General features: G+C 36.2%; 1 protein-coding gene across 1 annotated transcript; it reads right to left on the minus strand.

Annotated features, from left to right (window-relative positions):
- Positions 1-47,672: 47,672 nt before the first annotated feature.
- On the minus strand, positions 47,673-55,017 carry KCNA4 (potassium voltage-gated channel subfamily A member 4). The gene is made up of 2 exons (XM_003773658.2): positions 54,527-55,017; positions 47,673-51,234 (listed from the first exon to the last, which is right to left on the minus strand). Exon 2 carries the CDS (start codon positions 50,474-50,476, stop codon positions 48,500-48,502), a length of 1,977 nt encoding a protein of 658 aa, XP_003773706.1. The 5' UTR covers positions 50,477-51,234; positions 54,527-55,017; the 3' UTR covers positions 47,673-48,499.
- Between the last annotated feature and the right edge of the window lie 17,072 nt (positions 55,018-72,089).

The following is a 72,089-nucleotide window of genomic DNA, read 5'->3' on the forward strand; positions in this document are numbered from 1 at the left end:
CCCCCCCCCCCTCCAACTCACCTCCTGGGTGAAGCTCCAGACATAAAGGTCACCCATGACCTCAAAGCAACATCAGTACAGGGTCATGTAAAGAGCTAGGACCTGTAGTCCCTGGCACAAGAAGCCTGAGACAGTGACCTTTTCATACTGGAAGCAGAACTCAGACTTTAAAAAAAGGAGGCCAAAAAAAGATAAGGGGGGAAAGAACAACAACAAAAAGAATCTGACCACAAAATGGTCTTATACTGATAGGAAAAGATCAAGACATAAACTCAGAAGAGGGCAACAATATTAAAACACCTCTGCACAAAACCACAGAGAAAAATGGGAAATGCTCTCAAATCCAGGAATAACTCATAGAAGAGCTCAAAAAGGAGCTTTAAAAATCCTGAAAGATAAAAGAAAAATTGGAAAAGAAAAGAGATAGAAGAAAATTTGGAAAAGAGATGAGAATGATGCTAGAGAATTATGGGAAAAAAAAGTCAACAGTTTTTTTGGGGGGGGAGGAGGGGTGAACAACTACCTGAAAAGTAGAATTGGCCAAATAGAAAAGGTGATACAAAAATTCACTGAATAAGACTCCTTAAAAAGTACCTTTGGCCCAAGGGGGAAAATTATACATGTTAACTCGGGAAAACAAATCCTTAAAAGTTAGAATTGAGCAAGTAAAAGCTAATGACTCTATAAGATATCTCTTCTTAGGTCATATCACCTTGGAAGAATTAATGACTTACAGGTATCTGAAAACAGTTGTACAAAAACCCTAAAGTGTAGGATGGTGTACCCTCTACCTTGGAAGCAGAATCCCACTTTAACAAAGGGTTAAAAATCAAGAAATGGGCTGGAAAAATAAGCAAACAATAGGGCAAAAATTATGACCATAGAAAATATAAAAGGCCAAATAAAAAAGCAAGTAAAATTCATTAAGAAATCAAGAAACAATTACTTAAAAAAATATCCCTCCTGTATCTACTTTCCAGGTCAGTTGCTTTTTGAATGAAATATTTCACACTGTTTTCTATTTTTCATTGTTTTGTTTTTGCTTTTATTGTTTCTTGATTTCTCATAAAGACACTAACTTCTATTTGCTCAAATCTTAAGAAAGCTTTTTACTGGCTTTTCTATTAGACCAGTTCTATTTTTTAAGAAATTGTTTTCTTTTTTTTTTTCATTCCCTGCTTTCTAGCTGCCCTAATAATGAAACAGTTCTCAGGAGTTGAAAATATTATCTTTCTGTGTAGGAATGCAAACAGTTTTACCTTATTAATTATCTTATTCCCTCATGATTTTGTTGTTTGCAGTAATTTTTTAGAAGGAATATATAGACAAAATGCAAGTGTAAGTTGAATAAAAAGGAATGATGTTTAAAATAAATAAAATTAAGTGGTAAAAGAGGAATGTACTGGGAGAAAGAGGAAAGTATAATGGGGTAAATTATCTCACATAAAAAAGGCAAGAAAAAATTTTACAATGGAAGAAAAGAGGAGAAAATAAAGGGGAGTAAGTGCACCTTAGTCTTATCAGAATTGGCTCAAGGAGGGAATAGCATATACACTTATTTGGGTATAGAAATCTATCTTAACATAACAGGAAAGTAAAAGTGGATGGGATGATAGAAGGAAAAGCAGATTGAGGAAGGGGGTTGTAATAAGCAAAACACTTTTGAGGAGAGACTGGATGAAAAGAAAAAGAGAGTAGACTAAGCTGGAAAAGAGGCAAATGGAGAGAAATGAAGTCAGCATTAGTAACTGTAAAAAAATGAAGCAAGTTTCTTTGATAAAGGTCTCATTTTATCATATAAATGAATCAAAGTTATAAAAATAAGGGGTATTCCTCAAATGATAAATGATAAGACACACAGTTTTCAGATGAAATAATCAAAACTATCTGTAGCCATATGAAAAAATGCTCTTACTATTGCTTGGAAAAATTCAAACATTTTTGAGGTACTATCTCATACCTATTAGACTGATAAAAGGACAGAAAAGGAAATTGACAAATGTTAGAAGGGATGTAAGGAAGATGAGACATTAGTGCATTATTGGTGGACTTGTGAACTGATATAACCATTTTGTAGAGCAATTTAGAAATATGTCCAAAGGACTAAAAAATATGCATATTTTTTTTAATTTTTGGTAAGTCAATAAAATTTTTTTTAATTTAATAGCCTTTTATTTACAGGTTATATGTATGGGTAACTTTACAGCATTAACAATAATATGCATATTATTTGACCTAGCAATATCACAATATCACTACTAGATCTCTATCCCAAAAGAGATTTAAAAAGGGGGGGGGGACACAAGAACATATGTATACACAAATATTTATAGTGACTCTTTTCTGATATCAGAGAATTAGAAATTGCTGGAATGTCCATCAAATCAGAAGGGCTGAACAAATTGTGGTATTTGATTATTATGTTCTGTAAGAAATGATGATCAGAATGCTCTCAGGAAAACCTGAAAAGATTTGCAAGATCTGGTGCAAAGTAAAATGTTTACAAAGAAACAGCAACACTGTGATATGATCTGTTGTTGGCTATTCTTAACTTGACTTGGCTATTCTTAACAATGCAATGATCCAAGACATCTCTGAAGAACTTATGATGAAAAATGCTCTCCAAACCCAAAGAAAGAACTGATGGTCTTTGAATGTAGATTGAAACATACTTTTTAACTTTATTTTTAATTTTTTTTGCTATTTCACAACATGACCAATATGGAAATGTTTTGCATGACTACACATATACAACCTATATACAATTTCTTGCCTTCTCAATGAGGGGCTGAGGGATAAGGAGGGAAAAATAGAGAGAATTTGGAAATTTTAAAAGTTTATTTTAAAGTTCAAAATTTTAAAAAACAAATGTCAAAGTTATTTTACTTGTAATTGGGGGGAAATAAAATACTAAATATTTTTTAAAGAATTAAATAAATTCAAAAGAATGAAAAAACGGGGGCGGGGGGAATGTAAAATACCTCATTGGAAAAACAACTGACCTGGAAAATAGATCCAAGAGAAACAATGTCAAAACCATTGAACTACCTAAAAGTTTTAATCAAAAGAAAGACCTGGATAGCATCTTTTGAGAAATCTTCAAAGAAAACTTCACTAATATCCTGGAGCCAAACAGAAGGCAAAATAGGCAGTAAAAGAGTCCACCAAATTACTTCTGGAAAGAGATCTTAAAATAAAACTCCAAGAAACATTATGGTCAAATTACAGAACTATTAGGTCAAAGAAAAATGTTTCAAGTGGACAAAAAGAAATAGTTCCAAATATTGAGGATCCACAATCAAGATTACACAGGATTTAGCACTTGCAACATTAAAGATCAGTTTAATGTTGATTAAATGATGATCAGTTCTAGTGTCTTAGAACATGGGTCAGTGGTCTTAGAAGATGTTATTCCAGAAGACAACGGAATTACCTATCTGGTGAAATTAAGAATAATACTTCAAGGTAAAAATGATCATTCAATGAGATAGAAGGATTTCAAGCTTTCATAAGAAGACCAAAACTGAATGAAAAAATTGATGTCCAATATCAAGATCCAAGAGAAGCCTAAAAATGGAGGGAGAAATAAAAACAAAACATAAGAGTCGGTGGTTCTAAAGTGTTTATATCCCTACATGGAAACATAACCTTTGAAACACTTAAAAATTGTACCCCTAATAAGTATAGATAGAAAAAATATACATAGAGGATATGGGTATAAGGTAAATTTGAAGAAATGACACAAAAATAATTAAGGAATAAGAAAGAGGAATACACTGGGTGCAGAAGAAAAGGGGAATGGAATAAATTGTGTCATATGAACGAGCATGGAAAACCTATTACAGAGGAGGGAAATATGGGAGGGTGAGTGGTAGGCATTGCTTCAACCTTACTCTCATCAATATTGGCTCAAAGAAGGAATAATATATAGAATCAGATGAATATTGAATTCTAGCTTATCTGACAGGAAAGTAGGAAGGGGAAGAAATTAAGTAAAGGGAGGAGGGGAATGACAGAAGAGAGGGGGAAGTGATAAACAGAAGTAAAACACTAGTGAGGAGTGAAAGGGTCAAAGGAGAGAGAGGACAAATAGGAGAGAAAAGAGGATGGAGGGAAATACACAGTTAGTAATCATAGTTGTGATTGTGAATGAGGAAATGAATGGCAGAGTGAATCAAAAACCAGAATCCTACATTATGTCATTTATATGAAATATACTTGAAACAGGAAAACAAAAAGAGTAAAGGTAAGGGGGCTACGGTAGAATCTATTATGCTTCAGCTAATGTAAATCCTGATCTCAGACAAAGCCAAAGCAAAAACAGACCTAATTAATAGAGATGAGGAAGGAAACTACATCTTCTTAAAGATATCATAAGCAATAAAGTAATCAACACTACACATATATGCATCAAGTACTATATATCCAAATCCTTAAAGAAGTTAAGCAAGTTAAAGATTCATGACTAAATAAGAGATAAAGAGCATTACAAAATGTAAAATAGGTCATTTTGATTATATTAAATTAAAAAGCTTTTCCACAAACAAAACCAATGCAACCAATATCAAAAGAAAAGAAAAATCTGGGAAAAATCATAAAAGTGTCTCTGATAAAGGGCTCATTTCTCAAATGTGTAGGAAACTCAGTCAAATTTATAAGACTAAAAGCTGAAGAGTTTTTGATATAATTTGAATAGGTAATTTTCAGATGAAGAATCAAAGCTACCTATAGGCATATGAAGAAATGTTCTAAATAATTTTTGATTAGACAAATACAGATTTAAGCAACTCTGAGGTGCCACTTCACATTTATTAGATAGGCTAATAAGACAAAAAAATGAAAATGATAAATGTTGGCGAATACATGGGGAAATTGGGACGCTCATGCCCTGTTGGCAGAGTTGTAAACTGATCCATCCATTCTGGAGAGATTTCCAAAGGCAATCTAATCATGTATGCCTTTTGATCAAGCAATACCACCACTATCTTTCTATCCTAAAGAGATCAGTAAAAATGGAAAAGGACCTAGATATGCAAAAATATTTATAGCAATCTTTTTTGTGGTGTCAAAATATTAGATATCGAGGGGATGCCCATCAATTAATGAATGGCTGAACAAGTTGTGATATATGAATATATTATATGAATATAATTATGTGAATATTTGTGCAATAGAGATGATGAAAAGTTAGATTTTTAAAAAATTGAACAGACTTGTATGAACTGAGGTAATGTGAAATGAGGAGAACCAGGAAAACATTGCACTCGCATCAACAACATCGTGTGATGACACTTATTACTCTTCTTGGCAACACAAAGATCCAAAATAAGTAGGACTCACAAAGGACAGTGCTATTCACATCCAGATAAAGAGCTGATGCACTGAATTTTTTTTCACTTTATTGGTTTTGTTCTTTTTTCCTTTTAAATCTGTTTCTCCTTTCACAACTGTGACTAATATGGGAATATATTTTACATGATAATACATGTAACTTCTATCAAGTTACCTTCCATTTTAGGAAGAGGGGAAGGGAATAAGGATGGGAGAAAAAAAATGGAGCTCAAAATCTTGTAAAAATGAATGTTAAAAAATATATTGACATGCAACTGGGGAAAATATTACTAAAAATAAACACAAAAATATTTACTGTTCTTTAAGCTTGAATATTTTAATTTTAGAAAAGTAACTCTATTTCTGTTGTGTTCTCAGTTTGATTGGCATTTAACTGCATAATGCATTTTTATAAATCTTTTATTTCCTACTTGAGTTTTATAGTGTTAAAAGTTTTTTTTTTCATTTTTAAAATTTTGTTGATTATATTTCTGTTTTATTTTTAATCATGTTGGTTAAAGATTTCTCTAATTAGTTGAACTTTTCAAAGAAGCAAATTTTAGTTGTTAGTTTACATATTCATTTTTACTGAGTTATAGTCTTTTATGTTGTTTTACTAATTCTTGTACCTCCCTGCAGACATTAGGATTGCAATCTGCACACAATAGATACTTGATAAGCTACCTTTATTTTTTTTTAGGTAGGCAGTAAATTTAATGGAAAGATTATAGGACTCAGAATCCAGAAATACTTGAACATGAATCTTAGTTCTCATGTTTGAATCTCATCTATGTGACATTAAGCAAATTATTGAAATTCTCCCAGGCTAAGTTTCTTCCTTGATAAAATGGGAATAAAAATTTATACATCTTACTCACAGGATAGATGTGATGTTCATAGAGGATCTTCACATGTACATGTATATAAACTGATTTGAAAACCTTAAAGCATTATATAATAGCTTTAAAAACAGGCAGCATGTCAAGTGTCTAGAATATGGGACACCTAACTCATTGGCTCACCTTAGAGGCCACCCTGTGCTTCAACTTCATAGGATTGTGGGGGGGATAGGGAAATAAAGGGGGGATTGTAGGTACTCAAGTAGGAAATAGCAGAGAAAGTATTCAAATTCAGGTCTTCTGATACTAAAAACAAAATGCTCTCCACTGCCCCCTACTTTCCTCCCTAATTGTCTCTACATTGACATTTCACAAGCATAACTAGATATTCTTTCTTACCACTGGTTAAACTTCCCAACTAAAAATCATAGGTCTCATTCAGAAGAGGTTGAGGTGAGAAAAACCCAGAAGCAGGTGAGGGTGAATAGCCAAACACACATCTATACTAATTGATTTTTTTTCTTATGAAATTTAAACCAAATTCCATTATTTTGAAATAACCATTTGCTTACCAGCTGTTTGGATCAATTATAATCAAATTGGATTTGATTTTTTTTCAAAACTGATTATTTGGTTAAATTTTTATTTTCCAATTGCTACATTGCTTCATAGTCTACAGTATGATCATGTGCTTGTGTTTGTGACTGACTATAAATTTCAAAGCTCGATATACATTATTTTTGATTTACCAATCAATGACAATATAAGAAGCATCTGCTAGGCAAAAGACTCTGTGCTATGGGAAATAAAAAGAAATAAAGGTCATAGCCCTCAAGGAAGATTATAATCTAAGACTTTGTGCAATTCATTCTTTTCCATTCAGTAAAAAAGATATCAGATAATTAACCTCATAGATTTTTTTAAACATGTATTAACATAGATACATTACTGGTGCTATTAACATAGAGATCTGTCACATGTTCCTTGTATTTTTTTCCCTCTGATTGATATCCACTGCTCTTGGAATTCATGAAAGAAGAGTCAAAATTATTTTTCAATTATTGTTTTTATTTTTGTCAAATATTATATCTTCATTAGATGGTGGTACAATAATGTTTGCCTTAGCATTCTGACATAACAAAATTGTGATAGATACCTTTGTTTATTCTATCAAAAAATCATTGACTTTAATGTTCCACAGATGACAAATAAGCAGACCACATCCCACCCACCAAAAGTTAGTTCTACCACTCAGAACAATACTTGGAGGATATGTAAAGGGCCGAGACAGATTATCTGGATTGGTTTCCTCATTTAACAATGGAAGAAATAAGGGGACCATTGAAATGAACTGCCCAGGATGACAGAGCTGAGTCAGTACTTGAACTCTGGTCTTCTCAAACTGTTTATTACATCACTCTCCCTCTAGACAAATAATTGGGACATCAAGAATGAAATATATGGGATTTGGGGGAAGAGAGGGAGTTTTTCATTTTCTCTTTGTATTCTCAGGAGTAGCTACAATGCTTTGTATATAGCAGGCAATTGATAAATAACTGTTTGGAGATTTAATTTGCAACTACAGACATTTTTTTAAAAATTTCTTCCTCTCTGAAAACTTTAATTTATATTTCATTCAATTGTTAGATTTTTCCTTTGATTTTTTTTAACTGGGCTTCAACATCCTATTTTTTTTTTCTCTTTCAAATAAGTGCTTAATACATTAATTTAGGAATATTCATTATCAATGTGTTATTAAGTGCTACTCAGAATACAGCAAAGTATCATTAATTTTGAATTTGTGGTCATTCAGCCAAGGTTAAAGTTTACCTATTTTACAAAAAGGTCCTCACAACAAATCAGTACTCTCAAAGAGGGTAGAAGACACATTTAAAGGACTTTAAAACAAAAACCTGAAGACTTTAACACACCAATCATCTTCTGAAAGATGTTTTTAATTATGAATGCATCACTTTATTCATTAAATTACGTTTCTGTTAAACTAATGTACAATTCAAACTTTCAGTGAACCTTTTCCTTTCCAAATTAGTCTGAGTTAGTAAGATTTGGTTATAATGTATAAAGATCTGTAGCAGTAGAGAAAATAAGTAGCATTTGGTGAAGTAGATGAGTTTTTGCATAGCTGTGACCATGATTCAGCACTGAAGTTGACACTAAAAGATAAGGAACATAGACTGCATCAATTGATGCAATATTTTTCATTTAACATTTTTTAAAAATAATTTAGTACCATCTCTCTTATCTGTGCAAATGCATTAAAATACAAATTTTTATAAATAGATATCATGCTTTTAGGAGCAAACATTTATTAAATGTCTATCTCATTTAGTCCTCACGATCCTGGGAAGTAGGTCCTATTGTGATCTCTATTTTATAGTTGAAGAAACTGAAGCAATCAGAGGTTAAGTGTCTCACATAAGTCACACAGCTGGTTAGGGTCTGAAGCTGGATTTGAACTCAGAGCTTACTGAGTCCATACTCAGCATTCACTGCACTAAGGTGCCACCAAGCTGCACAACTATCTCTACTAAGTGCACATGCACTGATTCGCATGTATATGGCATTCTTAAATTTTAGTCTTTCTTAATCATATTGGGATTACAGTTGATTATAAATACTCTATTCTTGGTATCAAAGGATCATTTTGGTGAGAATGACGTCCTAAATAACCACCTTAATTTTTTAATAATACTTTAAACCATGCCTTGTTAACCATTTGGGGAGAAGAGTTATCAATGAATCTATTCCCAGTAAAAAAAAATCTCAAAAGATCCAGAATATTTAAGACATTTTAGAAGTCCATCACCATCCACCACTCTCACCTCAAAAATATTCATCACAGACATAGCCTCCTTTGCCCTAAAAACAAGTGGGTACACTTATGAAAGTGTCATCTCCTTGAAAGACAATGTGTTATTAAGTGCTACTCAGAATACAGCAAAGTATCATTAATTTTGATACTTTGGATGGACAATGAAAGGCTCAAATAATAACAAATTATCCTTAGCAGAATGTAAATTCTATGAGATCAAAAATTATTCCATTTTAGTTTTCACATCTCCAGAAGCTAGCCTAGTGTCAGACACATAGCGGACAGTTAACTTACTGAATAAGTTATTTGACTTAAAATTTGGGACATTATAGAGAGATATTCACTGAAATTTGCATAAAGATGCACATTTAAATCTTGCATTTGAAGTTTATAATACAATGTGAAACATAACATAAGAATGAGCCAGTTATTCCCTTAACACCCCAAAAATGTTAAAAGAACTAGAGGACAATCTCAAAAATGTTGGGTAGAATGTTTATGGAGGATTTACATTGAAATTTAGATAAAGGAGTGAGGGGAAGTGGATTAAGAAAGAAAAATGTGAATGGTTCCCAAGTGAGTATCCTTACTAATTAGATCACTGAACTATAAAATTGACACATGTTATATCTTCATTCAAACTTCCTTCACTGATAGTAAAGGTCCATAAGGACTTCTTGAAAAGATCACAGCAAACAATTTTGTTCTTCTTTAGTGATCATCTTTGATAATGCAAAAATTGGCTTCAGGAACTCAAAAAAAGTTAAATAATCAATCTGATTAATAAACTACAAATGGGAAATTATTACATACTCTGTTTATGAAGTTCTTCTCAGGATAATATTAACAATAGAAATAATAGTAACAACTAGTATAGAAATAAAGTGATAAAGAAATTTATATAGAGCATTTAAGTTTGCAAAGTGCTTTATAGATGTTATCTCATTTTATGTCACCAGGTAAGTGATATTGTTATCCTCGTTTTACAAATGGGGGTAAATGATTTACCCAGAGTCATACAGCTAATAAATGTCTAAAAAAAATAAAAAGGGAGAAGATAAAGGAAGAAAAACAAAAGAGGAGGAGAAAAGAGATAGAAAAGGAAGGGGAGAAGAAGTGTTACTCTTAAGGATTATAAAACACTTTGATTCCATTATAATACTGATCCTCATAACAACCCTGCAACAAATGTTCTAGAGGTATTATTACCCTTGATTTACAAAAAAGGAAACCAAGATTTTAAAATATTGAGTCAGCCATGGTCCAAAAGCTGGTAAGTACTAAGAGTGGAATGTCTTGCCTAAGTCCATGTTCAATGACCTTTCTACTATATCACATTTGCCTAAGAAGGCAGAAAAGATTCATGTTTCTGTGGCAGAGCATCCTCTCCTATGGGTCAATCCCCTGGATGGGCACAGGATAGAGCAGTAGCAAAAAAATAAAATAAAATAATGGTATTGAAGCTCCTTCCTGCACTCTAAGGCAAAGCAATGGATCATAGAATGCTGAAGCTGGGAGGAAGTTGGTCACCTAACTCTACCCCCTTATTTTACAAATAAAAAAGCCTTGAAGCAGAGGAACTCAATGACTACTCAGTGACTGAACTTCTTACCTCGGTGCTGCCTTCCTGAGTGCTAAGGAAGGTCAATTATTCTAAAGCTATTGACTTAGCTTTGAGGAAATTTCCAAGGGAAGAAAGGGTTATTTTTCAAAAAAAAGTGGAAAGATGAGGTGAGACAAGAGGGCTGGGACATATGGATAATAACCATAATGAATAGTGACCCCTGCCTGAACACATTTGCCTAAAACAAGCATACAAAGAGAGATGTACTTGTCATATGAGGTGGCAGCTTTCCACATTCTCCATCCTTCTTAATCATTTGGGCAAGAACTGATAAAAATTGTCAGAACCAAAACTTTCATACTGGTACTGAAGAAAAAGCATAAGAAAGGGAAGAAGTGGGAGAGAGGGGAGGAAGGAGAAATAGGATGTCATGAAGAAAGGAAGGAAGGAAGGGAGAGAGAAAGGAAGGGAGGGAGGGAGGAAGGAAGGAAAGAAGGGAGGGAGGGAGCGAGGGAAGAAGAAAGGAAGGGAGGGAAGGAGGGAAGGAAGAAGGAAAAATGTGATGAATTAGTAACAATATAGGACTGATCCTGAAAGGGAATGGAGAGAAGAAAAGGATGAGAGTTTTTAAAAAGCTTCCATTCTGTTTCTGCAGAATAAGAGGAAATACAACATTTCTGTTCTCAATCTAGTCCATGCTAAAAGTCACTTGAAGGCATTACCTCCTAATGGCTGCTCAGTAGCCTGTGCAAAATGAGTTAGTTATCTAAATCAGGGTCTGGGTGAGCTGCTTGCTTCAACAGGAGAACAACTCATAAGTGGTTGCTGACTGCTAATGGTCATTCCAATGCTAGAATGAAAAAGTCACATTGATCATTGCTAACCATTTCATTCAATAAGTCCCACCCCACCATAAGGGTGGATTCAGATGTGTGGGGCTTCAAAGGGTGTATTCAGCATAGCCTATAAGCATAATGAGATCTAATGAAAAAACACAAGGCAGCCATTTGAATTTTTCTCCAAAGGCATCTCTCAGTTCTGGGTACTTTCTACCAACAACTTCCCACTGGAGACTTGGCAAGCAAACTATACAGAATTACTCCAATTGTCCCCATTCACTATCAGGAAAAAAATCATTCCAGAAATCAGATGTGAATCTGCTTATTTTTATAGGCTGAAGCTATTTATAACCCCACAGCACACACAGAACAACGGAAAACACAACTAGTACCATGTTCCTCCTTTACTCATTATATATTTATTTGTCTATTTTTATTCCCTCAAGAAAATGTATGCTGCTTGAGAGTAAAAATTGTTTCATTTTTTTATGATATGTCTAATGACTAATACAGTACCTATCCCATGGTTGGTACTTAATAAATGTTTATTGGATTTTATTTAACCAACCAATGGAAAAGAACAAATGCTTATGATGTCCAAGGTATTGGATTTACCAAGATAAAAATGGAAATCTCTATCCTCAAGGATTCTATATTCTAAAGAAGAAAACAGCATATGTATATATAAAGATGTGTAAATATAAATAAATGTATTATACATATATATGTATATAAAGATATACATATGTACAAAAGTACAAACTAAATGCAAGGTAAATTTGGAGGGATGAAGCAAAAATGGTGTAAAAGTCTAAAAAAGAAATTAAACCTGCAATGCATCAAGATGGTTTAGAAGCAAAAAGGTCCAATAAAAAGTAAGACTAGAGGGGTAAAAGTATGTTGCATTTTTAGCACCAAGTCAGGCATGATGGGAAACTGTGCTACCTGGCAAAAACTCATCTGAACCTTCAGGATTAAAAATAAAAAGAGGAAATGATAAGGCCAATTGATTACATCACATCATGCTTGTTTACCTAGTTGGCTCAGAAATGCTTCCATCCCTTTCACCCCCCCCCAAAAAAAAAGAAAGAAACCAACAACAACCTGATTGACCCTCTAAGTTTCAGATTATTTTCAAATTAGAAAAAAGCAAAAAAAAAAATTATCTCCCCTTCAACCAGAAGAACTGTAAGCATCAGCAATAAACAGTGTAGAAGAAGGAAGGAGGCAGTGAACCAGGTTCTAATTTGTCCTAGAGGGAACTCCATCAAAACCATATATAACATAGATAAGAACAGAATATTCTAATTTATTGTGGTATTCTAGCCTCATATAGATGTGAAACTGACAAAAATCAAAAAGTCCTATTACCCATAGTCCCATCACTCCTTCAAAGAGAATGTTAATACAGTGGCAGCATAACTAGCTATGATACACATACCTACTTTCAAAAATGGGACTTCCTTAATCATCTCCTGCCTGTGTAAATGCAGGCCTGATGAGAGGGCCTAATTTTTCCTTAAATTACTTGCTGATACAATTCCAAATGATTTAGGCTTGTTGAAAGAACTTTAGTCCTTTTTATTGAAGGTTTCTTGTTTATTTAGATAGACATCATTGCAAAGCTTCTGACACCTTCAGGAACACTGTTGACATGTTTAAAGAGAGAGGAAGATGGGAGATAGACTTTATGACTAGTAGAACAGGCACACTGACTCAGTATAAAATCGTTATTGTATATTTTACCCAAGAAAATTCTCTTTGTGTTTCTATTATTTAGCATATTCCCCAAGGAGGTCCAAGATATGAAGAAAGGCCATATATACAACAAAATATTTATAGAAGCACTTTTTTTCATAGTAGCAAAGAATTGGAAATGAAATAAATGTCCATCAATTAAGGAACATAGAAAGAGATTTGTCAGGGTAGGTAAGATGGCACCCCATTGGATAGAGTGCCTGGCCTAAAGTCAGGAAAACTCATTTTCATGAGCTCATATATGACCTCAGTCATTTAATTAGCTGTGAGAACCTTGTCATTTTACCTTCTTTGCCTAATTTCCTCATTTGTAAAGTGAGCTGGAAAAGAAAATGGTAAACTACTCCAATATCTTTGCCAATATAATCCCAAATAGGGTCACAAAGAGTTGGATGCAACTGAAAATGACTGAATAACAAAAGAGACTACAATATATGAATGTTCTCCTTCCTCAACTCCTAGATTCCCTGGCTTCCTTCAAAGACCAAGATCAAATTCTACCTTTTACCCCATTGGTTGTTTCTCTCTCTCCCCAAACTCACAACCTCCCCCTACAAATATACCCCATGTAGTGTCTTCCTTTGAGATTCCCTTCTACTTATACTGTATATGTCTTTTTATGTTCCGTTTCATCACAATAATCTAGGAATGGAGTTCCTTGAATGTTGGAACTGTCTTTGTATCTACAGCGCTTGATATGGCATCTGGCACATGGCACTCAATAAATACTTATCAATTGACTGACATTTAAGTAATAGAATGCTCTTGCTCTTTAAGTAATAATGGTTATAATATAAAAAAAGAATAGAAAGCTTTCCATGAACTAACACGGAGTGAAGTAAGCAGAATGAAGAGAGGAAATAAATGACTTTGTTAATTGTTAATGACTTAACAATATAAAAGAAGATAAAAATAAAGCAGCTGAAACAAAATATTTTGAAATGCTAATGAAGCTAGGTGGTACAGTGGGTAGAGCACTGATTGGCATCAGGAAGACTTGATTTCAAATTCTACATCAGATCCTTACTAGCTATGCAACCTTGGCAAGCCATTTTATCATTCTTGTGCCTTAGTTTCCTCATGTTCAAAATGAGGGTAATAATAGGAACTACTTCTCAGGATTGTTATAAGAATCAAATGAAGTCACACTTGTAAAACTCTCTGCAAACCTTAAAACCTTAAGCTGTATTAATATATTAATAAACAGGAAGTAATAAGGAGCTTATGGAGAAATTTATAGTTTTTGGTTTTCCTTTTAAGTCTGATTCTTTTTGTATGCATTGACTGGCCAGCTTAAGAATGATAACAGTTATGAAAACTACAGGAAGTAGTAGAAATACCTGAATCATTAAACAGAACCTAATCTTGGACACTTCAGATAAATACAGAGAAAAATTTCAAAATTCTGAGAGCTCTAATTTCACCACCTCTTTGTTCATCTTCCATTACCTTTTCAAATGTTTAGCAGGGCAGGAAAGACAATGAAAACAGATTTCTATACCTGATTACCTGATATTGGACCACTGTATTCTTATGTCAATGTTTATGAAAAGGAAAGGCAAGATGGCATCCTTGAGCCTTCAACCCCAAGAAAATTGAAGACTAAGTGGAGATCAAATTCTGATTCTTCTCCCATTCCAAGACAAACTGGGATATAATCATTATTCTGAGTGGAAAATCCTATTCCTAGAGATACCCATTATGGTTTTAAAAAATGAAATTTTTTCCCTCTCATTTTCCTGGCTTCTTCTTACAGTACTCAGCTGAAATTGTCTTTGCTCATAAAAAGACTTTTCAATTCAAAAACCTCCAGGTCTGCCAATTGTGGTATGTGTTTTATTATATATGTGTGTGTATATACACATATATACATATACATATACATATATGTCTGTACATATATATCCACATCTGATTTAGTGTTCAAGTATTTTGTCAAAAACATTTCCAAGGGTTGCTTTAGGAAAAGCAACCCAAATAGTACAGCCAGAGATCTTAGGGCAGCATTTAAAACAGAAATCCCATTGGGTCCAATTCCAGGAGATCTGCCAGAATGTAAGACACAGAACTAGTTCCAGGAACATCATTGAGATTTCTGTGTGGGCAAAGTGAAGCAGGATTTCAGAAGCAAGATTAGCCAAGCAGATCTAAGAGGAGAATTGTTCTCTTGGCGTTTAAACTCCTTCCCTAGAGGATCTTTAGGAAAGAAGAGAGGAAAACTGAAGGAGGAAGAGGAAAATACGGGAGTAGAAAGATGCAGAGAAAATGACTGTCTGGCTAAAGATGTGCCCAGGAGTCAAGATGAAACCTGTCAAACTCAGTACTATAATTTTAAAGGAAACAGATTAAGCTATCCCCAGACACACACTTCCAAATTCATCACTTCTTTCTTTGGCTTTAATGAGTAGAATTTGGTTAGATAACAGGAACTTCCAATTCATATATTTGCTATTCAAAAAGGTTAATGGAAACCGAAAAAGGAGGGATAAAATTTGAATTTAGAAGACTTTGTAAGCTTAAACATAAATTCCCCACTTTCAAAATTATGATCCCTTTAAATTTAACATGCTGGATGAAAAATAGATATATGTATAAACTTTGTCACTGGAGCACTGTTCTACTGTAAATTAAGATAAATGTCTACAGAAATCACTACTGTCCAGTGAGGGAGACATTCCTCCAACTTGAAAGTATATTCTCCATGCAGATATTCCTTGTTATAATGGATTTTTAGGACCGAGGGATCTTAGAGGCCCTCTAGTCCCATTCTTTTATTTTAGAGATGAAGAAATTGAAGCCTAGAGAGGTTGAAACTTGATCATGTACACATAGGTTATGAATCAGAGTTGTAAGAGGTGGGGTGGATTCTCTGACTCAAAATCTGTCATCTCCAAAAGGATCGTCGTCGCTTCTGCTTGTGGCTTCACAGTGTTGTGTGGAGAGGAAGGAAGAGAAAACTGAATTCACCAATCTAAATCTAAAAACAGAAGGATTTACCCAACATCACATAAGTAAGAATGTAGAATGATTTGGCTAAGTTTTTGGAGTAGTTCAAAAGCTGAAATACCAAGTGCTCTTATCAGAATGAGACAGAGATTTTACCATGGTTTTTGTCTTCCAGTGGTAATTACCCCCTTGTCACAAACAAGACAAGAGTTGTGATTTCCTGTCATCCTATCTTATATATGGAGCAACTGTAGAAGTGAACAGTTCACTTAAGAGAATGGATGGAGAGTGGATCAGTCACTTGATAAATATTTACAACAATAAATATTTATGATCTCACTATGTGCCAGGAGTTGTGCTAAGTACTGGGAAAACAAAGAAAAGCAAAATATGTTCCTTGCCCTCAAGGATTTTACAAGCTAATGGGGAAAGACAATATACAAAAGAAAACAGAAAAGAGAGGGAAGGGCAAAGGTCCTCAGCCTGATAAATAAGTCCACCAGTGCAATATCTAGAAAATAAAAAAACTGATTGACCTCAGGACTTTCCTTAAAATGGAGATTTTTGTGAGAAGAGGGACCCAGGATGAGAGAGTACTGATAAGGAGTGAGTTCCAGGATTGAAGTCATGTTGCAGAAGAAATCTATTGGGCTGTCCAATTAAATCATTCTTATCTATGTTCCTTATCATTCTTATCTATATTCCTGCTTTACAGATAATGAGCATTACTGATTTAGAGATGAAAGAAACCTCAAAGTCATCTAGTCCAAACTTCATATATTTTACATAGAAAATTAAGCCACAAATAGATCTTAAATGATTTATCCAAAACCACATGAATAACAAATTGTAGGTACAGGGTCCAAATACAAGGCATCTGATTTACAAATAATTCACATTTCACAAAGATGATAAATAACTTGTTTAAATGGCAAGAAAATGGAATAGAGGAATTAAGAGAAAATTACAGCCTAGAGCATTTTATAAGAGCATTGAAAATTTCATCTGGCAAAAATTTCTTGGTCTCACCCAAATATATCATATTGAAGATGCCTTTGCCCCTCCCTTGATTTATGCTATCCTTTGTACCCTAATTCATCAAATGTTTAGTAGATACCTACTAGATAGTTTCTCAGATTCAGGAGAAAGAAATGACAAGGAAAATAGCCCTTTTTCTGAGGGTACTTACAATCTAGTAGAGAAACATGAAAATTAACTAAAATTTTAGCCTATAGACAATGCATATCAAAATCATCCATAGAAATCAAGAAAATTATGGGAGAAAATAAAAGGAGTCAAAGTCATGAGAAGTCCATTATCTATTCCTTACATAATCCAACTTGATTCTCATCAGGTTCAAAAATTTTTCCCTGGTAAAGTCTTAAAATCTATAAATATTTTTAATTCCCTACCTGCTATTTGGAAAATAGATTTTAGAGATTTTACAAAGAAGGGGCTTATTCCAGTTCTAGCCTTAATCTGCATTCAGTCATTGAACCCTAAGAGAGACATGGGGACTTCATATAGTTTTAGAAGGAGTTTTGTAACAAGTTTAATTGATGAAGATCTACATAGAAAAGGGATTTTTTTCTTGTACTTATTAAAGAACTCTGACCTGACACAAAACCTGACACTGACTTTACAAACTAATGATTCTTTGAAAATAAGAAGTCAATTCTTAGGCAGAAAAATTAAAATGTTCAGAATTTTTTATACACATACATATATGGAGGGAAAACATAGACTTCTGAACAAAAATACTAAAACACAAAAAAGATGTAATCTACCTAGCTAAAGCAAAGGGGAGGATTAAATTGCTGTTAGGTATGGATAAGCAATAATCACATATAATGTGGGGGGGGGGGAACTTTATTCAAGAGGAAAAATAAAGGTTTATTCAAAGGTTTATTCTCATTCTTCCAAAGATCTATTTAATAATAGATATGAACACTCAATGCATTTGATAATAACCCCAATTGCAATGTGAATAATAAAAACTATCAGAATTCTCAAGCATTAACATTAAATTTAATTATAATTCAATCTATTAGAAGAATTAAAGTTGAGGGTCACACAAAGGCCAATGGCAAGGCGCATGGTAAATGTGAGTAGTTTGTAATATATAGACAGTGAAGATGTGTACAGAGGAAGCAATACCAAGGAAAATATACAAAAATGCCAGAAAACTACACATTGATTAGTTTCAAGAACTAGACTGTTTTTACTGAACATAGGTAATACAAATATAATAACAATTATCCACACAGCTTCTCTGAGAGACCAGGTTTGTCCTCTAACATGTTTGTCAGCATCAGCAGGCCCATGTTAGGATCAGCAGGCCCTAATATTCCATTGGCATAGTCACTGAATTGAGTGTAGACTGGCTTTTCTTGTCTAATGAAATGCTTGTTGTGCCTGGGAAGGGCTCAGTTGTGCACTTCCTGATCATATCTCTCAGGAGTATATTCTATGCTTCCTATTGAAAACAATGTGCTTTATTCATACTCCCAGGAACAAACGATCAATGTGCACTCCCCCAATTGCCGTGCTCCCTCATCTTTCAGATTTCAAAGAGCAAAACACTAGGGGACTCAATAGCACAAAAAGCACACACACACAAACACACATGCACAATAATAAAACAAAACTGGCATTTCCTAGAATGAAGATTCTGACTTATCACTAAACAGCTAGTTTATGTATAGACAAATTAGTCAACACCAAACAAGAGACCACTAGACAAAGTAGTGGAGTAATACAGGAGAATTCACAATGTCCCTTAATATGGGGCACAACAAGGCAAATGAGGCAGATGAAACATACCTGAAACAACTTTAAAACACTTTAAAAATATCTTGTCAGGAAAATTATATATATATATATGTAGATTATTTAGAGATATGCATCTACATATATCTATATTTGACCAAGTATGCAAATAGACTGAGCTTGACATATTTGTTTTTTTTTTAATATGTCATTTGAAAAATAAAATAATTTCTCCTACTGTGCATTGCACTAAACCATCTAGGTTTTTTCTCTATGGATATGGATATGGAAACCCATGTTTCCATAAAACATCTATTTTAATACTATCTTTGAAGTGGAAGAGAGTAAATAGGGGAGAAAACAGAGGTTGTCTGAACCCTAGGACATTGGATAATATTCTAAAGAAAAGAAGCAACTTATACATGATACACTTTAAAGTACTTTACATCTCCTGATGGACAAGGATCTCCAACATTCAAGCGAGGTAGGTTTAATTAGACCCAAGCAGCAGATGGGTACACTGAGTGAGGCACAGGGAATTTAAAGAGTTCTATGAGATCTTGACTTTAAATCTTTGCCAGACCTTAAAACAGCATCATAGAGGACAAATTCTTAATAATTTTGTTCAGATCCCTTGACACAACTGCACCTAAATCAGACCTCTAAATAACTAACAAGCATGCAAAAAAAAAAATTAGAAGCATATAAAGCAATGATTAAGTACTTTATAGATGTTAAGAATGTAATTCTTAGAAATAGTGAATGAGCTCCTGGCTCTTTTGGACCTCTACATGCAAGAAGAATTCTTGAACTTCACAGACTCTAAACTAGATTCCTTATCAAAGCAAGAAACCAAGGCAGAAGACAAGGCCTCCAAGTGGTCATGGGATGAGCATCAGATCTTCATCTTGAAAAATTCTCTAAAATATTCTTCACCAACTGGTGAAGTTTCAACTGGAACCTGAGTGGATGCCCATCAGTTGGAGAATGGCTGAATAAATTGTGATATGTGAATATTATAGAATATTATTGTTGTGTAAGAAATGACCAGCAGGATGATTTTAGAAAGGCCTGGAGGGACTTACATGAACTGATGCTGAGTGAAATGGGCAGGACCAGGAGATCATTATATACTTCAACAACAATACTATATGATGATCAATTCTGATGGATGTGGGTCTCTTCAACAATGAGATGAATCAAATCAGTTCTAACAGAGCAGTAATGAATTGAACCAGCTACATAGAATTCCCAATTCCTCTATTTTTGTCCGCCTGCATTTTTTATTTCCTTCACAAACTAATTGTACACTATTTCAAAGTCCATTCTTTCTGTGCAGCAAAATGACTGTATGGACATGTATACATATATTGTATTTAACTTATACTTTAACATATTTAACATGTATTGGTCAACCTGCCATCTGGGGGAGGGGGAAGGGGGAAGGAGGGGAAAAGTTGGAACAAAAGGTTTTGCAACTGTCAATGCTGAAAAATTACACATGCATATATCTTGTAAATAAAAAGCGATTAATTAAAAAAAAAACATTCTTCACCCTGACTAATTGAATAGCTCTGATTCAAGTCAATGCAAGAGCAGATTCCAAAAACCAGCCTCCTAAACAAAGATTAGCAAATATTAGAGAACATCTTAAGATGTCATTGGCTCAAAGATTCCCAAAAGTAGATCTGGAGAAGAAAGACCTTATATCCAGAATTCATTTTCAGGGTATTTGGAGAAAGAGACTAGAAATATGCCTTCATTTATTGGATAGGAAGGGATAAGGAAGAAAAGAGGATTTTGAAAATTGTTATTATTTTTCCTCCTTTTTATTAAAATGTGAAATCTATGAGAGGCTCATCCTAGATGTTAAGTGCATACAAATTGTTCCTCAAAAAACAAGAGCAGGCATTCAAAGGAATAATTTGTATTTTTCCAATAAATAACTATTATCAAAATCTAATACTATAAACTCACTAGTCAACTTGGCTTGATTCTCTACCCAGAGACCAGACTATCTAACTATCTAAACACACACACACACACACACACACACCACAGAATCTAAATGGGCTTGATGAAATTCATATCACTTCCCTTGAAAGCATTGCTGAAAGGTAGATTTGTCTCATCTCACCTGACTCCCTTATACTCATGAGTTCTACAGAGCTATGAAATAAGAAATGCAGACATTGTTTCAATTTTTATGACTATTTTGGTGCCAGTGTTTTGGTGCTGATAACATCAAAATAACCAAGTAAATGTTGGGGGGGGAAATCATCTGATCAGCTAATTGGTGTCATGGACCCTCTTCACCTATAGATGTTCTTATCATCCCTGTTCTTTTTTAAAGAAATGGAGAGAAAGAAATTATTATATTGAATTCTATTTTTCTTTATATTCTGTCCCCCAAAATACAGCAAAATGAATATTTGTATATCTATATTATGACATTTAGATTATGAAATGCTGACTAGGTTATCTTAATGATAAGAAAAGGACAAAAAGGGGAATAGAAAATATCAAGAATTACTAACACTTGTACATAGTATCCCAAAAATTTAAAGTAGTAAGCCTTAATAATTTAAAACAGCACTAAGACCCCCGAGACACCCTATATAACGCTTTATAAGACTACAAAGCCCTTTCCATTCCATATCTACTTTGAACCTCACTATGACCCATAAAATAGATACTTTAGAAATTATAATCCCATCTTTATAAAAGAGAAAATGTTAAAAAAAAAAAAAACCAACAACAACAACAGTTTGACTTTGTCCTAATCTTTCAACGTGACCTTCTTATAAATTACTTTGATGACATAGAACTGGAGTAGAATCACAGAATATCAGAACAGACCCTCTGGGGTCACTAGGGTCCCCGTTCCCTTCTGAAATTGCTTGTGCTCCAAATTATTGATGCAGCTAAAGATGATTAATGATTACTAGTCAGTACAAAACAGCAAAAAATTGCATAAATGTTTTTCTTCTCACTATATTCATTATGAAAATGAGATATTCTGAAAGTAAAGGTGACGCTACTATATTTTAAATCCCTTGATTTAAAAAAAAAAAAAACTTTTAAAAAACTTTTGGCCAGTGTCACAATAACCAACACATCACTCCTCTTTTGTTTATTGCTTAGTCATTCAGTCGTGTCCAACTCTTTGTGACCCTATAAATCATAGCAGTCCAATACTAATTTGGATTTTTTTTAGCAAAGATACTGGGGTAGTTTGTCATTTCCTTCTCCAGTGGATTAAGGCAATAGAAATTAAGTGGCTTGCCTAGGGTCACACAGTAGTAAATGTCTAGAGTCAGATTTGAACTCTGGTTTTCTTGACATCAGCCTCAGACCTCTATTCACCAAACCACTTAGCTGACTCTAAGACATCATTCCACTATCCAGCTACAATTAACATTTATCCTTATTTTTTTTTTCTATTTAGATCATCATTAGGAAGATACATTTCAAAATGCTAATGAAATAGCCACTTTAAAATGGTGCCCACATATAAACATTAAAGCAGTGAGCGGACATTTTGGTCTAATTTGGAACTACCAAGGCACAGTAAACTTACAAAGATTTTACAAACTCCTAATGAGAGCTGACATATATAAGAACTTTAAGGTTTATACAGTCCTTTATATTATACATTATCTCACTGGATTCCTATAACATCCTTGTGAGATAGGAAGTTGTCATTACCCCTCTTTTACAGATGAAGAGTCAGTGAGAAAAAAATCTTACTCTCTCAGTGGACAGAAAGTTGATAAGATATTGTTAGAAATCAAACTCAGATCCAATAACTACAAATCCATACCACTATAACACATGCAAATATGAACGAAGCACCCCTTTCCCTGGGGAGTTTTTATTTACAACAACAAGAACATCAAAATCATATATAATGTGTCTGATTTACAAAGCACATTCCTTACAATAATCTTGTGTGGTAGATATCACAAATATTATTATCCCCATTTTACAAATGAGGAAATCAAGACTCAGAAAACCTATGGCTATACACTAAGGAAGTAGCAGAGGAAGGGACTAAATTTGGGATTCCTGATTCAAAATCTAGTTCTACTCTATACTAACCAAAGTGCCTCTAGATGTCTCAGATAGATTTTATTAATATTAAATTAATTTTTGATCTTTAAATACTGTAAAACATATAGAGAAGTTTTTTTTCAGTTTTGTCAGACTCTTCTTAATCTCATGTGGGGTTTTCTTGGCAAAGATGGCCAAAGGAGACTCTCCCAAATGACTGAAATAAATATCTTATATAATAATTGGAACTTTTATGTGTTTCTGCTCACATTATGAGAGACAGGCACTGAATATGTAAATCAATACACAGCTAAATCAATTTTCTGGTGGCAACTTACCTACGATACATCATAGGAACATGCTTGGTTGACTGCTGTCCTGTGTTCTCAAAAAGGACCAAAATGACATCACTATATTGGGGTCAAGGATGTCTGAGCATGGCGGATCAGACCAGGCTATGACTGGATATATAGAGCTGAGAGGGACCCCACATCAAGTTCAGTTTTCTTAATTTATTGGCAAGGAAAATGAGGCTTAATTAGATTGAGGGACTTCCTAAGCATCGCAGAGAGAATAAATGACAGAACTGGCATCTTGACTCAGGTCCATCTTGTTTACCTTGTCTATTACCACAACTTATCTGCCTACTGGGCTCATTTAAGACTTATTCTACCACTGCATGGGGAGGCATGGGAAAGAATCTTTATCCCATGGTCCCAATTTTGTCAATTACACATCTAGCAATTAAAATATTTCAGAAGAATTACTGAGAGCAAAGATGCAATTGTTGAGATCTTGAAGAAGTATCTAAACAGAATTGAATCACTTAAATTATGTTTGTACCCTAAAGTAAAATACAGCCCTGAAGTCTGGGCCAGTGGTCCCCTCCCCCCAAAGGCAAAAGTGTTATAGCAATGATTTTTAATTATCATGGTAATTAATCATCTACCCACTTTGGATGAGGGTCTACTACACTAATTTCATTCTACCAAGTAGGGTTACAATAATCTTCTGAATATAGATTACACTATCAGGCTATAATAAATTTGGAAAAAATATGAAACAATATGAGTTTGTGTGAATAAATACATGTATATGAAATACATAATATATGTGTATATTAAATACATGTGTATAGTCAGCCCTAAAAGGCTTAGTGTACAGTTTTACTTGTTAAATTTTAATGGCATTGAAAATTTATCTATCTTGTGCTAGGCATTGCTCTAGTTGGTTTTTGAAATTGTAAAAAGATTTATTGCTTGCTCCTAAGTCAAAGGATCAAATGTCTAATCATATCATTAAGAACATCTAAAAAATGAGATTTTGATTCCTCCACTACAATTTGGGCATGACCCCACAAGAAAAAGGTTAATGAAGGTAAATTGGGTGACCAAAGCTGCTAAGCCAGAAGATATCTATATTGCTCCATTGTTCTGGAAAAATGTCATGCAGAAAATTAAATTTAAATTGTATTATTCAAAGTCACAAAAACTATAAAAATATAAAGGAAATGTAAGTAATTAACTTTCAAATTTTTTCAGATGTCATTAATTAACTTTTCTTTTGTAAGTTCTTAGCATTTCAACTTCTGAAGTTGTGAAAATTGTGCTAAGCCTTTTGGGACATCGTGTGTGTGTGTGTAAGGGTGTGTCTTCTGTTGACATAGATTTATAACTGTTCTGCAAGGTATAGAGTAAAGAATCTTCTGTAATACTGAGAGTTTAAATGTCTTGTGCACGGTCACACAGCAAATGTGCTTGAACTCAAGTCTTCTTGATTTGGAAGGCAGTTCTCTCTACATTATGCACTCCATGTCTCTGCCTTGTTCTAAATTTAAAATGAAAAAGGATCTTAAGAAGACATGCAGTACACTTCCTTGATTTTACAGATAAGAAATTTGGTTCCAAAAGATTAAATTGACCTGTCCAAGATCAGACCAGTAGTAGGTACAAAGGCCAGAATTTGGATACTGAAACTCTTATTTAGTTCTCTCCACTGTACATTGTCACCTTCTCACTATAATGGTAAGTAACAGATGAACTATCAATCTACATTGCATGGAGGGAATTTATAAATGTGAAAGTTCACTGCACCAATGCTACAGAACCCTTTATCAAAAAAAAAAAAAAATTCCCACTTTCAATGTAAGAAATTAATCAACTACACTTAATGTCATTAATTGAAGCAATTAATTATTGTTCATTGCCAGAAAAGCCATCAATTTGGCTAAATATCAAAGCCAAATTATATTGAGGTCAAATGAAATCTATTCAAGTGAAAAGGAACTATTACTGTGTTACCATTTACACCCAATTCTATGTCATTTAGGTAAACTGAAAATGTTAAGACTCTATTCTGGGGAAATAGACCCATGGCATACGCAGTTCTATCATATGATATAGTAACCAAGACAGAGAAAATCATTTATACAATTTGAAATTGTTAACAATCAAAGAAACTAGACCTGTGCAATGCAATTTTTTACTTTTGACATTATACTTCTTTTGTTATCTATAGAGTAAATTTTATTAGAGTAAAAAATGTACTTGGTTTCCATTAACTGAGAATCCTAAATGGTACTGCTGAATGTTACTGACACAGAATCCCTTCAATATCTTTTCAAAACTGATGATGGTAAATAACTACTTGTCCTTTCTTTCATCACTAATTTGCACTCACCATAAAAAGCTGGAGCATTCATTCTAAGTCCTTCCCTCTTCCATACTGTGATAATGAATGATTCAGTGTTTTACCTAAAGTCAATTTTTAACTAGGTAGTAGCAATGTAATTCCAGTTAAATTTAGGCTAAATTATACATCTTGAAAGTTTGCAAATAACTTTCCTGAAAAATTATATAGAGAAAAAAGATGTCTTGAGTTTACAAATCAGATAAATAATGGTTTCCTCTGCATGGAATGGACAAGATGTCATATTTCATAGACATAATGAATAGTTCCAGGTGGCTAAAGATGAAAATTGAAAATCTGATGAAATAATGATCTAACAATTAAGGGCATTTTCCTAAAAACCTACAAAGCAATCAGAAACCCAAAACATTAAGGATCCGACTCAGGAAGGATTTCATCGTAGAGTACTCATAGAGGCAAAATTTGAGTAAGGGCTTTAGGGTGCCCAGCAGTCAATCTGACAAGTTTTGTTGTGCTTTTCTCCTCCACAGAACCAACTAGTGATCTTGTCTCTTTGTAGACATAGCCTCATAGAGATATTAGGAGGATGGCTTCCAAGAGAGCTGAAAGGTTGAGGTTGAACTATACAAGATGGAACATGAAAGGTAAAAAGGCAAACATTTAACTTTCTTTAAAAGATGTCCTAGTTCCTCTCTGTTCTAGCTGTTCCTCCACCTGCAACAAAATTATAGAGGATGAGGTCAATACAAGATGGCACAAAGCTTTACAAACACTCATCCTGTATTTCAAATATGAAATATCTCCTCTTTGCAGAGAAAAATTGAGGCATTTCTGCAAAAGCTTCTATTTAATTGGACCAACTCAAAAGGGTCCATCTGGATTTAATCCCTTATATTTTTAATCTTTATTACCCAAATTTTTCCTCAAATGTTTTTTTTTTGCATCACCATAATTACTATATAAATTGCCCCAACTTCTTTTGTCTTTGCCAGCTTATAGATGGTCAAAGAAAAAATCACACTTTCCTTAAATCTATAGATTACCTTCTTCTAGAAGGAAACTTACATGTTTCCTTGGACAAAAGAATAAACATAATCATTTGAAAGTGGTATCTATCCAGTACTCTGTCTCAATATAGATTCTTTAATCTTTAAGAATCAAGGAAGATTCTTTAAAGTGAAACCAAATCATTTCCCAAATATATTTGAATTCAACATGTGATTCATTAATAAAAACAAAGGTTCACCAGACAAGAGAGCTTGTCACACACAATATGAAACACAAAAAAACACACACACACAAAAAACACACAAAACACACACAACACAAAAAAAGACCTTAAAATTCAATGTCTGATTCATTAACAGAAGCAAATATTTACAAGAAAATAGAGCTACAGACAGAAAGGACCTTAGTATGATGCAGGACAGAAAAAAGATTCACCAGACAATAGAACTAGAACAAAAAGGAACCTTAGAACTCAACAAGGGATTCATTAACACAAAGATTTATGGGATAAAATCTAGTCCTGGAAGAACCCTTTTTTTCTAATTCAATAATTTAGCAGATGAGAAAATGGGCTTGCTCAAACTCACAAAATTAGTAAGTGGCAGAGCTGGGATTCAAACTCAGTTCTTGAAAGCTCTTTCCATTGCATAACTCTACCTTCTTCAAGAGTTTAGTGAAATAGTCAAAACACAAATATGTAAACATACATACCTTTATATGAATGTATGAATCAGTTAGACTGCTACATAATCATATGACTATATTGAGATTGTATCTCTATTTTAATTCTATGTATATTCCAAATCATACTGTGGTCAAACAATGTTCTAGGACACCAGTAATTCTGCAATACAGAAAGAACATATTGAAGCCCCAGTGATATTCTGCCAACGGTGAATGCCTCTAGGATAAAGTTAGGGCATATTTGTAATTTCCCAAAACAATCTTATAGAATTATTCCGAGTTCTATTAACACAGAAAGAATAGTCTCCCCTCTCATTTAATCAATCTAATACCAAATGCAAATTAGACTCCTAACACATCACTCACATTGGACCCATCAAAGTGATGTAGGTTACCTATGGCCATCCAAAAAGTATTTTTTGGAAGGTGAAAAATACTTCAGTCAGCCATTCATTCAGCCTTTTTTCAGTGTGATGCTAAGAAATAAGCTTGACAGATGTTCTCACTGGATTAGCCAGTTGTTTTGACATGATGGAGATATAGCAATTTAGCCCAAAGGGTGGAATAAATGAAAATGTTTCCAGTAGTAAGTATATGTCATCATCATAATCATCATTGTTGTTATTGTCAACATTTATATTGAGTTTTAAAGTTTTATAAATAGTTTTACATATATTAATCTTATCTTGTTCTCATAGCAAACTTATAAGAGAGATTCTGCTATTATTCTATTTTGCAGATGAGGAAATTGAGAACTAAAGATATGAAATTATTTGTCCCAAGTCATCAACTTGCTAAATATAAGAAGCAAAATCCAAAGGTAGGTCTTCTTAACAGGAAGTCCAGCATATCAGGTATTAGACCACACTGTCTGTCATCTTAATATTAGAGGGATCTTCCCATAAGTTGTTATCCCAAATAAGAAGCCATGTGATATAATGAAAAGATCTCTTGATTTGGAATTGGAGTCTGAATTGAAATTATAGCTGTATAACTTATTTATTTTGTGTGACCTTGGAAAAGTAATTTTATTTCTTTTTCTCACCCAAAACTTGAAATCATTATCAGATTAGATGATCTTCAAATTCCCTTCCAGTGCTAAACCCCAATTTTTTAAAATAACATGTCCAAGAAAACTTTCCTAAATATTGGACTCCAAACTCTATCATTAATAATAATTTCACTTCTATTCAGGAGAGGAAAAAGTAAATTAAAAAAAGAAGAAAAAGTATCATTAAAGTGTCATGATCCTAAGGAACTTTCATACAAGATGTATTCAGGTTGGAAATACAATATAAATATTTCCTTAAATTATTCCTTCACAGATGAAATTCATCTGAATTTGTGGAGTGAGAGTAGTCATCATCTTTTTAACTTCACTGAAGCAAATTCACTAGACATCAGCTTTAACAGGGCTAGTGTTTAATTATTACTACAAATCCAAATAGCAAGATGTGTCTAACTAAAAAGCAATCTGTTTCATCTCTATATTTATATATCATCCATTATAATTCACTAGCACACCATAAAACTGTGGAAACATAAATAGTACACTGTTTGTGTGTATGTATATGTTTTAAAACAAATGTCATTCTAAATCAGCTCTGGGGTCTATGAGGTCTTGGTTATTTTTGTAATTATTATTTTATATTCAGGGTTCACAAACAATCTGGCAATTTGGTCCCACTTACCACAGAGTTTGCACAAAATCCATGAAACAGAATGGAGCACATTATGGATCATAAGATAGAATTTACAAAAATTCTATGTCAGTAAGGAAGAGGCAGCATGGCATGATGGATAGAATCCAAAACTCAAAGTAATGAAGATTTGAGTTCTAATTCTGCCTCTGATACTTACTGGATCTATGACTTTCAACATAAATATAAGAGAGTAGGGAGGGCTTCAATCCCATTATTGGGAGCATATTTGCTTCCAAAGTCAAATGGAATTCTGTGCACAGTAGGCATTTAATATCTACTGATTTGTTGATTAAACATTGATTAATCATCTATTAACCTCTGCATGCCTCAGGAAACTGCCAAGGATTTATCTTTTGTGTCATGTACATGCTCATACTATCTGAATTGGTGAAAGATATTACTAAAAATGTCAGTAAAATAGCATTTGACCTTTCCAAATAGCAATTGAAATCACACAGATATTTTCCAGCATGATCATTCTAATGAACATTACATTTCAAAAATAAGAATAATTAATAATATTCTTTCAATTGTAATTTCTATACTCAAAGCCTTTCCATATAGAACACACATATATAGACACATAAACACAAACATACACATACACACATATAACTCTTATATGGAGAAGCTTTTGAGCATATAAATATGATATGTATGTATGTATTCATATATCCTATGTTGAGGAGTATTTGAGCATATAAATTTTTATTATATGTATGTATACATATATACACATACCTGTCTTACATGGCTGTGTGTATGGAAAGGTTCTGAGCATGAAGTTGAAAGAAGAGATGAGAAACAGAAGAGAAGAGAAGAGAAGAGAAGAGAAGAGAAGAGAAGAGAAGAGAAAAAAAAAGGGAAAGGGAGATTATATGAATATAGTTTCAAGTTACAATGAAGATTATATTTACTTATCTATGAATATGTTGCCTCCCAGTAGAATTTAAGTTTCATGAGGGCAAGGATTCTTTCATTTTTGTCTATCCTCTTATAAATATTCAGTAATATATCAGGCTTCCTATGATGACCACATGGCAAATGCTAAAAAAAGGCTTGTAAAGTACAAGTGGCACAAAGACCCCATCCAACCATTTTATTTTGACATTGATCTTAAGTTTGTTACATATAAGTAGAACCCAAATGGAATTGGGTCCTAAATATTACAACAGCTATAAAAACTATAAATCACCATTAAAAAAAAAAACCTTACTGACCTTGAATTTTAACCCTCTTATATGCAGGGTTTAAGTTACAAAAGGACAAAACTAAATATAGATTTTTTTGGTGAGTGAAAAGACTATAGCATTATCACTCTCTTTGGCTAGCAGTAAATGGAAAGAAAGCTCAGGTGTTGTCATGTTGCATCACACTGCATAATAATAAGTGACATTTATGTAGTACTCTAAGGCTCATAAAGAAACTTACATGCATCATAATCATAATAACTGACCTTTATCTAGAACTTTAAACATTGTGAAGTCTTTTATAAATCTTTAAATATGGTATTTCAATTTAAATTTTATCAAATTTAGAGCTGGCATGGACCTTCAAGGTCATCTAGTCTAATCCTCTCATTTTACAGAGGTGGAAACTGAGGCCCAGAGATATTAGGTGACTTCCCCAAAGTTATGTAGGTATTAAATGGCAAAGCCAGTATTTGACCTCAGCTTCTCTGTCTTCAAAGTCATTTCTTTTCATGTTGTACATAAAACTGCCACTCAATATCACTTCAACAACAACATTGTGAACTGAGTATTTACAATTTTATATTGTCGTTATCTTATAGATGAGAAAATTTAGGTTTAGGGGGGCTAGGTTATTTTCCCAGGATCTGTATTATTTAATGTTTGTTGTACAATTTAAATCTTACAGTTCCTGATTTGATGTCCAAAAAAACTATATATTTTTTCCTACTTTTAAAAAAGAAATTAGCATGGCATTCAATGAATATCCTTGATATTACATTGTAAAAGAACATTTTGGCATCTGTCATATTGTTTGCAACTATTCCAAACTTCTACCCATTCCATCTTTTTTCACAATGAAATTACATTGATACAATTGGAAAAAAATGGAAACTGGAAAGTCTGGCCCAATCATCCAGATGTTTCCAAATGACCAGATGATACTGATCAAATGTGAGTAAAACAATGGAGCAGGACAAATTCTTGTCCTTTCATTATAGATGATTCTTTAGTTGAGCTGACTTGGTTTATAAACTGGTAAGAACTAATTATGTATTCCCAGTCGTATTTTTTCCAAGGTGTAAAACAGAAGCAATAAGACCAAGAAAAAAATAAAATATAAACCTGCAACAAAAAAGGGAGAGAGATTTCTGAATCTACCCCCTATAAACAGTGAAATGAGAGTGAAAAATTAGGTTCAAACTAAATATATGAATGCTTTGTAAATTATCTAAATCATCTTTTAAAGACTGAAGGATGAACTTTAAATTTATGGAAATGGAGTCTATGGTTTCCACTCCTGTTCCTACCAAGCCTCATGATCCAAAAAGATTGATCTTGGACTCTAAAAGTCTAATTCAGAACGACAGCTGTTTGACCAAGTAAAGATAATACTATAACACCACAGCTAGAAAAGATCATCTTCTTATTTTACATTTGAGAAATCTAAGGCCCAGAAAAAATTAACTTGCCCAAAGTTGTTGAGGGGCTGAGACTCTGATTCAGATTCTTTGACTCCACCTCCAATGCCCTTGCAATTAATTTATCATGTTGCCTTCTTCCAAAGTCATCTTCTACCATGAAAGCATAGGAGTACATAGAATCTTACAGTTCACAAGGAAAATTAGAATAGAAATCCTTACTCTAATTTCCAAAGAAGTATTTCATTTATAGATTTCATGTGTTCTTGATAATGGATGTAAAAAAGTAAATTACTTCTTGATTTTTACTAACCTTTGTAATCCTATATATTTTATTTTCTACATCTAAAATCATTATTCTAGAAAAGCATCCATAGGATTCACCAGACTAACCAAGGAATCCATGTGACAAAAAAGATTTAAAAATCACTTGTTTAGAATTTGTAGTTGATACATAATTTCCCATCAAGAGTAAAGATGATGAAACCTTACAAGCCATCTCAGGCATGACACCAATTATCATAGATTGTTCCTGAGAGGATTCATAAGTAAGGAAGACTTGGATCATTGGACTCCAAGGTCTACTGCAACCTTGAGAGGCTATGATTCTGTCATTAATTTTAAAGGACATGCAAGGTTATAAGACATATATTTCTGTTCTCATCCCCACTTTCATGGATAATGGAGAAATGAAACAAAAATAGCATGGGTAATAATGAGGATTGCTGGTACTTCTGCCAGGTCTATAGCAGCATTCCAGAATGCTGTTAATTCCCTGGCTTTGCTTCTTCCCACACTAGCCACTGTTCAACTAGCTAAAGTTTCCCCAATTCTGCAGCCACCAATGGAAAACAAGAGGTCTCCATGAAGCAGCTCATATACTGGGTGAATATTTGCTTAACATATTTAAGATTTGCTCAGATGAGACAGAAACTTCTCTAATCCATAGATGACAGAAACCCAAGATAAAAAATTTAGGGTATTTTTCCTTACCTTGATTTTCTACAGTATGATCATGAAATAAAACCAGTTCGTCAAGCAATATTGATAATTTTCTGGAAAAACATGCTGGGTAGGATGGTCCATGGGCCTGGAATATTGCATATAATCTCCAAATTTGTTGATACATTGAATGATTTTTTTTCACTTCTCCCTCTTTTAAAACACAAATTTTGTTATCAGGTATGATTCTACTGTAAAAATAACAAAAATAATAACTTCACATTCTCATAAAAACGAAGAAAGAATAATAAGGCATGGCTATAAGGAAAAGCATACAGAGAGAAAGATAAGCAATGTAAAAATGTTATCAGTAAAATGTAATTTAAAATTAAAAAAAATACTGCACATAGTCTTCCTAATTGAAGTGAGTCTTCAAGTCTATGTGCCATTCTTAAGTATTTCAAACACTGTGAGTCAGCTTCCCTCCTCTGGCCTTTGGTCTCAATTATTAGTCTGCTTTCCTAAAATGATATGACCTCATTGTACTGTTGCTTTGTGATAAAAATGGCATGTTTTTAATAGGACATATGGGAAATGCAAAGTTTAGATGGGAATGTGAGCTTCATCTCTCTTTGTGCAGTTTAGAAAGGAAATATTAAATAGAAAAATATATGTTAATTTGTTTTCTCCCTCTAGGAATTATAAGTATGAAGGGATGATGTAGTGTCTTCTAATTAAGCTTTGCATAAGGATTAAAAGTACATAATGGAATTTTTAAATAAAAATATGGGTTTCAAGTATATTTTAAAGATGAATGTCTACTTCAGGAATATCTATAAAGCAATAGATGACAAATTATGAGATGATAAATATTGTATCTTGAAGGGGAAAGGAAGAAAAAAAATGCATCCTTTTCCTAGACTTCCTGAGACACAGGGAAGAATAATGAAAAAGTTGTAGGATTCCCTCTAAGGCCACTTGCCAACTCCCAGAACACATTAAAACCCCAGAGGAGAGAATTTCATCGGCCATACTTTCCATTATAAAGGGAGAGGAGACATTAAAACTGAAGCATCAATCCTGTAACTCCTCATGTTGGACCTAGAATAATGCTAGAATTCACCACTTCTGATTTTTCTACCCAAAACCTTACTAGAGGTGAAATTATTTTTTGTTCTTTTTATACAAAAGCCTTTCAAATCCCCATCTGGCAAATAGCTCATCCAAACTACACTATTTTGTAACTAAAATAGAGGAGAAATTACTCACAATAGGTCATTTTCTACTTGCTGTCTGCCTTTCCATCCAATCAATTCAAGAAGTATTCATTATGTACCTTCTTTAGTCCAGGCACTGTGCTAAGCACTGGGGAACATATGGACAAGAAATGGATTGTCCCTGTCCTTAAGGATGTCATATTTGAGTCCATGAGATAGATAGGGAGGTTAAAAGATGAACAGGAATAACTAAATATACTCTCAACATAGCAGCTTGATAGAGAATGTTATTATCCCAACGCTAGATCAATCCCTAGTTCTATTAATAGAAAAAAATCCCTCTTAAGGAGAAAAAAAGGACTCATTTAGAAAATGGTAATTCCTGAAGAGATTGTCTTCCACCCAAAGGTTTACATACAATTTTCTGAATGTGTAAAAATAGCCCAGTGTCAAAAGGTGCTGTTCACACCTCAGATTGTATTGCTTCATTCTTATCAATCCAATCTGATCCCTTCTCAGCTGTATTTCACACTGCCTTGAAACCTGCTAAAATATAGAGATGCTCTACTGTAATGACACCTCTTCTCAGCAAGGGAGAGGAGCAGCCCAAGCTTCAGCCAAATCAGCAAGGAGCAGATGACATCAACACACCATTCTAATCATGTTTCTGGGATTTTGTTCCATTCTGTTCCTCTAAGAATTGCATGCTACTGTTATTGAGGAGAAACACATCATTCAGCACTGTTGTTTAGGGTACTCACTTCCAGGCCTTCCCTGGAGTTTGCAAATTCTCTCTTCTCTTTTTTCATATTCAAAGCTGGAAAGTACCATATTACACTAAGCAGAAGTGGTCAGTCCTCAGAAATATGACACTCCTACAGGCTAAAATAATTCCCTTATTTGCAGCAAAAAGTACTTCTTATCCCCTGCATCACCTAGGGAGCTAAACATTTTAGTAAAAGTTCAAGTTTCTGATATTTGAAAACAAGAACTTGCAAGGTAAAAGCCCCTTAGTGTCTCTATGCCTCACTTTCCTCATATGTAAAATAAGTATTTTGGGTTCAGTGATCTTGAAGGTCCCTTTCCAATTCAATTCAATTTCAATTCCTTGATCCTATGATTCATTTTCAGACCAAGAACTCATCAGTTCTCTGAAGAAAAATCAACTGTGAACTAGCTTGTCAATTTCAATAAAAATAATCCATTAGATCTCCTTGCACAGGCACAGTCCCTTTCTGGAAGAAGCTAAATTAGAAAATGGAAATTCCTAAAGATGTCTTCCTTCACCAGACCTCAAGATCTTTGTATATACATAGTGCTTGGCACAGTGCCCAGGACTGTTGTTGTTGTTGTTCAGTCATGTCTGACTCTTTGTGTCCACATTTGGGGTTTCTTGGCAAAGATGGTGAAGTGGTTTGCCATTTCCTTCTCCAGTTCATTTTACAGATAAGGAAACTGACTCTCCAGGGGTCACACAGCTAACAAATGCCTGAGACCAAATTTGAATTCACAAAGAGGAGTCTTTCTAATTCCAGAACCTATACTCTGTCCACCACACCACTACACTGCCCTATCTAGGACATAGAAAGGCTTTACACATTTATTAACAGATGGAATTAATGATACCTTTGAAACCTAGTAGGGTCTGAGCAGCTCATCAGAAAGTGAGTGAGGTACTCCTCACTAGGGAAAAAAAGCTCTAGGAAGATTAATCAGACCTAGTTATACCACAGCACCTTTGGAAGCCCAGAGAAAGACCCTAATTGGTAACAGCACTATTCCATGTCAAAGACTTACAAAAGAGAACCTATATATTCCTATTGGTTAATCTTAAAACTAATCTATATTCCACAGCTACTTCTCTTCCTCAATAGAGCAACCTTAGCTATTACCCACTGGCAAGGACAGAATGTTTATTCACTGAGCATCTTGCTTGAGTTTTTAGAAATGAAAGTTTACATTTCCAAAAGTCAAAGAGAAAGAAATAGTACCATTTCTCCTTTATGAAACTTGAAGACCTTGATAACTATTTTTGCCCACTCAGGGCCACTAGATGGTAAAGTGAATAGAGCATGAGCCCTAGAGTCAGAAGGATCTGAGCTCAAATGATCTCAGACATTTACCATTTCCTAGCTGTGTTGACCCTGGGCAAGTAAGAAAGAAATAAAAAGGAAAGAAAGAGAGAAAGAAAGAGAGAGAGAAAGAAAGAGAGAAAGAAAGAGAGAGAGAGAGAGAGAGAGAGAGAAAGAAAGAAAGAAAGAAAGAAAGAAAGAAAGAAAGAAAGAAAGAAAGAAAGAAAGAAAGAAAGAAAGAAAGGAAGGAAGGAAGGAAGGAAGAGAGAGAGAAAGAGAGAAAGAAGGAAAGAAAGAGAAAGAAAGAAATAGAGAAAGAAGGAAAGAGAGAAAGAAGGAAAGAGAGAAAAGAAAGAGAGAGAAAGAAAGAAAAAAGAAGAGAGAGTGAGAAAAAAGAGAGAAACAATACAGTCAAATATCTTCATTTTCATATTTCAATCATAGATTTAGAGCTAGAAGGAATCTCTGAGGTCATCTAGTTCATTTCTCTCAGATTTTCTATAAAGAAAATGAGGCACAGGGAAAAAAAAAATGAAATAACTCACTCCAAATCATACAGATAATAAGTAGCAGAACTTGGATTTGAACCCAGCTCATTTGCCTCTAACTTTAATGTTCTTGTCATTGACATTACCATGCTTTCTCAAGAAACTATTTTTCCTTTTTAGGAAATAAATGAATAAGTGGATGAAACCCTACAGCTCACAAGAGAGCTTATAACTTCTTATAACTTGTAGTTGATTCATTAATTTCCCATCATCAGCATAGCTGACTACACCATGCTCACCAGCAACACTGCCTTTAACAGCACTCTCAGGAGTGACACCAATTAGTAAAGCCTACTAAATTCCTGGGAGATGTCACCCCTCCTCCCCATTTAGAGATTTCAGTCCAGTGGGAGCACCATTAATTATTTCCTACTCTTCCTGGTGGCAAATGACATTCTCTTTTGGATCACAATACCCACCACTTGACAGAAGAGAGAACAGAGTTGTTCTTTGTGTTATCAACACAACCAGTAATACAAAGAGAGAAAAGAAAAATTTAACTGGCACAAAACAAAATTATCAGGATGGGGAAGTCTGAGCAAGAGAAGAGAAAGGGAAGAAGATGAATGATAACTTGAGCCATTTTCTACCATTGAAGGCCTGAAATGAGACTGGCTGAGGACAGGAAGATAATTGGGATAGTCCAACAATCCCTATTGCTATTTAAGCTCCAAATTGAGTAAAAAATATAAGCTATCAGACAGATCAAAAATAGTCATAACAGAAGAGTTTATGCATGCCACAAGAAAATCTAAAACAATGAGGAATAGCAAAAAGCCAACAGAATTATTGTCATGCAGAAATAGAATATAGTTATTTTCAGGCAAATCTATTCCTAGTAATTATAAACGAGATAGTTTGGCCTCTATGACCAATCACTGTATTACTCATCCTATATTATATCTAAGCAAATTATATCAATCAGTCTGATCCAATTTGAAAGAAAGTTTAAAAAAGATTTAGCAACCCAGATAACTTTATATAATCATCTCATCTTTGCATCAGAAAAAGCATTTAAGTAAATGCATTTAACATTCATTCCTTCCTATCTGGCATAAAAGTCAATTCATCTTGATAACATAGCTTTTTATACAGCAATTCTAAAGAAATTATAAAGAGCTGAACACAAACCTTGCCAAAGGTGCTTGGACCAGAATAAATGAAAAAACAATCGATTTTTTATCCCCCCCATGTAAGAAAACCACAAATGAAATTTCACCCCCAGGGTTGATAGTGTCTCAAATGTTTCAGAACCCACACATTTGTACTGGAACATGTTGCTCATCTACTTATACTCAGTTCAATATAAAAGAAATGTAATTTATTTACTAGGGAAATAAGAGGGAAAGGGGATAGAGAAAAGGGGGTTGATAAAAGGGGAAAAGAATGAATGGAGGCACTTATTAATAACTAAATAGATTTTTGAGGCGGGACAGGACAAAGAGAGAGAAACAGGAAGAACAAGAGAAAATGAGATGGAGGAAAATAGATAGTAATCATAACTGTGAATGTTAATGGGATGAGCTCACCCATAAAACAAAACAGAGAGTAGAATACATTAGAAATCATAATTCAATAATATCTCATTTACAAGAGACACAGTTGAAACAGAAAGATATACACAGAGTTAAAATAAAGGGCTAGAACAGAATCTTATATGCTTCAGCTGAAGTAAAAAAGGCAGAAGTAGCAATCATGATCTCAGACAAAGCAAAAGCAAAAATAGATCTAATTAAAAGAGATGATCAAGGAAACTACCTAATATTAAAATGTACCATAGATATGAAATGCTATGAAAAAGTTGCAGCAAGTTTCTCTGAAAAAGGCTTCATTTCCTAAATATATACTGATGATAGAACTGAATCAAATTTATAAAAATAAGAGCCATTCCCCAACTGATACATGGTCAAAAGAGATAAATAGGCAATTTTTAGAAGAAATAAAAACTATTTATTGTTATATGAAAAAAGCTCTAGATCACTAGTAAGTAGAGAAAAGCAAATTAAATCACTTTGAGGTACCACTAGCAAAAACAACAAATGGTAGAGGGGATGAGAAGAAAACATGTATATTGATGTTCTACAGGTAAAGTAATAAACTGGTCCAACTACTCTGGAGAACAACCTGGAACCCCTTTTGCCCAAAGGGTTATAAAACTGTGTATATCCTTTGATCCAGCAATACTATTACTAGATCTGTATCCAAGGAGATCAAATAAAAAGGAAAAGGACCTAAAATATTTGTATCAGCTCTTTTTGTGGTGGAAAGAACTGGAAATCAAGGGGATGTTCATCAATTGGCAAATGTTGGATAACTTGTGGTATGTGGGTATTATTGTGCTAAGAAATGATGAGGAGGGTGGGTTTCAGAAAAAAAAAAAACATGGCAAGATCATTGATCTTGTGAAATTGTGAATTGATGCAAAGTGAAGTGAGAATTGAGAGATCATTGTGCACAATAAAAACAATGTTGTAATGATGATTAGTTGTGAAGATTTGACTACTCTTAGTGATAAAATGATCTAAGAAAAATCCAGAGGAGTCATGATGGAAAAAAAAAACTATATGTACATCCAGAAAAAGAACTGATGAACTCTGAATGCAAATTGAAATATAATTGCCTCTTTCTTTAATTTTCTTACTTTTAAAAATATGTTTAATATGGAAATATGGTTTGCATTATTTTACATCTAAAAATGACATATTGGTTGCTTTCTGAGGAAAGGAGATGTGAAACTCAAAAATTTAAAAGAAAAAAAAGGTTAAAATCAATAAATAATAAATTAAAATGTTAAAGATTTTCAAATAATCTGAGCAAAAGATGGAAATGAATTGAATAGAATAATATTATACTGTAATAAAAATCATAAAGGGGAAGGGTTCATAGAAACCTAAGAAGGTGATATGAAATGTTGCATAGGGAAGTGAACAGTACCAGGAGAACAATTTATACAATAACAACACTGTAAAAACAAGAGATTTAAGCACTATGAACAATATAACCAATGGCCATAATTCTAGAGGACTGATAATGAAACATACTACCTGAGCACCTTCTTACAGAGAAGCTTTGTACTCAAGATTTGGGTGGAAAGATGTTTTTAGACAAGAGCAATGCAAGAATTTGTTTTGCTTAACTATGTAGATTTGTAATGAGGTTTTTTTTCCTGTGGGGGAAGAGGGAAATAGGGAGATAAAGTAGGTTTTGTTTAGGTTTGTTAGTAGGTTAAACAAAATTTAAAAAGAAAAAACTGAGCTGCTATCAGAACAAGAAGGGAAACAACATTCAACATCGAGATATATATTCTATGCATGACAAATCTATTGGCAGATTAAGTTTATGAGCAAGTGCTATCTTGTAGTAGATAGGAAAGGAGATTGAAATAAGAAGGAGACAAAAGGGCATGATTCAATAAAATAACCAACATTTTGTAGCTGTCTATGCATAAAATTAATTTTACCACTTAAACACAGTTGAACAGTCACCTAAAATCACAAATGTTAGAGCCAGAAGAGATCTTGGACCTTGTAATGCAGAATATTAAAGCTGAAAAGGACCTGGGAACATAGAATACAGGGGCTGAAGTGGATTTTATTAAAATATAGAACATAGGAACCAAACATAGGAATCATGTTAGACCTAGATGGGAATTAGAATTAAAATGTCAAATTAGAAAGGAACCTGATATTTTAAAATATTAGAACTGGAAGGAATCTTAAACTCTAAAGCACAATGATAGAGCAGAAAAGGACCACAGAAAGAATGCTGCAGAGGGAAGGGAGCTCAGAGCACTGAATTTTAAAGTTCAAAAGAAATTGAGAACATAGAATGTCAAAACTGGAAAGGACTTTAGAACATGAAAATTTGTCACCACAAGTGGCCTCAGAGATTTAAAAATTAGAACCAAAAAGGAATTTGGAAGAACTTGCAGGAAAAATTAGCTACCAACTAGCAGATCTGGATTCAAACAAAGGTTTTCTGATCCGAACTCTGTATCCCTTCAAGCACGCTTTTTATTTATTAATATAGACCATTCATTCTATTCAATTCAGGTGAGCTTTCTGTAAATATAAATGCATAATAAATGCACAATGATTTCAGAATAGGCAAATATAGTGAGCTGTATGTCCACCAGATTCCAGACACTAAAAAACAATAGCAATAATAAATTTTAATCTTTATCAGGCATCCATGTAATTACTATTAATACTACTTTCCCAAATAGTGTTTCCCTTGCCCCTTCTCCCTTTGATCATAAAATCTTAACAATCCAAGCTTATGGAAAGATACCGTGACATCAATGACTACCACATACTCTCTATGGATCTAATACAGAAAAGGCATTCATTTTGCTTTAGATGATTTCTTGAGGGGAAGGGGCCATGGAGGTTGGCTAGTTTTAAATTAATTTTTATCATTTGAACTGCCTAGACAATGGAAAGAGAAGACTCAGAAGTGGGATAGAGAGAGGGAGAGTTGATGAAGGGTGAGAGAGGCACAAGAAAGGAAAGAATTAACATTAGAATTAAAATCTGACCATAAATTCACACAACATGAGTAAATTTATAAGTGAGAATTGACTCTACTTGTAGTTTGCTTAGCTAAAATCTTCAAAGGGATGGGGTCATTTTATCTGGATTCCAATAGCTCCTCTGAAATAAGCTTAGGAAAGCAGAAACTCAGATCTATTTAATTAAAGTACATGGTAAACTCATACCCAGATCTTTCCAAGAAGATGCAAAAGCTTGATGTTACTATTAATATTTAAATGCTTTTGGTCAAATTTCACGTTATGAGTATTAAGACTGAAATTTTTGGAAAACTTTTGCTTTCTTTGAGTCTATAGTCCTAAACTATCCCATGTCCTAGCTCAACTTCTCTGTGGTACCCAACCAAATCTGGAGAGATTTAGGACAATAGATTAAGAGATGAAAGAGACCTTTTTTAGATCTTTGAGCCCAATCCCCTCATTTCACAGATGAGGAAACAAAGATCCAGGAGAGATTAAATGCCACACAATTTTAAATACAACACACTGTCTTGCCCAGAGGGCCTGGTATATTTATTTAGAAACACAGTCATTGCTTTTAAGGGAATATCATTCACTGTCCTTATTCTCAGTTCACAATTAGATATAAGTATTCCCACTTCTCGGAAGGTTTTCTTTCATCTCCAGCACAATGCAGTCTCTATCCAACTGACTCACTCTCATTTTCATCAGACCCTGAACCAGAAGACAGGATTTGTCATTTAACTGGCCGAGGTTAAGGGGGTCCAGAAACAAAACCTCCCTTCTAAAGTAAGCAGGTATTTCTTTTTTGGCAGAAAAACCAAGAGGTACTTTTTGTTTCCACCAAGTGTCTTTTGGTGTATTTTTTGCTCTGAATGACATTTATGTCTGGCAAATCCCCTGTTGTAGGCCTTCTGGTCCCAAGTGACCTCCTGTATTCATTATAAACTGTATTGATATAAAAAATATAAAAAAGGGAGATTACACTCTGCAATGGCCACAGAACACACATGCACACACACACACACACACACACACACACGTACATGGAATCAAGAAGAGCAACTCTCACTTCATTGAGGAAAAGACCAACCTCCAGACTCTAGAAAAACAAAACTCCTATATAGATATTTCAGATTCTTCTGGAAAATGAGCTGCTATTGATGAATCTAGGATAATAATTTTTAAAAAGAACTTCCCCAACCTAAAAAGTTGCCTCCAACCAAAAGGAAATCCTGTGGCATCTGTTTTTCTCATCTATTCTTTTATTCAATTCTGATCTCTCCACCAATATAAGTTTAAAGAAAAATGTTGGGCATGGAAATTGGCATTTCCATGTTTAAAAGATCTCAATGAGAAGGTTGGATATATTTTTCCAAAACAATGCGTGTCTAGACATTAAAGAGAGTTAAGAACATGGTGTCTCCAGACTAGACCTTATCACATCAATAAAAGATATCCTCAGGCCCCCTTAACCAACTATCACCATGTCTGTAAAACAAAAATAAAACATGCAATTGTATTAATTGCATTCTCTTCTCAAAAGGCCTGCCAATAGTCCACTGGCCTTAGAGACATCCTCATATCTTCTAGATCAAAATCAACTCCATTTCTTTATTGTATGAACTAACAATTGAAGGAGACCCTTGCTTCCTTCACTCCTTGATTCTAGGGCCATAGTGAGCAAATGAATAGACAAAGAGCACTGATACTGGGGATCAGAAGACCCAGGTTCAAATTCTGCCTCAAATATTTTCTGCCTGAAGGATTGTGCTAAATTGACTCTCTCCCTGGGCTTCGGTTTCCTTCCTCATCTTTGTCTGTAAAATGGGTAGGTCTTAATGGCCTTCCCTTTCAGCCCTACATCTATGTTCCTAGAATAATAATAAGATATACAAGGTCACTATGGTCTGATAGAAGAAAAAAAGATAACTGGGAAATTACTGAAACTCCACTTAAATCCCATATCAAACATTCATTAACTGTGAGACTATCAGCTAGTTAAATTATAACCAATTCAAACTTAGTTTCCTCATTTCAAAAAATGGAGTTCAAATCCAATCCAATCAAACAGATCTCCCTACACAAGGTTCTATTTAAGAAGATATAAAGATAATTGTTATTCCCCAAAATGTCACATCCCTCAAGAAGTTTACACTCTACTAGGACAAGGATATCTGTACTTCCTATACCCCAGGATTATTGTGAAGAAAGTGCTTAGGAAACCTTAAAGTATAGAAATGAATCATATTATTATCATAAAAAGTTCTTGTTGGTGATACTGTAATTTTCCAACTATAAAAATCAAATTCCAATATTCCAACTTTGGGGAATTTTGAAAACATCCCAATACTTCCTAGTTGGGCAAGTCATTTCACTTTCCCTGACTCTGTTTCTTCATCTGTAAAATGAAGGAATTAAACTAACTAATTACTGAGGTTTCTTCCAGCTCCAGAGCTCTATTCCTTTTCCATGACCAGCTTATTTGGCTTGACTGGAATGAATGGTTATTGATCAGTGACAAGATGCTAAGGTTTCAGAGGTGAGAAGACCTCTCCTTGAGTTCTGATTTCCCACATGGTGGCTGGGTTTTTGTTTTGTTTTTTCTGTGAAACTTCATGCATGATTTCATGTGTAAGGGGAATAGTAAGGCTCAAAAGAAATTATTTACTAGCAAACATTCATTTGCTAAGCCCCCAATTTGTACAATATGCTTGACTATAAAGAATTTTAGAGATCTTCTAATTTAATTCTGTCAATTTACCCATAAGCCCCAAAAGAGGTATGTGATTTGTCCAAGGTCACACAGCAAGTAAATGATTTAGCCTGAGCTAGAATTGGTCTCCTGCCTCTTCAGTATAAGGATTTTTTTCACTACACAATAATGTATTTCTTTCATAGTGATTTTAAAGACCTAGAGGAATGTTTTAATCCCTGTTTCCCCTGACCCAATTACTAAGTATGGCTGTTTCCTTTTTTTAGTGATAAGAGAGGACAATATATCAGCCACGGGATGTCCCCAAGTATACGTGTGTATGACCCTGGGTCAATCACTCAAGCTCTCAACATCCTCATCTGTAAAATGAGATAATAGTACCACATATGGTTAATGTGATGATCAAAAAAGACAACATACAGAGTTCTTTGCAAACCTCAGAATCTTATATAAACACTGGCTATTATGATTGTGGTGACCTTCAAGGGAGTGAGAAATTGAGTGGCACAGTGAATAAAGAGATATCCTTAGAGCCAAGAAAACTGAGGTTCAAGCCCCACCCAGGCTATATATATATATATATATATATATATATATAGCCTGAATGATCCTTGATAGATCGTTCAATGTCTCCTCTGGCAAATGTTTAAAATTATACATTATAGAGCAAGAAAACCACCTGCACTGGTGGAGGAATTTCCTCATTTGGAAGTTCACTTTACAAGTAAAATCATAGGTCCAATCTCTTTCTATAGAGCGATCCAGACTATAACTCTATTCATTAACAAAATATGTTATAGTTTTGAAATTAACTGAAAGAATAGCAAAACACCAAAATCCAAATTTGTGAAAATGGATTTGTTTCCCTGTCACCCTTCTAGGAAAGTCATGAGATGCTCCATATTGCCCTAGCCTAATAATGATAACAGAAGTGCACCTTGTCATCATGGAATTATGTTCTCGGAAAGCTTTAAACCAAATGACCTCTGAGGTCTCTCCCTCCTAGCTCTGAGATTCAACAAATCCTTTGAAGCTAAATCGATCAGGCCAAGTGAATTACAATGTTCCATAATAATGAGTCACATACACACACGCACACATACAATACATATTTGGGTACATATTACACAGAGGTAGTATGTACAACAAGCGAATTGCAGCATTCAGGACTGGGTCACATACACATATAATACATATATGTGTATATATTATACTTGGGTAGTATGTACACAGATCTACATAAGTAAACACAATGGAGTGTAATGTCGTGGGGAGAACACTGGATTTGTGCTTCTTGGTATCTGATTTGGGGAAATCATCAAACTTCTCCGAGCCTCAATTTTCTTATTTAGAGAAAACGGTCATAATAGAACCCACCTCAAAAAGAGTTGTGGTAAGGAATAAAAGAGATCATAAATGTAAAATGCTTAGTCAGCCTTAAAATGCTATATAAATGTTACCTGTTATTGAATTAAATGTTTTACAAATCTTGAAGCCACATATACCTGTAATATTATTTATTACCTAGGACTTTGCTCACTACAAGTTCCCATTTATCTCCTTTATTCCCATTTTACAAATAAGGAAATTGAAGCTTAGAGGAGCACAATTATATAGTTAGTAAGCATTGAGGTCATGCCTCAAACCTGGATCTTTGGACTGCAAGCCAAATACTTTCTGAACAATGTCAGTCTGAAAGGGGATCAGTGAGGGCTGCCCTAAAATGCTGTTTATTGATGCCAAAATTCTCTTGCCCCCTTTGTAACCAATCTAACAGCATGTATTCATCAAAAACCTAGGATATATTAAGTACCAAAACTCAAGAGGAACCCAGATTATTTTTAATTTAGCAGTCCCCTAATGATAGTCAACTCAGAGATCTAGGATAGACTTTTCTGCCCTCTAGAAACACCAGTAATTTTGAGTTATTGTTTGCCATTCCAAACTAAGTAGATGAGTCACTGGGAGGAAAGAATGCTCAGGAAGTACCTTTTGTGGGAAAACCAGGAAAGTATCTGGAGACGATCTGACCCAGCCTGGTGTTCACTTATAAGGCATAGTACTTTCCCTAACCAAGGCATTTCTTCAGGGCTCTCTTTTCATACTCTGCCTCACTCTTGGAATTCTCCCCAGGAGAAATCCGAGGGACAAATCACCAGTAAAATTATCTTGTGTTCACATCCAGTCAGCTTTCTTTAAGGAGCACAGAACGTCTGAAGAAATCATCTGGGCATTTCACAAAGTGACATAAAGTCCAGGAATTATTAATCCCCATGGTCACTTTGAGATGCCAGGGATGAGAAAGACTAATAAGGATAATTCCTGGGTTTGGGGAGGCATTCAATGCTTTCCAAAGCATTTTCTCACAAGATCTCACATAGACCCAGGGAGGCAACTATGGCAGATCATTTTATTTTACTGAGAAATGAACTTGAAACAGGATTTAGTGATTTGTGCAAAGTCACCCAGCTGCCTATTGTCAGATTAGTTTTCCTGGTCCCTTGCCTTTCCACCATTTGTCTAACACCACTCAGCAACATAACAAGAGGGAGCAATGGAGTTTTAGTCCCCTGGTCTAGCATTATTAGACTTCTTTACTGACTTGATGCTTTACTGTCTAGCTAGAACTTTGGGAAACCCATTTTAACAGTGTCCAACAGCATTTAAAAATGAATTCTACTTGACTACCTTCCAAATTACCCATATTCTTAAAGTTCCTTTTTGGTAGAAGATGATCCTATGCAAACATAATCTACGTGGATCCTATTCAAGGTTGAGTATCTCTATAAACCAAAACAAGGGTAAAGGGTTAAAGGACAATAAAGAATTCTTTGTGCCTCTTATTATTCCCACTAAGTTTTCCAATTTATACTTCAATAATCCTTTAAGCTGCAAGGTAGGATAGTACTGATCAGCTCACTCTTAATTATTATTATTAAAGACAACAATAATTAACATTTCTATAACACTTTAAGATTTTCAGGTACTTAGCCTACATTATTTCATTTGATCCTCACAACAACCCTGTGAGGTAGGTGTTATTATCTCCATTTCACAGATGAGGAAACTGAGGATGAAAAAAAAAAAAAAAAAGCTGGTGAATATCTGAGGCAAGATTCAAACTCCAATCTCCCCAGCTCCAACTACTCTATCTATCCATTATACCTTGCTGACTCTATCTCAATGACACCTAGACAAGTGCAGATAGGCACTGATTAATTAATCCTCATGCTGGAAATAATATTATCACAATACAGGGTGGCCTAGCAATATCCCTCTTCATTTTAATTTTACTTCGATGTGAGATTCTGAATGTATTGTAAAAGGGATACTACATCCCTTGGGATAGAAAAAGAAGGTGAGGGGCTTTCAGATGACTGGGTGAAAATAAACTCTAGGTCCATAAATTCCTTAATGGATGAACAAAAGGAATATCAGTGTGGCCTGCACTCACAGACACATGGCTAGAGAAGAAAATAGAGATTTGATTTTCTTGTCCAACCCCCTTATTTTACAAAACTAAGGCTCAGAGACACAAGAGATTTGGGTCACACAGAGAAGTGATAGATTCAAATCGAGCTCCCCCAACACTAAATCCTACAATCTTTCCCCTGAATTCTATTGTCTTTTCTCTGTACTTATGGGGAAAATGTAATATTTATACAGCCCGTTTATTAGTCAGGTCTTAAGAACCATCGGCTGCAGTTGCCGGACTTTTCATTCGTTGAAGAATTTTAGCAGGGCATTTTTAACTTTAGTTAGATTATACTAAGCTTAATATTTTTAAAGAAGTATGTTTAAAATAGCCTAGTTTTCAGAAGATCACCGTAACAGACCAATTTCAAAAGGCTTGATTGCGAGTTTTTACTTCACAATTCTTTTTCCAGATCACAGTTATTTATACTTTTAAAAGAGGATGGAATCAATACGCTGTTATCTGTTTCGCTAACAGTCTCACACAAAGAAAAACAGAGAACAATCAAATAAGACCCAGAAATCATTCTTCCAATGATTGTCATTGAACTGTAACATTAGTAAACATTCACAGTTTGAAATCTCGTTCGATCTCCAGCATAAAAGTAGTGCAAAAAAAACAAAAAAACAAAACAAAAAAAAAAAACCAAAAAAAAAAAAACATTCCAGTCCCTTTATTTTATGGTCCCAACCTCAGTACATTTCCTCCAACTTCATGTCCTTCAGGATCTTTATCAACACCTGTTACCGATGCCTTTCCAAAATTAATAATAAAAATAATTGATTTCTGTGGGCACATACAGCCTGTTTTTTTAAAGTTAATTTCCAGTTAAAAATAAACTCTGATAAATCCAGGATAAAACCATGGCCTCTATTCTGTTAGACAATTTACTTCCTTAAGTCTACACAGCAATTCATATAAATTTTTGGAAAAACAACCACTATGGAATCCAATGATTTCTGAGAGATTCTATGAAAGCATTGGTAAATGACCATTTGACTGTATTCATTCTTACATAGTAAATACTTCCAATGCCAACTTTTTTTTCTGCTATCATTAAGTAATTACTAGCAATGTTGACATCACAGGCACACATGCACATACACACACACACTCACACATACACACATACATACACACACTTCCTGTCAAATGATCTTGGCTTTTTTTAAAATCATTTCTTCCAACTGATGTGCAAAACTCTTGCATTCTAATAAAAATATAAAGATTGATTTGCTTTCGTTTAGCCCCCAACCCCTTCTACAAGGTATATCATCGGCTTGATATGTGATACAAGTTTAGTTATAAGTAGGTCTCATTTAACCAATAAATGGTGAACTACTGTATGCATTAGACTCGTTTGCATATTTCAACTTCTTCACTGCACTCTCTATGCATAAATAGATTTGGAAACTTGGGAAGGGGGAAAGCATCACACGTCAGTCTCCACAGTCTTGGCATTGGTGCAGTTTTTTTTTTCCGTTTCACTGTCGTCCCCCTTCCCCTGACATTTTTCCTCTTTTGCACAAAGAGACTCCTTCACTCCTTCTTCCATCTCCAGATACTCAGACTTGTCTCCGAAGGAAGAAGAAGTTGAGCTCCGGAATTTCTTCAGCAAGTTAGAGGGGAGATACGGGCAGCTGACCGCGTTCTGGGTCAGCTGCGTCTGCTCTTCGTTTTCAGTCTCTCTGTGGTAGAAATAGTTAAAGTTGGAAACAATCACTGGCACTGGCAAAGCAATGGTTAACACACCTGCAATGGCACACAGGGACCCCACTATCTTGCCCCCCACCGTGATGGGCTTCATGTCCCCATAGCCCACAGTTGTCATGGTCACCACAGCCCACCAAAAGGCATCCGGGATGCTTTGGAAATGCGTAGTAGGCTCATCTGCTTCGGCAAAGTACACAGCACTGGAAAACAGGATGACCCCGATGAAGAGGAAAAAGATCAGAAGGCCCAGTTCCCTCATGCTGGCCCTGAGGGTGTGACCCAGGATCTGAAGGCCCTTGGAGTGTCTGGAGAGCTTGAAGATCCGGAACACCCGGACCAGGCGAATGATCCTCAGGATGGCAAAGGACATGGCCTGCTGCTGTTGACCGTTGCCACCCCCTTGTTGCTGGGCCAGATCAGTGCCCAGGGTGATGAAGTAAGGCAAAATGGAAACAATGTCAATGATGTTCATGATGTTCTTGAAGAACAGGGCTTGGCTCGGGCAGGCAAAGCAGCGGACCACAAACTCGAAGGAGAACCAGATGATACAGACCGTCTCCACTATGAAAAAGGGGTCATTGAAGATCGTGTGTCCAGAGTTCTCCAGGTGTGAAGACATGGTGTCATTGGGCAAGAGACCCCGCCCCCCAGCACTCATGGCCATGATGAGCTCCTTGTCGTCCCGGAACTCTGGCAGAGTCTCCAGGCAAAAGATGACTATGGAGATCAAGATGACCAGGACCGAGACTATGGCGATGCCCCGTGCCGGACTGGAACTTTCCGGGTATTCGAAGAGCAGCCAGATCTGTTTCTTAAACTCATTTTCAGGCAAAGCTTTGTCTTCTTCCTCCCTCACAAAGCCCTCGTCTTCCCGAAATTTGAGGAGGGCCTCCTCTCCCAGCTGGTAGAACTTCACTTCTTCCGTGAAGATGTCAAAAGGGACGTTGACTGGTCTTTTCAGACGACCCCCCGACTGGTAGTAATACAAGATGGCATCGAAACTGGGCCGGTTCCGGTCAAAAAAATACTCGTTGCGTAAAGGGTCAAAATACTGAGTCCTTTTCTCAGGATCTCCCAGTAGGGTCTCTGGAAACTGGGCTAGGGTTTTCATTTGGGTCTCGAAGCGTAGGCCCGATACGTTGATGACCACCCTCTCGCAGCAATCACTATAGCGAACAGAACTGTAGCCACCCCCACCCCCATCATCCTGAGGCAGCAGGTCGGTGTAGGAACATTCATCCCCGTGGTCATCCTCGCTATAATAAAACCTCCCATCTTCCTCCTCTTCCTCCTCGTCTTCCTCCTCCTCCTCTTCCTCACTCAGCTCCCTTAGGATTTTTTCTTCCGAACCACTAGGCATGAGGTCCGAGCAGTGAGGAAAGCTGCTTTGGCGATGATGGATTTTCTTCTTCTCCGAAGCCCGCTGCTGCCGCCGCCGCCTTCTGCTGCTCCGGCTGCTCTGGGGGTCATGGGAAGAGCAGGCCCCCCGATTCTGGTGGTGGTGATGAGAGCCACTACCTCCTCCTGAACCCCCGCTGCCTTCCACTGCGGCTGTGGCCGCGGCCACTGCAGCGGCGGCAGCGGCCCTAGAATGCGCTAGGCGCTCCCTCTCCCTGGCCCGGGCCTGAGCGGCGTATCCATAAGGCATGTGACTGTTGCACCCCGAGCTCTCGGCACTTACCATTGCAACCTCCATGGTGCCGGGTGGATGTGAGGGCCGACCCTAGGAGAAGAAGGATGCTAAGGAAATGGATTGTTCCTGTCCCCTCACCAGATCAAGGAAGTTCTGGATGCTTAGATGGATTTCTTGGAAGAACAATGATAACTCCAGTCCAACTTTTCATTTTCCACCCTATCTGCTCCCTAATTTCTTGCCTCTCATGGTTTCCACGTTGGGCCACTGACCTTGGTCCGGGAGAATTCAGCCGCAGCAATTTCCAGTCTGTCAGAAAAGCTGGGGTTTCTCAAGCATCTCTTTATGCCTGGGAACTCCAAACACAGAAACGGTTTCGGAGCCAGTCTACGAGGAAGTCTTGAGGTTCAGAAGGAGCAAGCATCAGTCAGCCAGCAATGGCGCCAGGAAAATGTCTTCTCTTCTCCTGCCATGGAAATTGTCCAGCCCTTGGTCTATCAAACTCAAATAAAAAACAAGTGTCTCTACTTTTAACATCTGCCTTCAGGTGAGGGCTTAACCCACATCAGGTGTGGTGATGTAGGTCCTGCCATTGCTTCTCAAGCTCAGCAACTTTCTCAAACTCAGGACTTTGAAGCCCCACACACATCAGTCCATCAACAAAGTCTCAAGCCCAGGGGCAAAGGATGGGCAGAGGCAAAGGCTTTAGGAGCAACAGAGGGTATAAGAGGTGTCAGACTCAACTCTGAGGTCTCCATAGAAGACAGGGAGGTGGAGATGAGTCACTCTTTGGCTAAAACCATGCAGAAGTTGCACTTGACCTGAAGAGAAGAAACAAATGGGATGGGGGAAGAGAAGAAAAAACTGTCATTTTCCTAATAAAAATATCAGCCACCAACCCATCTTGGATCTCCATGTGAATATCTAAATAGGTCGCTACTGGAGGCTCACTGGATTTCCAGGATCCCAAGCTCTCATCATAAGTGGCCTAAGTGAAAGAAAAGAGGCTGGAAAGAACAGTCAAAAGCCATGCATTTGCTAAAAGTGTATTATAATCTGTTCCCTTATTCTTTTCTCACTTGCTTTTTTTCTTTCTTGATCCCACTTTAGTCTGTTTTCTGACCCAATTACCCCATTACTCAGTCTGTTTTCTTTGCACCTTTTAGTCTGTTCTTTCCTCTACTCTATCCCCACATGATTCTCAACCCAAGTCTTTGCTTTCACCTATTCCAAATAAGAGAACCATAGAAACATAGGCTCTGAGAACTAGGAAGGTCCTTGGAGATCTTCCAGGCTTTATTTACAGATGAGGAAACTTAGACTCAGAGGGAAAGACTCTGGGTTCAAGGTCAATTGCCTGGGTAGAAGGAGAACCCAGGTCTTTTGATGATCCATCAGCCCTGATTCTAAACTCTCATTATCGATCCTCTATTTCTTGAGGATTTGTTTTTTTGCTGCTCCCCATTTCTTTTGCCCTTTTTTTTTTTTTTTTTAAGTATAACACCCTTACAATCTTACAGGTCTTAAATAAGCTTCTTCCTCACCCAATTCCCATCCTTCCATAACTTAAAGATTTAGAGATATTCCAACACAGGAGTAGCCTGACTATACTTCTGCTCTCCATTGGTCTCTAGGCATACTTGAAAATTACAGTTCCTAATAATCCAGCTCTTTCCTTTCCTTTTTCTCCAAATTTGTTTTTATGATTCCTGGCACAATTCCTACATAGGAGCTTAGAGGATCACAAATTTAGAACTGGAAGAGACTTTGGGAGTTATCAAAGCTAACCCCCTCATTTTACAGATGAGAAAATTTAGGTCCAAAGAGGTTAAGGTATTTTACCGGGTGATGATGATTATTTCTGAGATGGAAGTGGATTCTAGATCCAGCATTCTAACCACTCCACAATATGGTCTCTTGATTCTTGTCTATCCCTTTTTAGCCTTCCCTATTTATTCTCCCACTTATGCCCCTCTTCTTCCCATCCCCACAAGTCTTCTTTCTCTGCTTTTCTCAGCATCTACATTTCATTCCAACCTTCTCTTTACCAAAGAATATACCTTTCTCCAAGACCCAGTCTGCATTCCACTATCACTGAGTTTCCCTCTGGACTTCCAATAAGTCTTTATCTTGTGTCCCCCTCCTGGCTCCTCAAATCCATGTATTCACCAAATAAAGCACCAAACCTCCTATTTCCCTCCCTATTCTCTCTTTATGATGCAATAGAATTCAAGAAGTGACTTTGGAATTGGGGGATGGTTAAAGAGGTAATTCACAGACCATTTCTTATATCATTTTCCACTTCTGTTGTTACTAGATGCAACCAGATGCATGAGACCAAAAGAAAAAAGGTTTTCAGGAATCCTTGAGAGAATCTTTTGACCACCTGCTGCTCCTAACCGAAGTGTGTCAGCCCTGAAGGCCCTAGAAAGCATTAAGGACATGGAAGCCCAGGGTGGAAAATGGGGACCATATACCTCTCCCCAAATAAGAAAGCTTTCCTTGGGAAGAAGAGGAAGTCCCCATTTGGAGGTTTCCCAGGCAACAGAACTGAGAGACTACATCTCTCAAGGTGTCTTACATTATCTTTTTCCATATCCTCAAGAAATTATTTGTGCATGCTAGAGGAAGTCCAAATGTCCAAATGCAATACATCTCTGGGTTTATTTTCACAACAGAGAATTTATTAAAAAAAAAAAAAAAAAGACTCCTTATGATCAGTTCAGGTCAAATCTGCACAAGGTGGTTTGTTTGTTTTTTATTTTAGTTTCTTGTTGCTAATTTGTGGGTGTCTTGTGGGATTTCAGATCTCTCTACCCCACTTCCCAATGCTTAGTCAAATATATCAGTAAATTGAACCCTGTGTATAGAGATAAAGTATACAACCACAACTTTCTCCGGGTGATCTCTTATTTCTCCTGACCCTTAGCCATTCGGGAGGCAGGACTCTCAGTAACAGGCTAGGCCATCTCCTTTACACCCACTTGCCCCTTACTTCCACTCTCTGAACTGATTTAACAGGTGTGGGGGGATAGGAGAGTGGGAGTCACTTTCAATCCCCTCTCCCTCTGTTCAAACACCTCCCTTCCCTGTCATTGGTCCCCAGTTACCTCACTGTCCCTTTTCTTTAAAGAGTTCCCTCCCACCTAACAAGCCTGACTAGGTCAACCCTTCCCCAGGGTGCTCTAGGCTGATTCAAATTTACTCCCCAGGGCTTCTCAGTAGGGACCTACCTACGGAAGCTCTTTGCTATCTCTTTTTATCTCTGAATTCCCATAGATACTGAGTGTGCTCAGTAGGTGTTTAATAAATGTTTGTTGGCTGATTTATTGACTTAAGGTCATTAGACTAATAGAATTATGCTCAATTTCTTCTCTCCCCCATCACCACATACACCCTTTAGACTCCTCCTATTTCTCTACCCTCCCACCCCATCACCGCCTCCGGGGATATAATTTGTCTTATTTCTAATTGCCCCCCAAGGTCCGGGATGGTACCCGGACCCATGCCCTCTGATGGTGTGTGTGTGTGCACATCCGAAAGCCAATACACAGTGAAAAAGAAGCACCCCAACACACACGCGCCATTTATATAGTCCCGAAGTGTGTGCTCATCATATGCTGATAAAAATACATGCAAATTCAGAGCTGGGAGAAGCAAGCAAGCAAACGAAACCCGCTCACCAGCTGTTCCCCAAAGGAACAGCGGACCAGACTCGGGGATGAGGCAGGCAGCCTCTGCTAAAGCGAACCCCCGCCCCCCCCCCCACCCCTCCGCTGGGGAAACGACATCTTTAATGGAACAGTCGCCTCCGGATACAGGTTTATGCCTAAACCCAGGAACCCCGGGACCAGAAGCCCCTTCCCCGCGATCGGGAAAATAACAACTGTTGGCAAGGGAGCAAACAGCATCCTCTGCACCTCCCTTCTCCCACCTCCCAGGGTTATTTTTAACCGCCTTCCATTCATGCCCTTCTGGCAGCTCCTGGTAGCCCCCTCCCCCGCCCTGCATCCATGTCTTGTTTTTAAACAGAAACTCTGTTCCCCTCCCCTCTCCCCCGAGGGGAAGGAAGGGAAGGAGAGGAGGGAAAAAGAAGAATTCAAGGATACTCACCGTTCCCAAGCCGAGGATGAGGAGGGAGGGGGTCTCCCTATTTTGCCAAGCCAAAAGCCAACAAGGATGGATGTTAGCGAGGAATCCAAGAGGAAAGGGAGGAGCGCTCAGGTGGGGGGGAAGGTGGAGGGGCCAAAACAAATCCAGCGAGCGCCTTCTTAGATCAACGGGGGGTGGAGGGGACTGAGGGAAGAGGCAAAGGAGTCCGAGATGCTTCACGGCTGGGGGAGAGGATGATGAGACCCTGGGAAGGACCCAGGAGTCCAGGTGCCTCCAGAGATCTGCGTTCCCAGAGACGCCTGGGAGGGAACTGGAGAGCCACACATAGGGAGAGGGGCAAAAAGAGGGGGAGGGAGTCAAGGGAAGGGAAGAAAATCCTAGACAGCAGTGCTCACTTGTTAAGCCCTAATTCCTTCCCTAAAATCCATCTCCATCTCCATCTCTCTCTTCTCTCTCTCTCTCTCTCTCTCTCTCTCTCTCCTCCCTCTCTCTCTCTCTCTCTCTCTCTCTCTCTCGAAGCAGCAGCAGCAGCACACGCCTCCCCGGGCGGGGGCGGGGCCAGGGCCGGGCCGAGGGTGTGGCGATCGCGGCTGTCGCCAGGGGCGCCTACCCCGGAGGGTGCAGGGGGGCGGGCACAGTCACGACGCCGCAATTCCCTCCCCCGCTCCACCCCCTCCCCTGGGACCCTGCCGCCCCCCACCCCCTGGGAAGGGCTGACAGTCTGTAATGAGGCTTCTTGCTAGGCTATTCTGGAGGCCCTTCCATAGGGTCTTGTCTGGCGCACCCCATCACCATCATCACCACCACCACCCCCCGTGAGAAGGTGGGGGGCGGGCGAGATAAGGAGCGAGAAGAGAGAGAGGAGGAGGCGGAGTCCTGGGAAGTGGGAGGGTAGAGAACCCGACGGCCAGAGCAAGAGCCCGCGAGCTAAAACGAGGGACCAGGGCTAGGGGGACCCTACGGGGGACCCCACAGGCACGAGGCCTGGAGCTGCAGAAACCCCAGTGTCCTGGCTTCCCCGGTTGGAATGTCATCACCCCGACTTTTTTTCCCCTTTTGGCCTGTGTGTGTGTGTGTGTGTGTGTGTACCGGTGCATTCATCTCTCCTAGCACTCCCTTTGTTTCTCCCGTGGCCTCCTCCCTCCAATCCTCCCTTCTCCTCTAAACTCTAAGCGCCCCTCTGGCCCCTAGTTTCGTTGGGCCCGGAGCTGCGTGGGGGTGACTTTTTCGCCCCCTGCTTTTTGCTTTCCTCGGAGCGAGGATGCTCTTCTTGCCCCTCACCCTTCCTTCCCCTTCCCCTTTTTCTCGTACCCCTAGAGGCTTTCGGGACTCATCTGGAAAGGGGTAAAAGGATGGAGCCGTCCCTCACCTCCACCTCCACCTCCTGTCCCGGAGTAGGCAGTCTTCGAGGTGGGATGCAACAGTTCCCAAGTACTTCGCCCGAACTGGGCTTCTGCTATCCCATCCTGCTGGACCTGGACTTTCTTAGTGAGCATTTGCTAGAGTAGGGATGGAGGCCCACCTCCACAAAGACATTACAATACTGGACCATTTTTTTTAAAAAACTCGGGGAAGTCTTCTCATCCGGGAAGTTCTAGGTCGACTGTGACCTCTCCATCTCCCCACCTATCCAGAGGCCTCACACCCAGACTCAGGGGAAACAGGACATTGAGGCAGCAGGTTCCTCTTGGAACTCCTTAGCAGCTTCGATGTCACCATTCTTGGCTATTAATATGCCCCCCTCTCAATGGATGTCGTCTGAAGTTCGAAAGAAAGAAAAAAGGAAAAGAAAGAAGGAAAGGAGAGAAGGATGGGAGAGAAGAAGGGAAGGAGAGAAGGAGGGAAGAAAGGAAGAAAAGAGGGAGGAGAAAAAGAGCCAAGAGGTCTTTTGGTATGTTTGTCCCTTGAATTTTTCACCTTTTATAAGAGGAGGAAAAGGGACAGAGCAGGGAAGAGAGACTGTTCACAACTAGGCTTTTGTCCCCTTCCTCAGCAGCCAGAACTGCTCCAGCCAGCACCTGAGATCTTTGACTCAACCACCTTTCCCTTTCCGGAACCCTCCCCATCTGGCCAGAGGGAGGACAAACCTGACCAATCCAAGGCTTGCCTTGTCCCCAGAGGCTCTGGCCAACCCCAAAGGGTGGCTTTGTTCACAGACTGTGCTGGCATTCTCCCTTTGTGGCAATGCATTAATTATTGAGAGAAATATTCCCGAGTTGAATTATAGATATACCTCTGTACACTTTGCCATTCCAGACAGGTGGAAAGAGGCCTGTTGAAAGTACTTTAAAAAAAAATAAGAACAATGAACTTGCTTTGTGTTTTTGGCTTTTTTGTATTAAATAAGGATGCTAAAAATTATGACCTGGAACTTCAGCAGCAAAGGTCACTCCAGCTGGATCCCAAACCTGAAAGTTTTCACTTATGGTCTCTGGGTCAAGTTTCTGGTCAGGAAGCAGAGAAATATACCTTTTCCTTTCTGTGTGTGTTATAACCTCAGGCTCTCCTTATGTCTCCCTCAGCAGCTCATTCAGTAAATTACAGGGATTGATGTTGTGTTTTTTGTTTTTTTGTTTTTCCCTTAAAGTAAGTTATTTAGGAATGCTTGCATTGGGCCAGTCTAGGGACTGGGAATAAACAAGGTAGACAGTTACCCAGGGCACCATGCAGGGCGTCTCAGCCACGGTTTTTAATGCTGTTTTTTTATGAATGCACATATTTTAACACCAGAAAAGTCCACACTGCCACCTAATAATACTATTTACATGATGTTTTCTTATTCACAAAGCGCTTTAGAAATGTTTCATTTCATCCTCACAATGACTCTGGAAGGTAGGTTCTTATTTCACAATAAATCAAGTGATTCCTCAGAGTCTCCACTGCATAGGAAATGGGGATTGGAGAGCTGAGGAAGGTTGGCAAAACTTGCTCAAATTAAAAAAAAAAAAAAAAAAAAAAAAAAAAAAAAAAAAAAAAAGGACTTTTTCTAGGGCAACTTGCTTTCTTAGTGGAAAGAATGAATGCTGAATTTTACTCAAGAATCAGTAATTCCTGAGTTTGACTCCTGCTTTCTACTTATTAGCCATGAATCCCAATCAAAGCACTTAATCTTGAAGTGCCTCAGTTTCCCTGGCTATAAAATGGGAGCACAGGGTTGTTGTAATGTTCAGATGGGATCACCTATAAAACTCTTTGCAAACCTGAAAGAACTACATAAATGCCACTTATTTCAACTCTCCTCATGAATAGGAGCAAACATAATACAGAGCTGTTGTCTCATCAAAATGAAAATGTCTTAGAGTGTGGAGGAAGGAGGAGAGAAGGCCACAGGGATTCAGAGTCCTTGGCTCCAAAGCAGTTTATGAAATTAATCAAAAGCCCAGTGCTGTCAATGCCTTGGAAAATAGGATTGAATGATGTCCCCAAGATGGCAGCTTTATCAAAAGCAAGACATTTTCATTCCACCTTGTTAAGATTGTATTAAGTAAGTTTCTGAGTATGCCTCCTTTGCTTCTACCATGTACACAGCCTCAGGTTGTTGCTTTTTAAATAATTTAAAGATGCAGCAGAACTTATAAATATACAGCATATTTCTGATGCAACAAAAATCTGGATTACTTACAAGGAAGGAACTGTAGAAGGATATCTTAGGATTTTATTGAAATTTTTATTTATTTTTTGAAATTTAATTCATTTATTAAAATCCCATATTCAAATCTACCACTTACTAGTTGTGTGACCTTGGACCAATTCACTTAACCCCAAAGGGGTTTCCTCCTCTGTTAAATGAGGGAATTGGACTAGATCAGTGGTTCTCAAACTTTTTGATCTCAGGATCCTTTAAATCATTGAGGACCTCCCCAATGCTAATAATAGCATTAAATGATGTTTTGGTATTTGCAAAGCGCTTTAGAAATGTGGTTTTTAAGTTTTTGTTTCTAAGTGTTATATTTACTAAATTTCACTCTATTAGAAATTTAAATGGTCTAGTTCTGAATACAGTTATGACCTTGTTCCAGTATCCTCAGGGACACTCCAGAACATAATTTGGGAACCACTACACTAGATGACCTCACAGTTTCTTTTTATCTCTAAAATAATAATCTGGTGTCCCAAGGAGGTTGTTGAGTGGATGCCCATAAGTTGGAAAAAGGCTGAATAAGTTATGGTAGATGAATGTGATGGAATATTATTGTTCTGTAAGAAATGATGAGTAGGCTGATTTCAGAAAAGCCTGAAAATGAACTAATGCTGAGTGAAGTGAGCAAAACCAGGAGAATATTGTACACAGTAAATTATGTGATGATCAACTGTGAAGGACTTGGTTCTTTTCAACAATGAAATTATTCAAGGCAATTCTAATTGACTTGTGATAGAAAGAGTCATTTGCATCCAGAGAAAGAACTATGGAAACTGAAGACTGAATGTAGATCAAAAGGATAGTATTTTTACTATTTTTGTTTTCTTTTTTGTTGTTGTTGCTGTTGTTTGTTTATTTGTTTTTTTTTTCTTTCTCTTTTTTCCCTTTTGATCTGATTTTTCTTGCATAGCATGACGAATATGGAAATATGTTTAAAAGAATTGCACATGTTTAACCTATGTCGGAATGCTTGCTATCTTGAAGAGGAGGAATGGGAAGAGAGAGGAAGAAAATTTTGGAACACAAAGATTGCAAAGGTGAATGTTGAAAACTATCTTTGCATGTATTTAGAAAATAAAATACTATTAAAAACAATTATCAAAAACGATATTTTGGCACAGCTAGGTAGTATTGTGGGTAGAGCAGCAGCACTGGAGTCAGAAAGACCTGAGTTCATCATTACCTCCGACCTGTAATATGACCCCGGGCAAGGCAGTTAACCCCCATTACCTTCCCCCCCCCCGAAAATGATATTTTGTGGGAGCAATTTTGGTCCATATTTGATATCTTATCAAAGTGGGGAACTCTCCATGCCATTTATAGTCTTAGAGAGCCAGCAGGGGCACAAGCAATTTCTATGCCCTGCCCTCTATTACACTGCTGTTTGTTAGAGGCAGGATTTGACCTTAAAGTCTGACCTTAAGGTCCACCCTCTGAACATTAATTCAGATGGCACAAAGAAGGATGAAGCTAGATGATCACATTAATACTGGGAACTTCCAGAGAAGGGATTCCCTATGCAAATCACCATATTGTACATGTTTGGAGAATCACTTTAGAGAGCTATGAGGGGTTCAATGATTTGCATCCTGATTTCAAGCCAGTCTTCTCTAACTGAATTTTCTCCTTCATTCTTAAATTCTACATGACTTCTCAACCTCCTCCAAGATGTCATCAGCCACAAAAAGACTTCCCTGGTAAACTCCCCCTCCTCCCATTATTTTCTTATTTTGAATTCCATTCACATTTAAATAAATAATTGATATCTTTATATCAAAACTACACATTGTCTTCAATATACTCATTATCTATTCCATAGAAGTCCTTGATTCTCCAATTAGATTTTTGTCTTCTCTAGAAACATCAGCTCTGTCTATCCCTGCTTCCTTTGTACCCTTTCTTGAGATGATGCAATACGTCGCAGAGGTTGTTGTTTGCCCTTTACACTTGACCTTTGAAAAGGTCCATGACATCAGGAAAGTGATAACATGACATGGAAATGAACTGGATTTTAAGTAAGGAAGTGCAAGGTCACCTGTCTCATTTTCCCCTCCAGAGCCATCTGAGTGCAGTGGCAAGATATAGATCAAGACCACTGGAGATGGTTCTGGATGAAATAGTGCTGAATATGATATTTGAGATTTATTTTGTCATTCAGTCATTTTAGCCATGTCTGACTCTTCATGACCCCATTTGAGGTTTTCTTGGCAAAGATACTGAAGTGACAGTCATTTCCTTCTCCAGCTCATTTTACAAATGAGGGAACTGAGGAAAATAGGGTTCAGTGACTTGACCAGGATTACATAGCTAATAAATGTTTGTGGTCAAAAAGATGAGTCTTCCAAACTTCAAGTCCAACACTATCCACTGCAGCATTAGAGGAACTCAATTCAAATTGATTCTCTGCAAGACCTCAGGCAAGCCAAATGAATTTCTTTGGTCCCATTTTTCATGATCAATAAAATGAGAGGGTTGGACAAAGTCTTATTCTTTCTAACTCTAAATCTGTGAATAGGTTAGCTGACCTAGCTACACAAGACACAAAAGTCAATGACTATAGTAATCTACCATTTGATAAACCCAATGACTTCAGCTTCTGGAATAAGAATTCATTATTTAACTAAAACTGCTGGGAAACTGAAACAATTAGAACAGAAACTAGGCATAGACTAACATGTCATACCTTCTAGCAAAATACAGTTGAAATGGGTTCATGATTTAGACATAAAGGATGATATTATAAGCAAATTAGGATAGCAAGTGATAGTTTACCTGTCAGTTCTTTTGAGAAGAGAAGAATTTATAGCCAAAGAAGAACTATAGAAGATTATAAAATATAAAATGCATAATTTTGATTACATTAAATTAAAAACGGTTTTATTTAAACAAAACCAGTTCTATCTAGATTAGAAGGGAAGCTGAAACTTTGGGGAAAATATTTTACAGCCATTTGTAAAAATATAGAGAGATATAGGCTTCATTTCTAAAATGTATAAACACTGAGCCAAATTTACAAGAATACAAGTCATTCCCTAATTTATAAACAATCAAAGGATATGAACAGGCAGTTTTCAGATGAAGTCATTAAAGCCATCTATAGTCATATGAAAAATGTTCTAAATCATTATTGATTAGACAAATGCAAATTAAAACAACTCTAAGGTACCACCTCACATATATCAGATTGGCTAGGAGGACAGAAAAAAGATAACACTAAATGTTGGATGGCACATGGAAAATGGAGACACTAATGTATTGTTGCTTAGGGTTATGAACTTATCCAGCCATTATGGAAAATGATTTAGAACTATGCCGATGGGACTATAAAACTGTGCATATTCTTTGATCTAGCAGTGTTACAAGTAGGTCTGTAATCCCAAAAGATCATAAAAGAGGGAAAAGGACCCCCCCCTCTCCCATATGAAAATGTTTGTAGCAACTCTTTTTGTAGGGGCAAGGAATTGGAAGTTAAAGGGATGCCCATTATTTGGGAAATGACTGAATAAATTTTGTATCTGAATGTGATACTATTGTTCTATAAGAAATGCTGATTTCAGAAAAGTCTGTATTTCAGGCTGATTTTTAGAAAGCCTGGAAAAATTTATACAAACTGATGCTGAGCGAAGTGAGCAGAGCTAGGAAAATACTGTACACAGTAACAGCAAGATTGTTTGATGATCAATTATAACAGTCTTAACTCATCTTAGCAATAGTGTCCAAGACAATTCCAATAGATTTTGGATGGAAAATGCCATCTGCATCCATAGAAAGGACGATGGAGACTGAATGTGGATTGAAGCATACTATTATTACCTGCTGCTGCTACTGTTGTTGGTGTCGTGTGTGTGTGTGTTTTTTTTTTCCCCTTTTGTTTTGCTTTTTACTGTACTTGCATAAGCTATGTCAATTTGCTTCTAGTATTGGGGAAGGGGAAAATAAGGGAGACAGGGAGGGATAAAAAAATGGAATTCAAAGTCTGATAAAAATGAATGTTGAAAACCATACTTTACTCATAACTGGAAAAATAATATATCATTAAAATTTTAAAAAGAAGAAAAAAATCCAATGCTAACAGTTTCTGGGTCAGTGGTCCCTAAGCTGAGTCTGCACAATTTTTTTGTAAAGAATGCTTTGTAGATTTATATTTATGCATACAAACAGACACTGCCAACACTGACAGGCTCCAAAAAGTAACTCATACACTCTGTTAATCATGCAGTACACTGATAATTACCTCCAGTATTAAAATATACAATTCAAAACAGAAAGATAGAAAAGGAAAGGAAAAGAAGAGAAGAGAAGAGAAGAGAAGAGAAGAGAAGAGAAGAGAAGAGAAGAGAAGAGAAGAGAAGAGAAGAGAAGAAAGACAAAAGAGAACAGAAAAGAAAAGATAGTCTCTTGGGGAGTTTATAATCTAATAGGGATTATAAATCATTGGCACACTTAAAACAGATTATGCTCAATCTAACATGTTAAGGGCTTTTGACTAAGAAAATATGAGGTCTCCCAAGGGAAATGATAACCAAGTGAATTAATCAAATGATTTCCAGAGGACCACAAGAGATGAAAGGAAACTCAGTGGCCATCCAATCTAACTCTTTACCAGGACCAGAATCCCAATCACAAAATATCTCACACATAGCATCCAATGTCCCTCCTGGAAGGGCCTCCTGAGGCAGCCCATTCAAGTTTTGGAAAGTTCCAGTGGGTGGGACATTGTCCCTGACATCCTTCATGAATTCACCTCTTTGTACCTTTTTAGGAATTGCTCCTAGTGCTTGTTGGGTGTGGCATTCTCACTGAGTTGACTCTAAAAGGTAGGGAGAAAATGTAACAGGTAGATTTAATGGAACTTTAAGGCACCAGGGGCAGTCTGAACCAAGGCAGAGAAGCCTGAGAGCAAAGAGTGAATTAGTCAGGCAGAGTGGTCCACATGGCAACATGAGAAAGTTCATGAAGGGAAGTGTCAGCCAACTGCAAACTACTAGTAGAGAGCCTTGAATTAGAGAAACAGAGACAGAGGCAGACAGGCAGAGAGGTAGACAGAGAAACAGACAGAAAGAGACAGGGAGACGGGGAGAGGGAGGAAGAGAGATTACATTTTAATATACAATGTTTAAGGACCCATTGAATATTTTATGTGTAGTAGCATAAGCCATGACTTTAGAATTATAAAAATTGGGTCCAAATGCTATTTCTACCATTTGTTAATCTTGAACAAAATCTGTTTTTTTCCCCTCTTTGTGCTCCAATTTTCTCATCTATAGAATGAGAGAATTGGACTCAATATCCCCTAAAGGAACTCTAAATCTATGATTTTCAGAATCTATAATCTAAACCCAAGAAATATTTTTAAAAAATAGCACAGGAAGCCAGGTGACAAAGTATATATAGAACCAAGGTCCTGGAGATGGGGAGTTCAAATCCAATCTCAGACACTTAGTAGTTGTACCCTGGGCAACATATAACCTCAGTTTGCCTCAATTTTCTCATCTATTTAAAAATGAGGATAATACAGTAATAGCATCCACTTCCACAGGATTACTGTTAGGATCATATAAGATAATAATTATAAAGATCTGAGCCCAGAGCCTGGAACACAGTAAAAACCATATTAATGTGAGCTAGACTACTACTAGTAGTAGTGTAATGGTAGTTTGGAGGGAAGATGGCTGGAAGTGGGAAAGTTTATGACAGTATTAATGTTAATAGTTGACATTTATAGATGAAGGTTTACAAAGAATTTCACACATGTCATCATATTCAATTCTCACAGTGATTATGGGAGGCAGGTACTGTTGTTATCAGTATTTTACAAATAAGAAGACTGAGCAGGTGAAATAATTTGTCCAGAATCACAAGTAGATATCTTAGTACTTCTTGTACCAAGCAGAATTCTATACACTATTCACTGTCTACTACTCCAAAATAGGTAAGATGATGATAATAAAGAGGGCCCTGCACTAGAGATGACCCAGAATGGAGAGGAATGATTTGTAAGATGTAAGAAATGTGGAAACAACAAGATTGATTAGATATAAAAGGTGAAGGAAACGAGTAAAGGGAATCTCAAGGTTCTACTCCTGAATGACAAGGTGAGGAATTCTGCCACAAACAAAAAAGGGGGGGAGACTCAAAAGCAGAAGAGTTTAAAAAAAAAAAAAAGAACTGTGTCTGTTTGATCAAGCTTGCTTTGTAAACCTTAAAGCACTCTATAAATGTAAGTTATTATTAATGTTAATATTATTATTCGAGGTGCTAATGGGATGTCCAGATGGAATTGTCCTGTGGGGGAGCTGGAGATGTACATCTAAAGAAAGCAAGACTGAAAATATATCAAATGAATACAGGCTGATAGTTACGTGCTCACAAAGTCTCTGATAATTGTTATTTTCATTGTTCTTGTCTGGTGGTAGTTATTATTATTGTTACTGTTTTTATCATTTTAAATTTTGCTAAAGTAGACTGGGAACATAAAAAAGTCATTTGCTAACCACCAAATTTCTCAGAGAAAAATGAGAAAAGTATACACACCTTTCATTCCCTTTCTTCTGCTTTTTCTCCAGATTTTTTTTTTCTATGCCCACACAGCTTCTTATTATCATCGAGACTCCCAACCACGGCACCCATATTGGTCCTCCCCATTAACCTTTGGTTTTTGAGAGTTTTGGACCAGGGGGGTGTGAGGAAACTCCTGAAAGCTTTTCATCCCATGCTTTCATTCCTGTTTTCTTTGTTGCAGGTGGGCTGAGCATCCCACAATCCCTTGTAAAATGTGAATCATTCCCCTATTATTTTCTTGGAGGTATGATTTGTAAGGCTTGTTCACCACCACTACCCACTCCTGTCTTATCCAGATAGACAATATTCAGATCTTAGGGCAGAGGAAAAATCTTCTCTGTCAGAAATTTTAAAAAATAAGTCTTTCAACGAAAGCCCTGTCATTGCTCACAGTGTTTCCTCTGGCACGTAAGAAAAAGTCTGCCCCAGAAGCATTAGCTCCTGAGTGAGCTTTCATCTTACACCATCCCTTCCCTCCATGAGCACACCCCTAATTCACATACTTCTCAACTTAACTTTCATCATAGTTTCCTATTTGGCCTCCTTGGGTCTAACCTCATTCCCTCTCCAATACATCCTATATGCAACTGACAAATTGACTTCCTTAAGTCATATACCTGACATTACTCCACTGCTCAAACAGCTTTCATTTCTCCCTATTACCTTTTAAATTAACTACAAACTCTTTCATTAGGCATTCAGTTCTTCTCAGTCATTTCCTTTTCCTAACTAGTTAGATCTTTATCCCTCTCACCTACTCTTTGTTACAATCAAACCAGCTGACTTTTTGTTCTCCATAAACAATACTACCGCCATGGCTATCTCCTTTGATCATTCTTTCTTCACAACTTGCCTTTTACATCTGGGATATTCTCCATCATCCCCTTTGCCTCTCAGAAATCCTTTCTCTTCTAAAAGGGGTCAAGAACTACCTCCTACATAAGACCTTTCCTTATCATTTCAGATGTTGTTTTCCACTCCCAAGGGAGAAATTGTATTTATTTTTTATATTATCATATTGGCTTATCTGTGCACATGATTTCCTCCAGTACACTGGGAGGTCCTTGTGAATAGAGAAAAATTTGGGGGAGAAAGGGTGTTGTTTTTATTTAAGAAAGGGATATCTAGGAAAATTATTTTTCCCCTTTGACTTTTTAAATTTGCTTCTTACACTTCTAGGAACATATCTGGGAATATATGTAGGAATATCTGTATATCTAGTAACATATGTAGGAATAAAAGAATTTCATGTGGGACAATTCTACATTCTAATTCAAACTCTGACATTTATTAGTTGTATGACCCTAAGCAAGTCATATAATGATTTTGTGCCTCAGTTTCTTCACCTAGAAATATATCAATCCATGTTTGGAAACTTGATGAACTCAAGTACTATTCTGATTTTGGGAGAGATGAATATCCCTTTCCCTAACGTCGACTATAACCACTTCATGCCTCAGTCAATTGTTTCATGATTTCAAGATTAAAAAAATAACTATCATCCTTTGACAAACCATGTGGCAATGAAATTTCTCAAATTTGATTGATAGACCAACCATGCCATGAATCTTATTACTTGATAAATGGACTTCTGATCTCTTATGTGTCAGTCTCATTGTCATTACCCAGAACCATAGATGAGATGCTAAAAAAATTCATGTTAGCTAAGGATTTCCTTCTGCCATGCTTGCAGGTCACCTTTTTCTACAGTGCTTTTGTCAACTGCAAAGTTTTAGAGAAAGGTGAGCTGCCATTATAAGCATAGAAGAAAAAAATATATTCTTAGCTAACATGAATTTTTACCCCTTCATTATTTCTGTTGAAAGCCACCTCTCAGTGTTTCCCAGGTAACCTTCCATGATTATAGGCCAAAAAATGGGGAACTTGGTAAATAAAGTATTGCCTAGGAGGAATTATTAGAGTTACTTTAATAAATACTTAAGATTCATTTTGAATTGTATTTCATATGCAGCCCCCTTATGACTTAATAGATGTTCTTTAATGCCTCTGTCTTGCCAGAAAATTACAAGGAATAATAAGTTATACATAGATTTGTAGTTCCATGTGCAATCATCCTTTTATTGTATTACATTATGGAAATTTTTGTTTTATTCCATAAATTAAAATAAAATTTAATAATAAAAACCCAAATAACAATAATCCTCAGATGATCAGCATTTCTGACTTTATCTAGGCACATTCTCAGACAAAAGACATAGAGTTCATCTCTAGATTAGTACTGTTTTTTCTCCTTTATTAAGGGGAAATTTTTATTAAGCATTACAAATGTTTCTATGTATTGCCTTTCCCCCAATGTAAGCTTCTTGAGGGCAAAGACTGTATTTCTGTCTGTATTTATATTTCTAATTCTTAGAAAAGTGCCTGACATGTAGCCACTCTTTAATAATAATATTGTTGTTAATATATAATATTTTATAACATATCAGTGATTATTTAATTAATTAATAGATTGGTTGTATATGATATATTATTAATAATAATTAATAATTATATAATAATAATAAGCTTGTTGACTGACTGTCACCAAATGAAAGAGCCTTTAAGATCCCAAGCTCACCTCTATACCACAGGGGAGCATTAGAAGGGTAAAAAATTAGAGAATGAATGATAAAGCAGAAAGAACAGAAATTAGAAGTTTGTTTCCTGTCCCTGCTTGTTACTATCTAGTTACTATGTAAGTAGTAACTATGTAACTATAATTACTATACTACTTACTATGTTTCAAGTCTTACTCAGAACTAATAGCAATAATAACAAAAACCAAAGGACTCAAGAATCACAGATTTCAATGGACCTTACAAGTCAATTAGTCCAACAGTCCAACTCCCTCATTTTATAGAAGAGGAAACTGAGGCAAAAAAAAAAGTGATCTACCAAGTTCATAGAAAGAGAAAGGATCAGAAGTGGGATGGATCCAAGTGATCTAAGTCTAATAGAATCACTCTTTTCACAGGGCACTTTGAGCAAGTCATTTAATTTCCATGAATCTCAAATTCTTTTTTTTTATTTATGGAATGAGAAGATCAGACTAGATAATCTCTGAAATCTCTTCTAGCTCTAAATCCTATTATTCTGTGAATCTGTAAACCAGTTGATATGGAAGATTCTGAATAGATTTTTTATTATCTAAAATCCCTCCTAAGAAGACTTAACATTTTAAGTAGAGGCTCATGAATTCTCACGCAACCTTCATTAATTTAGTTGTATGTCTGGTTCCTAGCACAGTGTCAGGCACATGATACACACCTAGTAAACATCTGTTAATTGGGTTCATTAATTCCTTAAGACTGATGACAACCTTAGCAGGTATCAATGACAATTCTTACTTCAATCTTGAAAGTATTTTGTAGATAAGACCCAGCTGAAGGAAGCCAGAAGATCTAAAAGAAAGTTTGCAAATCCCTTGTTTAGTTCTTGGTATTTTTCTCATAGAAATTGGATTAAAGAATTTAAACCTAGAAAGAGCCTATATTTAGACCATTTAATCCAACCTCCTGACTCTACAAATGAAGCAATAGAGGACCAAAGAGGTAAAAGAGCTAATTCAGTGCCTATCACAGAGTAGGTGCTATATAAATGATAACTATCATCCATCATCATGATGACTTTCCAAGGCTACCCAAGCCATTATAATAGGAGAAGCAGAATTAAAACTAGATCAAGAAACCTTGATCTGAATTTGAAGACCGAGCTACCAAAGTCTATTTAACCTATAAAGCATTTTTAACTATATTCTGTCTTCTTGCCATTTCAACTACACCTAATCAATATCCATAAGAAGGCAACTGTGAGGAAAAACTGGTTGATCTCCAATTTAGATGTTAGGAATAACTTTCAAAGCTCAGCAGGTATCACTTCCTAGTTGGGACTTTCTAGTAGCAAGTACCTTTCCCTGAAATTACTTCATACGTATCTTTTCTCTCTATTTTTATTTCCTTATAAATAATTGCACCACATGTATTGTTCCTTCTTATAAAATATAAGCTCTTTGAAAGCAGGGACTATTATTTCTTGTCTTGGATCCCCAGCACCTAGTCCAGTGCCATATGTAAGACTGATGCTTTAAAAAATGGTTATTGATTGGTTAAATTGAGGCTATTGCAGCAGAACAAAGGTTTCTTTAGTTAGAAGGATTCTTTGAGTGAAAGGGCAATACAATGTTTTTGCTTTCTTTATATTCCTTAACATTTGTCATAGTGTCAGGCACAGAGTAGGGTGGTTGATAAGTGCTTATAGATTGATAGATTCAGGATTCCAGAGCTCTTAGGCCATTTTATTTTTGTCTTTGTATCCTAACCTCTGAAACATGATGAACATTTAATTATGAGTATAGTGGACACTAAGTGGCCCTGTTCTTAGTGCACTGGACTTGGAGTCAGGAAGATCAGAATTCAGCTTAGGTTTTTCATGCTTATTAGCTGTGTAACTTCACCATTCTGTGCTTCAATTTTATCATCTGTGAAATAGGGATAATAATAGCACCTACTTACCAGGCCTGTTATGAATCTATTGAGATACCTTGGGTAATGTGCTTTGCAAGTATAATTTAATATTTATATGTATATATATACATATACATATGTGTATGTATGGGTGTAATATTATATATATATTATTGTAAGATTTAATCAAATTATATATTTTAGAATAGAAAGAGTTCTTGGAGGTAATTTGGTCCAGTGTATCAAATTCAGACAGGAATGAGATCGCTAAATTAAATAGCATATAATTGTCCCTGATGGCCACATGGGAAACCACACATTAACAATATTTGACATATTGTATTTTTATTTATTTTGTTAACTCTACATCTGTATAAAGAGCACTTTTGTTAAACTCTCTGATCATTCATCTTTCCTTCTCTGTCCCTACCTTATATTCTGATTTGGGAAATAAAAGAGAGTTTCTCCATATTGAGAAAAGCATTCTCCACTCTGGTCTACCTTTCCTGAATTTGTGGGCTTCCTAAATCATTCATAAATTGTATCTCTCTAGGTCAGAACTACTTGTACTGGTCTGGCAACAACTTTAGCTTTTAATTAATCATTCCCTTGATTGATGAGCACCTCTAGGCAGAAGGTATAATAGCTCATCTCTTTATTTGTCTGTTTCTGGTTATGTACAGATGCATGTGAATGGATCCTGTGTTTATGTTGTCTTCTGTGTTGTTTGTAAGCTATAATGGGAATGCTAATTATTAAACTCCCGCAAATGTGCCCAGAGGCTACTGGGAGAGATGCATCCAATAGATCTAAAAATAACCAAGTCATAAATAACCATTTGCAGATGGGAATTGTTCCTACCATCTTCTAAACAACAGCAGGTTTCCCCTCAAGATGTGATAGGATGTTTTAAGATTTGCCAAGAAGAGATGCCCATAATGCAGCTAAAAGGTAGATCATTTGAACAAGAAATATATTAAATAGGCCAACTCAGGATGAGTTTCTTTTAAAGTCAGAATGGAGCCACTGGTTTGGTTTTAGAACAAACTCGGGGACAAACTCTAAATGGATTCTTTTTGGCCATTAGAACTATCCCACCAATATATGTTTGAAGAACATTTTTTGAATTAACATGCCAAGGATATTGTTTCAAATGAAAACTTTATTCATTCTTAATGAAATGATATATTATTTATCCAGGTTGTAGAACAAACTGTTTCCAAATAAATTGTTTGCTTTGAAAAGTTCACAAAGTCTCTTTATTTCTTGATTTTTTTTTTTTTTTTTTTTTTTTTTTTTTTTTTTTTTTTTTTGTTACACAAGCATGTTGGTTTATGAGTCAGAATGTTAACAGGGAAAGATGATTCCCCAGCCCCTAATCCCCACTCCTCCAAACTCAAAAGGAGAATTAGAAATACTCAGGAAGGTGAAATAACAGTTGTAACTAAATAGGGTGGGAGAAGGCAGGACAATATGGTGAATCTAAAACAGGAAGATATCCCAGAAACTCAGGAAGATGAAACTTGTTCAAGGTCACATCTATGAAATGGATCAGAAGTGGATGAGGAACCATCTGACTCACAATGCTTTGTTCTTTCCTCCATAGAATGCAAGGTCTTCTTAACTCCAAGTCCTCATGACATCCTTTGTTCACAAAACTACCTCTAACTGAGATGCTGTGATTCATAATAATACTTAATTGCCAGACTGAAGGAAGTGTTGCTTCTGTCTAGCAATGGATGGAATCTGGCCTGGGGCTCAAGCAGGAAAATCAGAAACTCTGTCCCCTATCATTGCAAGAGACTCTGAATATTTTATTCCTAAATAAATGAAATGTGATTATTTCAGGCAATAATGATAGGCTCTAATTAAACACATCTTTAGAGGGGAATAAATGTAATATTAGGATTGGTAAATATTGTATTCCAAAAAAAAAAATGAAAGTGGAGAAATTATTTTGCACTTTACAAAGTACAAAGAGAGTTTCCTTACTTGGCAGATTATAGAAGGGGGTAGAGTTTTGCTAGAGGCTTTTATGAATTCTTCACCATGTGGAGCTATCAATTTTTGTGCTGCTTTGGAATAATGGAAGGAAATCATATTGACTTTTCATAGGAATCACAATTACCCAATGAGGTACAATGGCTATGTCTATGCCCATATCCTTATCTTGGTCTAAATGTACCAAAAGTGGCTATAGAACAGAATCAAACTCAGCAGAGTTTGGAAAGTATTTGATGCAAAAAATAGCTAAATAAATTAGAAAATTTGTTTTCTAGATCTTCAGATATAATGATCAGGTTGCCTGAAAAGGTTAAATCAATGGGGTAGGATGGGGAAGAGGAAATTGGAGATAGAAAGAGAGAAACAAGAGAGAGACAGACAGAGACAGACAGAGAGACAGAGATTGTGACACAGAGACAGAGAAACACAGAGACAGAAAAACAGAGAAGTAGAGAGATAGAGACAGAGAGTCAGAAAGAGAGAGATATAGAGACAGACAGACACAGAAATGGTAACACAGAGACAGAGACACAGATGAGACAAGAGGGAGAGAGACAGAGACAGAGAAAGACACAAAGACAGAAGCAGAGGGAGGCAGAGAAAGTGACAGAGAGATAGAGACAACACACACAGAGACAGAGAGACAGACAAACAGAGAAACAGACACAAAGATGACAGAGAGAGAGACAGAGAGAAAGAAGCAGACCAAGTTTTTTTGACTTACATAAGAAACTCCTATCATAAGTCTACCAATTCTCTGCACCTTAAAGACTCGGTCTTAGAGAAAGGTTACTAAAAAGTTAAGCAATTTGCCTAGGGTCACACAAGAAACTAATCCTCCCTGTCTATTTCTGTCTGCCTTTCTTTGTCTCTGTGACTCTCTTCCTCTTTCTGT

The sequence above is a fragment of the Sarcophilus harrisii genome, chromosome 6 (assembly GCF_902635505.1).
Source record: "Sarcophilus harrisii chromosome 6, mSarHar1.11, whole genome shotgun sequence".
NCBI lineage: Eukaryota > Metazoa > Chordata > Mammalia > Dasyuromorphia > Dasyuridae > Sarcophilus > Sarcophilus harrisii.

Coding starts and splice junctions, on each gene's coding strand:
- KCNA4 (XM_003773658.2), bottom strand. CDS start 50,476: ATGGAGGTTGCAATGGTAAGTGCCGAGAGCTCGGGGTGCAACAGTCAC.